Below are 72,089 nucleotides of genomic sequence, written 5' to 3' on the forward strand. Positions count from 1 at the left end.
GGATTTTCGGTGAATAACTTGTTGTTTTAAAATTAAAGTTCAAGGGAATTGAGGAATACATCGTGAATGACCTCTCGCCACTACTAGAAAAATGGTCTTTACTGATACTTGTCTTCTGACACTTTATTTAAAAGTATCAGTATATACATATATTTGGATCCGTTTCTGCGTTTAACAGATATGTATCACTAATTACTAATACTGAAGTATCAATAGCTTTAGTAATAGCGATCAATGACGCTTTGGTATCAGCAATTAAACATTATCATTTTAATTTTGTTTTAGTCCTAATTCGAACCTAAGACCTCTTAAACCTAAAGCTTCTACATTGAATCAAAAGACCACTAAGCTACAAATTATTTTTAATTTTTTTAGAGTTGTGCTTTTTGAGTGGATAAAAACAAAACAAATGGATCTTATCCAAAATATAACTTTTCAACTCCCTCTACCAAAGTATTTGTTCCCTCCTAAGCTCCCCAGATCTGAAAAATCCCTAACATCCAAATTGTCAAAAAGTGGCCTCTTGCCTCATTCATTCATCTCCTCGTTCCTCCGGCAGAGCCTTGAATATCTTCAAAAATGGTAACCACTTTGCCACTAATGGGTCCTTCTCAGATCATGAATTAACCAACACAGTGATTAATTAACTTGAATCTCTCGTATTTTTTTTTTCAACAAGTAGTTGATAATTGAAAGTTTATGACCTTGAGTGTAGCCGCTCAAGAGGTACGTGGAGATAGGAAGAGTTGCTCTCGTTAATTACGGCAAGGACTATGGGAAGCTTGTGGTCATTGTCGATGTCCTTGATCAAAACAGGGTACCTTTATTCACTTTACGCTTATGCTTTATTTGAGTTGAATCTTATAAAATTGTCACAAGAATTCTGAATATTTTGGTTTAGTTGATGATAACTGGGTACCCCTTCTTTTTTTCTGTACAAAAATAACAAATTAGAAAGTTGATGTGCTTTTGTAAACAGAGTGATTTTAGCTTAGATTTCTTTGAATTTTGAACTGTTTCGTTTATTTTTTAGTTGTATACAATTGTTATTATTTTTGTGATGCTTTATAGGCTCTTGTTGATGCCCCTAATATGGTGAGGAGCCAAATGAACTTCAAGAGGCTTTCTCTCACGGATATTAACATTTACATCAATTGAGTTCCCAGGAAGAAGTCTTTGATTGAAGCCATGGAGAAGGCTGATGTGAAGAACAAATGGGAAAACAGCTCTTGGGACAGGAAGTTGATTGTCCAGAAAAGGAGAGCGGCACTGAATGATTTTGATAGGTTCAAGCTCATGTTGGCAAAGATCCAGAAGGGTGGATTTGTTCGACAAGAGCTTGCAAAACTCAAGAAGGAGAATGCAGCATAAAATTTCTCTCTAGTGTTCCCCTTTCTGGTTTTTAGTTCTTACAGCTTCAATTTGATTCTATTAATGTATTGATTAATATGAGAAAACATCAGCTTGGCGTTTTTGGGTTAAAAAAAAAATTGTCAAAAAGTGCTCAGCCATGATCCTGTCAAACCGGTGGCACAGGTTCACCATTTGCCTTCAAAATCCCAACTTTTTATTTCTTTTCTTATTTTATGATTTCAGGTCTCTCTTATTGTCATTAGATCTTGAGTTTTTTTTTGTTTTAATTGTTCTTTTAGGTTTAAATAAGTGATTTGGAGAAGAGCTTCTATGTTTTTTTGGCTACTTGGAAGAAACTAGAAGGTATTGTTTCTTTGGCTACTTGGAAGAAACAAGAAGGTAAAGATTTAGCTTTTATTGTGTTTTTTTCTCTGCTACTTTCTTTTCTTTTATTGGCACCAAATAACCTTCATTATATCTACTTTGGAAAATATTGTGTTTACCATATGTTTGAAATAATTAAAGTTAAATGTATATGTTTCAGTTCTGGAAATTTTAGAATGAATTGGGTCGATAACTGATTTTTAATCGATTTTTTAAAATGGTTGGTTGCTGTCCAATCTTTCATAAATTACTCATGTATCATGTTTGGTGGTGCAAAACGATAGTCTAAACATATCTGAATGAGCTGAAATTAGGAGAAACTAAAGTTCTATATGCATACTTCAAATCTGAAATTTTTTATTTTGATTGAACTTGCAGGTTATTTTTAATGATTTTTTAAACTCTGCTGCTCTGCAGCAAGTTCTTTTGGCATAATTATTTATTAACTTTTGATCTTACAAAACACCAGCATAATAATATCAGAATAACCTCAAATTTTAATATGTTGTTCATTCATATGTGTTGTTAAAAACTGAAAAATATCATTCCAATGTATTAAGTATCTTAAATTTTATAAGATTCATGGCCAAAATCATAAGACTTGTTTATAAATAATGATTTTGGAATGAACTCTCAAAGTATTGAAATATTTTGTCCAAACTTTACCATATGTTTGAAATAATTAAAGTTAAATGTGTATGTTTCAGTTCTGGAAATTTTGGAATGAATTGGGTTTATAACTGATTTTTAATCGATTTTTCAAAATGGTTGATTGCTGTCCAATCTTTCATAAATTACTCATGTATCATGTTTGGTGGTGCAAAACAATAGTCTAAACATGTCTGAATGAGCTGAAATTCGGAGCAACTAAAGTTCTATATGCACACTTCAAATCTGAAAAAGTTTATGTTGATTGAACTTGCAGGTTATTTTTAATGATTTTTTGAACTTTGCTGCTCTGCAGCAAGTTCTTTTGACATAACTATTTATTAACTTTTGATCTTACAAAACACCAGCATAATAATATCAGAATAACCTCAAATTTTAATATGTTGTTCATTCATATGTGTTGTTAAAAACTGGAAAATATCAATCCAATGTATTAAGTATCTTAAATTTTATAAATATGTATTTAAGTACCAATTACTACTGTAGTTGGAGCCCAAAAATGAATGGTTTTAGGACCAGCCAGGTGGTTCCAGAAAGCTAGGAGCTTGTTAGCTATTCTTTTTAATTGAACTAATTTAATTTAAATATTAGCCCGATTATTGATTTCTATGGTTTGCAATTGATTTGAGTTTGACATTCTTGTTTTGTGTTAGTTTGAGTTTGACATCCAAGTTTAAGACTTTGAAGGCTTCCAAGAAATGATTTTGGATGATGAGCATATGAGTAATAGTTTGAAAATTAATTTACTGTATCAAATATATACTTAGTGTAGCATATTAATTTTAAGAACTATGGATTATTCCATGAATATTCTAGTAAATGGTTATGTTATATATGCATGTCTTAATATATAATAATTATATTTTGAAGTTTGTTTTTTTTTTTCCTTTCTAGGTTTAGGAAAAATGTTTAAAGTGATTTTGGGTTATGATGTCAATCAAGTTAAAGCAACATTACTTGTGAGTGGAAATATATAATGATTATATTTTTATTCTACTTTTTTTTTTATCTTCTTAAAGTTTTATAATTAGGTAAAATTAACGAATACTTAATTACAATTTAGGGTGATATTCGTTAAATGATTCACATGAATAGATTTAAGTAGTATAATAAATCTCATACTCACTTTATAAAGGCTTAACTAAGTTTGAAATATTATTTCTTTTAGTAGTAATAATTTTGAATTGAACTCTCAAATTATTGAAATATTTTATGTCCAAACTTTATTATGCCTAATATAAATATGGAGATTCTTAGTTATTTTATGCCCAGTTTAAGGAAACTGAAGTTTGAGGACTTATTTTTTGCCTTGTTAAATAAGCTTTTAGAATGAATAAATTGAGGAAATGAGTGGTGATTTATTTATAATAGAACATTTGTGATAGCTTTTAACTATGCACAAAAATCATTTGGTATATGTAGATAGAGTAACATGCTTGTGCTGAAAGTAGATATTACATTGAAAACTTCTTGTCTGCTATAGTTTGCTATATATATAACCTTTACCAAAAGAGAATAATTGAGTTTATTTATAAATAGCGTATGAGTATTTTTTTCTTTCGAACAAAATAATTTTATTTCTGTTAATTGTTGTTTCTCTAATTACTGGATATTGGCAGCTAATTTTTTTTTTCTTTTCCATATATTCATATGCAGATTTGATCAATGTGTTTGAAGTGTTTATTCCTCAACTTCACTTATATCATAACCCATATAGTCTATTGAATGGAGAAGCTGCTGGTGTGATAACACAATTATACTACTCATATTCAAAGAGTGAAAGGCAGTCATCCTTCTCAATTTAGCTTCTACATTTATTAAATTTAGCTACAAGTAGTAGCCATTTGATTGGATGGTAGAAATTTTTATGTATTGAATTTGGAATATTTAGTTATGAGAGTAGGATATCTCATATTTTTGTTATTGAAGTTTTGGAATTTGTAATATATACTAATAATATTTAAATGTGAAATGAAAGATTTTGTGATATAAATCAATTTCTTTTTGTTATTTTGTGGTGCCTTTTAATTTTACCAATAAATCAATAGGCAATGATCCAATTCAATTTTTTATTTTTTAAAATAAATTAACTAGTGATACCATGGTAACAGTAATCATAGACACTAATAAAATATTAATAACTACTAACACTATGGTGTCATAATATCGGTGATACTGTAGTAATAGTAATAACGGACACCACTTACAAGTGTCACTATTTTTCTGACTCCCAGATCACTGACACAATTAATAAGTGTCAGTGAAAATAATTTCTGACACTATTCTAAAGTCAGTAAAGACTATTTTTCTAGTAGTGCGCGACTTCGTGATCAGTGGGCTACATACGTTGCCAAGTTAATTACAGCCTACAATCGCAAGGTAACATACAAGTAATTTATGATTATTTTTCCTTTAAAATATACAAGACTTATTTTTTGTGGTGTGCTAATTGATTTTATATACTTGTAGGTGGAAAAAAAATGAAGGCATACGTGGACTCCAAAATTAATGACATTGTTATCTTTTTTTTCTTGTTGGTTAACATTTTCATAAATTAATTTAGTACTTTATCGTGTATATATACTACTTGTTTAAAGCTTAATTTGGTACTTGAAGTTTTTTTTTACCCCCAAAACAATGATGTATTTGAACTATTTTAATTTAACTGATGTATTTGAAATGTATATTATGTGAATTGCATTACAAGATTTGGTATGTTTAATATATTTTGGGTTTATTTTAATTGTAAAATAAACAGGAAAATGTGATTAAAAAAAATAAAACACTACCGGTATAGCACCGTTAATACTGACACTAATTATTTAAATGATGTTAAGAATTTTTTATGTTACTGAGTCAGTGGATTCCTAATACTATAGTCACATAAATCAGTGACAAGTAAATAGTATCATTAAATGCTAACACGATTGAGTCACTATCTTTGTGACTCTTTAGTGACACAAAATACTGACATAGAAATAGTATCAACTGATACTAACACCATCGTATCACTATTGTGGTGATACTATAGTGACACAAGATACTGACGTAAAAATCACTGACACAAAAAATTAGTATCAGTGTGTTCAGGTTTGAGTATTACTGATACAATTAACAAGTGTTGTCAGCAAAAGTAATTACTGACACTAAAGTAGTGTCAGTAAAGCCCATTTTTCTAGTAGTGACAATTAATCAATTAAATCTTTTTTTACACACTAACACATATATATATAACTTAAGTATCTTTAACCACTAAAGTGGTTTATTAAACTAATTTACACTCGTAATATAAAATTGTAAACTACCCCAAGAAACATAATCTCTTGTATCTCATAGTTTGAGCATTTAATTTTGTTTAATCTCTAAATTTTTTGTTTATGAATTTTTTAAAATATAAAAATTCTCAAGTGTTAGTGTCATCAATTTTTTTAATATACACACGCTATTAAGTCCCGTAATTTAATAGAGTCAGTGTTTAATTTATTATAAACTCATATAATTTATTAGTATGTCTACACTGACTCTATTAAACTACATAATTTAATAACATACCCATATATAAAAAAAATTGAAGTCGTTTGCATGAAAAAATGATTCTTTTAAGATAATATAAATTTATTGTAATTAATTACTCTTTGGAGTCGGCGAGATAGGCTTACAAAAATTACAGACGGGAATATAACCAGCCCCGAAATTAACCAGGATTAACATCATTAAAAGATTGAACAGTCGGAGGTGGAGTGAGGAACCACGTTGAAATGCGGAACCTATCAGTGTCCACCTGCTTGCACCGCAGTTTGCATGCAATTTGTTCATATCTCTCATTAACACGTGTCGCCAAGGTACAGAATCCCCACGACATCACATGCATAATGCATATCCCTTATGCAGCAGCAGTTTCGTTCACCTCGAAGTTTGTGATACTGATATCGATGATGTGTATGTACATATCTATAAACCATTGAGCTGGAACCACCCGACCACTGCCCAAAACTTGCACTCTCTTGTTTTACAAACGATATAATTTGTATCATGAGATCCCCTCAAGCAAAGTACCAGTAGAGCAATAATGGTACAAGATATCAGGTATAATTTATCTGTTTAGTATCATTAATTTTTGTTTCTTTCTAACAATGGAAGAAGTAGAAAATTAATACTTCATGTAACTTGAAGTAGTTCATAAGCTGTCTCCGGTTTTTGTCAGTGAGTCTCTTTGTCTATCTGCTGAAACAAGATAAGTGCCGTTATGTTTTGTAACTGGAATCAAACCTTTTGATTAGCTAGATCCGAACTTCGAAGTTCGAACCTGGGTGGTCAGTCGAAGATAGCTGCTTGAAAACGACTGTCGACTGTCGCGTTTAAAGTTTTGTGCTTTGATTTGTTAATTGCTCACACTTTTTTCTAATTTGTATCTGACAGCGAATGATTTAGTCATAGACTCATAGTTGAATCATGCTTTGGGTGGTCAGTCAAAGATAGCTACTTGAAAACGATGGTCGAACTTATGTTTTGTGCTTTAATTTAATAATAACTCACACATGTTGTTTTTGACGGCAAATGATTTAGTCATAGTTATTCTACAGTGTGTTTCATTTTCTGAGCTGCTTCTTTATAGTATGCTAATGTCACATGTAGGCTAGTTTTTGATTTTATCGGAACTAATTGAACGTTGAACTTTCATCAAAATTTGGTAGATGGAAGATACAGATCCAGCCGAGGAATGGGCTATTCAAGAGTACTCAGCTGAACAACAGTGTGGCAAATTGAGTTGGATCGTGAACAAGGGATTAAGTGTTGGAAAGAAGGTTTTGGTTACAGGTCTTGTGATATCTTCTGCACCATTGGTTCTTCCTTCACTTGTGGTTATCTCAGTTATCGGGTTTGCTTGTTCGGTCCCTTCTGGGCTCTTTTTGGCAAGCTATGCTTGCACCAATAAGCTCATGAGTAAGCTGCTGCCGGGGTCTACTCCGCCTCACTTTTTATTAGATTATGGAACAAAGTATAGAGATGAAGAATTTGAGAATTATGATATTGGAGAACAAGGATACGTGGAGCTTAAAGGACATATTGATATGTGGAAGGAGCAAGATGAAATTGATGGAGGGAAGGCTTTGGTGAGTGATGAATATGAGCAAGGAGGTTTCCATATTAATGATGCGAATGAGATTGTGGAAGAAAATGAGTATCAAGAAGGTGTTGGTGAGTGTGAAGATGAAATGGAGGAAGCAGCATTTGGAATTGAGGTGAAATTTGAATCAATTAGAGAGGAAGATGGGAATCCGGCGCCAGAAGGAACCCAGGGTCAGCTTCCTGTAGATGAGGTGCATGCTGTTGTTGTTGAAATTGCTGGAGATGAGACAAGTGGCATAATTGTTGAAGAAAAAGAGGCGCTGGCATTTACTGTCACAAATATAGCCATAGAATTATGTCAGAATAGAGACATTGAGGAAGAGCAGGAATTAGTGAGAGAGACCAGGGGATTATTAGAAAAAATCAGGGAGGAGGGTATGACTGCTAATGGAGACAATGAGAAGCAGAGTGTAGAAAAACTGTCTGGAGTTGCAGGGGAAGGAGACAGGAAAGTTGAAGAAATTGGGTTGCCTTCTGAAAATAAAAATTATTATGGCACCGTCAGAATTGAACATGCTGAAGGTTTGTTAGGTAAAAGAGATGGCGATAACATTTTGGAATCAGGAAAATCTGAAGTTGAGAAAGATGGAGCAACTAATAGTGGCAGTGCTAGCAAAAACCCTAAGGTAGAGATGCATTATTTTTTGGAAGGAGGAAAAGCTAATGAAAATATTACTAGTAATGTTCAACAAGATTATCAATTGAATAAGGAGAAGGAAGCTGTGATCTCCACAAATGCAGATGCAAGAGAAATTGCTGATGAAAGTGGATTTGACTTGTATGATGATAATAAAACTGATGCCTTGCAGCAAAAATCCTCTACAGATCGTGGATCTGTTGATGGTAAAATTCAAAAAATATTTGCTCCTTATACCAATCAAAAAATTTCTTTTTATTTTTAAGATAAATTCTGAGTTCATGATGGATGTGCAGATATTGAGAAACCTTCCAAGTTATTAAGCCTTGAGAATGCTGATTACATAGAGCTTCTTGTTTCTGCAGGAGAACATGAATGCAATGGCATTGCTAAAATTTTATCTGAGAAAGACTTGGGTTTCCACGAGGTTAGAGATTAATGTATGTGTTTTCCAGATTAGTATCTGAATTAAATATCCCTCTTGTTATAAGGCAATGCTATCTTCCTATCTACGTAAAAGTTCTATCGTTGTCTGAGTTATTTCAAATCTTTGTTATCTGTGTTAACAAATCATGTTAAGTGCAGAGAGGCTCTTGATTATTTTGAGGCTGATGAACAATCAAAAACTTGATTATCTTCAATGTTTCTAGGCCTCAGCTCTGGTGTCTTTCTTTCGTCCCTTGCAATTGGAGTTGCACATTGTGTCTGGCTGTGTTTGCATGATCTAATTTCATAATCACTTTTTTTGGCTAATTTCATCATATTCTAGGACAACTGATGTATGTTCCTATGATTCCTTCGAGTTGAATATTCAGTTCTGATCCACTTTGTTCTCTTCTTTATAATTCTTAGTTCTGATCCACTTTGTTCTCTTCTTTAGAATTCTTAGTCAATTTGAAAGAGAATTATACGGTTTGATTTGCTGTTCATCTTAAAAACCAAAGGAGTCTATCCTGCAAACTTTTCAAGGTTTCACGCTAGAACTCAAGCCTTCCTTTCTTTTACATGTGCGCGCGCACACACACACACAGAGGAACAGAACCTATATATAAGCTTGTTATAGGTCAGTGCTAATTAAAATGGAAGATACATCAATCATTGTCGGCATCTAGATACTTTAAAGTGTAAAATTCAAATGTCTATATTTGTTGGAGAACTTTAAAGTGTAAAATACAAATGTCTATCTTTGTTGGAGAACACGACCGCCCCAAATGGTCCCAAACTTTTCTTTTTGTTTTTAAAGGCATCGGATCTTTGAAACATCAAAGGAAAAGCATTCATGGAGTCATCACTTTGTCAGTAAAACTACTTTCGCAGCAAGCCTTATATTTTTACGCTCTCTCTTTTGCTTAATTCTTAGAAATATATATTTATTTCTCGGTTGAATGACTAGCATGATCATGCAGTTAGTGAAATACTAGCAACATACAAACAGGGAAAGCTCAAAGCTTCAATCATGGAGTGACTGTCACAATATCTATAATTTATATGCATAAATTTGATCATGACCATCTATTTTCTTGCCAATATCGATGATCTGTTTTTCTTGCAGGTAATGTACAATGAGGGAAAGATCTGGGAACAAATTGTTGGAATGCAAAAAATAGTGGGATATAAAGCAGCAAAACAGGCAACATGTCTTGAGGAATTAAAGGCTCTTTATCTCTTTACTGGAGTTGAGCCACCAGCCTCTTTTAAGGACCCTTGTGATCTTCAGGAAGTAAACGACAAGCTTCGATTACTCATGTCTATTATTGGAGTCAAGTAGTAGCAGCAGATGTTTTTCGCTTAGATGATTTGCTTGGTTTTAATGGGATTGCTGTTATGTCATGCTTCTTTCTATGTGTACGGTGTGAACTTCAATGTTGTTTTTGCATGCATCTGGATTTTGGATTAGAGCAACGGTTGCCATAAGCATTTTAAAGTATTTTCTAGTGGGATTGGCAATTGGTGGGGATTTGTTGATCGTGATCCTGTCTAGATTGATTAAAATATGTGTTTTAAATTTTGTTTGGAACAGTAAATCGATTAAAATTGTGTTTTCAATTCTGTTCGCAGCAGTAGATCGGTACAAAAACATGTCTTGATTTCGTCAAGATTTTGAATTTTCTTAATGACGTGAGTTTTGTGTTATACGTTGTAGATTTTATCATAAATGGTGTGTCTACATTTATAATTAAGGGAAACTTGTGATGTAACTGTGGTATCGTGCTATAATTGTATCGAGCCGTTGGATGTCAGTAGACTCCATCAATCTAAGTGCATCCAACGGTTGTATGCAATTGTGGTACAATACCACAGTTGTACTGTAAGCTGATCCTTTTAATTGATGTCATACTTTTATGTCATCATGTCATACATATACGATTGATGTGAGATTCATGGGAATTATTAAATTGATTTGTTTTATTCTAATTAGTAAGTTAAAATCTATCGATTTGATTAGTGAATCAATTTATCTAGATTTACCGATTCGATTGGTGAATCAATTTATCTGAATACTGAGTTGGGATAACATTTTATATCGAATCTCAGAACGGAGCGGGAGATACTGCCAATTCTACTTTCATGCATCCAGTTTCAATTGTTGCAATTGGGTTTGTTAGATAATAGTAACGAAAGTTACCGACGGATTCTGAAGGAGAATAACTAGAAGACTGAAAGTGCCCTTTTAATCCACAAGAAGAAGTGGAAATCTCTCAACAGCACTCGTTAAATCTTTAATATTAACCTGTAATAAAAGAAAAGAAAATAAGGCTTTAAACAACTAATCTGATATGCGAGTTAACTCCAATTCGGCTGCACTGGGACTTTGTAATTCTTCTGCATCAGTATCAACTGTAAATACAAGTTTTACTCTGTCAGATACATTATACATACAGCATTTCTGACACGCAGCAACGGAAGAAGTGCCAACAGTGTAAGCCGCCAGGTACTCATTATTCATCTCTGAAACTGGATAATCATCTTTATCATCTAATATACTTGGGTAGTATCTGATAAGTCACGAGAAACTATCAAATAACAAATATCTTACTGATTAAAACAATCACACAGAGGATGGGATAACATTAGCCAACTGGTTAGATCCACTAGTGATATCAGAAATATACCCAACCAGGCTAATTCTATCCCAAGCAGAGACATAAACATGTTATCCATCTTCATAGCTACAAATAATCCTTTATTTCTGTCCCATATAAGAGGGTATGTTGAATAATCACCAAAACTAGAAATAAAATCTGACAAATATTATCTGAATGATCATAACAAAGAAGAAAACAGCTACTATTATCTGCTAAACACCAGGAGTGGAGTGGCTAGCTCCAGCCGCTTTCCATATTTTAACCCATTCCACCATTGCTTCGGCAGCACGAGCAAACAAAGGATCCGTTCCTCCAAGCCGATCCTTCACTGATTTCGCCATCTCAAGCAAACAATCCTCAGCAGTAGTCGCTGTCCGCGGCAACCTTACTGACTGAAAGAAAGGTATTATTTCCTCCATCTTTTTCACCCCTTCCCATTCCTTTTTCAAGCTCTCTATCGGATTACCCTTGTCGCTCCTAAACACATAAGGTAGCCCGGTTTTCACACCAATACTCAAGTGATCGCATATAACCTTGACACACATCCCACACCAGATATCTTCAATTGTTTCCCACCTCAGCTTTCCCTCCCCAGTTAACTTCAGACCTGGGAACAAAGCTGGCCCCACCAACGCACGATTAAAAGCAATGTTAATTCCGCTGATGGGCATCAAAGTCCCAGCTGGAACAGTCATAACAGCATCAACATAATGCGAATTTCTGTGTTCCGGCTTGAGAGCTTGCGTAGGTGCATCATAATCTGCCAAGTTGAGCCAGAGGCCACAGGACAAAGCACAGTCAACTCCACTTCGCAGGCTAAATGGATATCCACGAACAAAATCTGCTCCCTCCCGAAAAGGGTCATAGAGTGTATTAAAGAAGAAAGGAGTAGCTGGTGTTGTAAGATTGGCAAGATGCTGGCTCACGGCATTGGTTAAATTGCCATCATTGTCCTTTGCTGGAAGGCAATCATCATCAACAGAGATAATATATTTCTTTCTAGATACCAGATAGCCAAAGTACCTGCATGAATAACCAGAGAAGACAATGGATGTGGTAGGACCGATAACTTGGTCAATGTCAGACTTAGTATAGACACGATGGTCAAAACCTTGTGGTATTTTGAGTTCCCCTTTGAGATCAGGGTCTTGGACAATTATAAGGTGGAAGCGGGAGAATAGCGGTCTCCATGCATTTAGGAATGATGTCAGGTCAGATTGCAGAGCTGCTATAACGATGTCAACCTCACTGTCGTCGATGTGTTCTAAAGCCATCTCCCAGAAATTGAAATTGATAATTCAGACCAACAAATTATTTGCTAAAACCACCTCGTATTTGGCTCAAATGTCCTCAAATACGCCCAACCATACACCAAAAAGAAAAAAGAAAGTCTTAAAATTTCTCAGAACAACCTGTGAAAACATATTCAAAAATGTCAGAAACCAAATGGTTCAACTCAAACTTACTGAAAAAACAAGATGATAAAAATTTCCAAATTTACTAACTGGTAGGGAGAACAGGGGTGAGGATATGCTTGATATTAAGTGCCTGGATCAAAAAAAGAACTTCATCTTTTCCGGTTGCAATGAACAGCTTCAAAACTTTCTCTGTAAGCTTTCCAGCATTTAATGTTCTCTGGTACCATGTACACCAATGATATTATAAACATCCCGATATTATAGACAACAAGAATGAGGAAGAAAGATAACGATATAACAGTCAGTCTGTAGAAAGGCAATGCTATCAGTAATGCAGCTCTAGTAGGATTTGTACAATTCAGATAAGAATGAGAAAAAGGATCTCATCTGGCATGACTAAATGCAAAAAAAAAAATATCAAACAAGCCATCTACTATCTGCTCAAAATATCTTTAGTTTTTCCATCCATTTTTGCTGATTTGAGAGATAATATAATGCGCTGCTATTTAATTCTTACAAAGCAGACAGTCTGGTCTAATCTTGATTTAAGAGGCGCAAAAAAGGGCATTTTGTAAGAAAACGGATCAATCGTGTAAATATTGCAAGAGGCAGGAGTCGTAAATAAATAAAGCAAAATTATCTTCGTTTTGAGATGTATCATTCATCAAGTAAACCAAACCAAAACGATACATAATTCAAATTTGACAGCCCAAAAGAAACGAGCATCCAAAACCCAATTAATGATTCTCCAAAACAAAATCGATAATCACAAAATTAACTTGATCGATCAATTAAACAACAGATACCCAGTAATAGTAGTCAGCAATAATCAATAAATCATTGACTGAAATAAAGTAAAATAGAAGAAAAAGAGAGGGGGAAGGGGAGGTTAATTTACCAGAAAGAGATCTAGAAGGATGTGATCAGGAAGAATAGAAAGATCGGAGATGTGAGAGAGATTAAGAACAGCCTTATCTATAGTTAACGACAGCAAAGATGGCGGGGTTCTCATTCATTTATTGAGAAAGAATTGTTCAACACTTTTGTCCGATTTTAACTTGCACCATTAGCCAGCTTGCTCCCTCCTCAATTTTGTATTCTCCGTTTCTCACGCCCTTTCCATGACCGACATGCTTTGCTTTTCTACCCCACCTAGTACACACCGTTCCACTTTTTTCCTTGCATCCTTATTTTATTTTATTTTATTTATGAACGTCAACATCCATAAAATAGTCATGAAAATTTTTAAATTTTTAATAAAAAAACGTTATTTTTTTAATAATAATACCCTAAAAAATTTATTAAAAAAAAACTTACCAATCTAACTTTTTTCATAAATTTATTATCAAAATTAACTATTTAATAGAATTTGTTACAACAATAACAAAACATTCTTAAATTGGACTAAATTACCCCTCTAATAAACCAACTAAATATATTTGGTAACGCTTTACTCTAAACTCTGCCCAAAAACTATGCACAAACTCCACAAAACTCTCTCATTTCACATGCATCAAACAACAATTATTACTTAGTACTGAAGACAAAATCAATCAACACAAAAAAAAAAAAAAGATCAAGTAGGAATTAAGCATAGTTTTCCTAAAATTTAGATTGAAGATTAAGTGAGTTTTATGTATAGGTTATGTAAGGACGAATATCTTCGTTACTTTTCTAACAATATATTATTAGCGAATGTCAAGTTTTGAAGTTAAGTTCAAATGAATATCCCGCGACAATGAAAGTTTGAGACACAAGTTGTCATATGTAACCCATTGCTTGTTTACCTATAGATATATTAGATGATGAAATGATAGAGTACTTTTTTTTATATTAAAGAGTGTATAATTATGAAAATAGCTGGAAAATTCTTTGAGATGATTGAAAAAAAATTCTTAGAGACATTTTAATAAACACCTAATATGTCATACTTTACAAACATTAATTTTAAGAAAATTTTGAATTGTTCATGTCAATACATATCCTAAGTATTTTTTTTATCAATAATAATCCACCAGTCAATTAAACGTTGATTTGACAATGTGAGAGAGCCATAACATTGAGTTGAAGCCGATCCTCACACCGTCGGCAACACATATATTTTGCTGATGGGGGAGCTACCGTGCGTTGGATTATGACTGAACGCCTCTAAGTCAGAATCCGGGCTAGAAAGACGCGTGTGTCCGCCGCCCGTTTGCCGACCCGTTGTGATGTTGAGATTATGATAATGGGGCTGCTATGCGCAATGTGGGAGATGAGGAGCTTGGGCGATTTGGGAGATGAAAAAATTTAGGCGATTTGAACTGATGTGCTAGTAATTTATATATTATTTTTATATTTTCTTAACTTAATCCTATGTTAAATTATATTTATTATGTTAATTTTATCTTTTTTTATATTTTTTTATTTTAGGTATAATATGGGATCAAAGAGGAATCAAATTGGAACATTCAGGAAAAAATCAACTTAAAAAAATAAAAAAGAAAAAACAATAAAGAGATTTAATTGAAATAATCCAAGGAAGATTTTATTAAATTAAGCAACATGCATGCAATCACGTGGGGAAGCATTGAAGAATTAATTTACAAAGAAAATATGGCATGCACGTGAATTTGGGCCTTTTGGTTTTTGCAATATAATGGCCTAAGATTTTAAAGGCGGCGGCTTCAATTTTAATCCTTTCCATGTGAGGATTTTAGGGTGCAAAATAAAAGCTACTATAAAAGCATAGACTTGCGGCAACATTAGGGGAATTAAGAAGAAAAGAGCAGTTGCACAAATTGACAAGCCAAGAGAAAGAAAACCAAGAGCAAGAAAGAAGAGAAAAGAAGTAGCAGCTGCAAGAGATCTAGATCAAGAGTTGAGATTAATTCTTGAATTTTTTTTCCCTTTTCTCTATTGTCTTGCTTGGATGTTCTCAATTAAATTCATGAATTCTCTTTATATTCCAATGAACTAATTTATTTTACTAAGGCTACGATGTAGCCTAATTATAAAGATTTAATTCCATAAATCTGTGTTATTTTTAATTTATTATTCCATAGTTGAGTATTCATTATTGCGCTTAATGCTTTTAAATATATGACCAATATTTGAATAATTTGATGATACACAATGAGACTGAGAGGAGATTTATGTATTTTTGTGCTGTGTAATGGATACCATGAATTGAACGAAAGATAGAGATGTGCCAACGTGATTCATGCAGTTTTTCTAAAAATTTTCATGGAGTTTAATGAATCTTTGCATATTTAAATTCACGGGTTGATATGTGAAGGTATTTTTAATATTACTTGAGAGAGGATATTGAATAAATTAGGGAAATTCATTGTCAAAATGGATAACAAACTTTAATAGCATAGATGGAGGATTAAATTGAATTGGTTATGGTGAAATTGGACGTCCTAGTGTTTTAACATCTTAGTGATTTCTATTTCTGCCTGCATGTTTATTTAATTTTTAGTTATTTTATTTTAATTTTTAATCTAAATCTACCTATTCGATTGTTCAAATAAATTAGGGTTAGAATAATTTCGGTAACTAATATGATATACAATCTCCGTGGGACGATATTCTACTCTTTATTATATTACTTGTGCCGACTAGTACACTTGCTAATTTACGCATCATGAACGATGGTATTATTATTTTGAAATTTGTTGGTTTATAAGTGAAGGGTAATTTAGTTCAAATTGAGTGCACTAGACTATTATTATAAGAAATTTTGTTACACTGCTAGTTTTGATAATGAACTTATAAAAATGGCTAGATAGGGTAAATTTTTCAAAAAATTGACTCCAATGTTTTATAATAAATAGAAATATTATATTAAAAAAATATAAAAATATAAAATTTTAAAATAATTTCATATAAAAATATTTTAACACTTTACAATCTTGTATTATATTAAACTAAATTTTATAATAAATAAAAGCATAATATTAAAAAAAATATAAACTTTAAATTATTTTCAGTATTATATAAAATAATTTTAATATTATTAATACATGAGTTATGTTTTATTAATTGTAAAATATATTAAACCTAAAGATTTATTTTAAATTTTTATAATAAATATAAATATATTATTAAAATAAATATAATAGTTTGTATTTTAACTTTAGTGCCTTATGGCTTTTTACACCATTATGAGACGGGTCAGCTAATCAGTCAACCCAAGAGCAAATGTAAGGAGCCGTGCCTCGACTTCTCGCCAGGCTATAGTTCATTTGGTGACTAGTTTTCAACAGCAACAACTTTCTTTTACTTGCCTGATGCTTGTGGGTTGCCTGCGGTTTTGGTATTTTGATGATATGATTCGTAAGGTCATAGACGGGATTTCAGTGTGGGCCAATCGATTGCTTTCTTTTGTGGGTAAACTAGTTCTTATTCTACACGTACTTCCTTTTATGCAGCTTCATTTTTTTTCATATTTTTAGGTCATCTACTACAGATATTCAACACTTGTAAAGGCAGTCTACTAGATTTTTATTGGGTGATACAAATTCTAGGCGGCATATCACTATACAGATTGCCTTCTGTGTGTTTTCTTGGGTAGCATGGGATTGGTGCTTTCTTGGATTTGGCTGAGGCTTCTGACCTAAAATTGTGGTGGTGTTTTTACTTGCTTTTTGGCAACGATGAATGTCTTCTTTCCAGCATTTTCGGGTTCACCTTTTGTGCTTCATTTTACGGCATATTTGAAAGGCTTGAAATGTCTTTAGATTTAATTATATTGCCTTTTTTGTAGATGTTATCGTTTATAGGGTGGTTTCTAACCTTAAGCTTCCTAGTTTTGCTTGTGTTTTTAAACCATCTCAGTTGAGAGCTGTGTTAGATGCTTAGCTCGGGGAAAGTTTGCGGATTATCTTGCCTCCCTGCAAGTCGGTTCATTCGGTTTCTGGGTTGAGGATGCTGCCTGGGTGGTGATGCTTAGTGTGGATAGTTGCTCTTCGGGAAATCCTCGTTTATTTGTTGCAGTAGCGTCCTGCTTGATCATTAGGATGTGGTTCTACCTGCTATTGGCTATTTTCTTCGGTACCAGTTGATGCTTTTTGCTGAGCCGATAGCTATTTGCGAGGGCTTCAACTTGCTATTTAGTGACGCAATTTAAAAGTAATTTTTAACTCTCAAGTATAAGAGTGTCTTATTGTATTATAGTTTGGTGAGTTCGAAGTCAATCCACAGAGAAAAGATTTAATTTATTGTATCTAAAAATTGAAAATAAAACTCAAATATAAACAACTTAATTTAAATAAAACTATGAAATTGAATTAGTTAGGGTTGTGGATCCACTCTTAGTAGCTTTTTGCCATTTTTTTTAGATTTATTGTCCAAAAGATTAATTATATAAATTATTATTATTTCCCCTTTAATTTTATGATGGATTAAGTATTTATGGTGCCAAAATTTAATTTGTCTACAATAAGTCAAAATACCATTTTACCATACCTTATATTAAGATATTAAGAATTTATTGTGACAAACTTCCTTGTTTGTCTACAATAAATCAAAATTTCAAAATATAAAATATGTATAAAATTAAATAGAAAATAATTTAATTTATAAAATTAAAAATAGAATTTGATTCAATCATATTTATTTCCTAAGAGTTTTACCTTACCCTAACTATTATTATTTAGTTAAGCATAATTGAAATAAAAAGAAATATTAAAATTAAATTACTTAGAATTAAAAGTAATAAACACAACTAAAAGTGAAAATAAAACTAAGTTTATTTATAAAAATAATTATATAAATATTAAAAACACACCTGAAAATCAATATTACAGGGAGATGGAGAGAATTTGAGAAGAAGAGAGATGTAGGGAGATGATTAAAAACAGAAAAATGAAGCTCTATTTATAGAAAAATAAATTTATAATCCAGTGTTTTGCCGTCCATCATAAGCTTCATGCATGCGCTCCTAGCAACCATTAGATCAAGATCCAACGGCTGGTCAAAACTTCAGGATTTGGTTGTGGTTGGGCTGAAAATTTTCTTTTTCTTGAATTGTGAGTGCAGAAACAATTTTAACAAGAGTATCTTTCAAATTAGAAAAAGTTTGTGCATTTTGATTGTTAATAACATCTTGCTTTTTGATGAATGAATGAATGCATTGTACCTTCTAGATTTTTTCAGGGTGGTGGAACATATGGTGCATAAGGCTGAGCATTTTGAAAATTTTGTGGAGGTGGTGCTTGTGAAGATTGTGCATTATTATTATTCCTCCAACTAAAATTTGGATGATTTCTCCAACCAGGATTATAAGTCTGTGAATATGGGTTTGGTTTATTTAAAGTGTTAATGGCATTAGCTTGATCATTTAGACATTCTTTAAGTGCAATCTTGAGTGAAATGATCATTCGAACTACAAATATTACATGCAATTTCTTGAATAGATTTTACTTGATAACTCTTTTTATATTCTAAAGCTTCAACTTTCTTAACTAGGGATGCAAACTTTGCTAGTAAATCATGATCTTCCCTAAGGTTATGAATTCTTCCACTAGATGGAGATGGTTGTTGTTTATTTGTCAATTCAACCAACAGTATCCTAATGTTGTGCATTTTCAGCTAATTGGTCAAGGTAATCTAGTGCATCTTCAGGATTTTTATCCATAAATTTACCATTACACATCATTTCAACAACCTGTCAACTTTGTGATGTTAAGCCCTCGTAGAAATAAGTGACCAACGCCAAGTTGCAAAACCATGGTGTGGACATATGTTAAGCAATTCTTTAAATGTATCCCAACATTGGTATAATGTTTCTCCATTTTTTTTTAGTGAAAGGAGTGATTTTTCTTTTAAAAGAATTGGTTCTATGAGATGGAAAGAATTTTTTCAAAAACCGTTCTTGCATGTTATTCCAAGTTCTTATTGATCCAGATTTAAGGTTTTGTAGCCAAGTTTTAGCTTTGTCTTTTAATGAAAAAGGAAAAAGCTTTAACTAATTATGTTCATGCTACAATTTTGGTGTGTGTATGTATTACAAGCTTCCTCAAAATCTCTTAGATGCAAGTATGGATTCTCAAATTGTAAACCATGAAATATTGGTAAAAGTTGGATAATACCTGATTTGAAGTTGAATCGAGATGCTTCTGGAGGAAACACTATACACGACAGTGCTCCGGTTCTGGTTGGATTCATGTAGTCTCTTAGAGTTCTTGGTTGATTTTGATCACGTGCATGTTGAGAATGGTTGTCTCCCTGATCAATTTGAGGATTAGGTTCGCCCAAAAAGTTGTCGTCTTAGTTCTCCTCCATGATTGGTGGTGGAGATTGAGATCTTCAAATTAACCTACCACCTGAAGTTCGAGACCAACGTCTCATGCAATGGTTATGTCACAAAGATAATATTCAAACAAATTAGTAACACAAAAACTCAATGAAAATTGCACAAAAAAATGAAAATTAAATATGCAAATAATATAAGTGTACAAAAATTTAAAAAAATTAAATTACAATTAAATTACAATTTTGGTGGTTGAACCCACCAAATAAATTAACAATATAAAATAAAACGTAAAATAAATGCAAAATTAAAAAATGAAAATTGAATAACAATTTTGATGGTTGAACCCACCAATATAAAATAAACAAAAAATGCCAAATAATAAAATAACTGAAAATCAAATAAAATTTTTGGTGGTTGAACCCACAATATAAAATAACAAAATAAAATAAAGCAATAAAAAAAGTGAAATAAAATAAATACTAAAAATTAAATAACTTAAATAAAAAATAAATAAAAATTAAAAGTTAGTAGTTAGTTTGTTAAGAGTTAGTAGTTAGAAAGTTAAGAGTTAGTAGTTAGTTTGCTTGGTCCAAATTTAGTCCAAATTGAGTCCAAATAAGTCCAAGATGTAAGTCCAAGTCTGATTATTGTGAGAAATTTCGTCTAGGGATCTTATTACAAATTATTTATAATTTTATAACCACACTGCAATTTTTAGAAGTATAGAATTGAGCCATGTGGGATGAAAGTGAAGATTCTGAAAGCTGTTGGGGTTAGAACGAAATGTTAAAAAATAAAAAGGGGTATAACTAAAACTTTACACAAAGAGAAAAAAACAAAAAACGGAAAAATAAAGCAAAATAAAAACTTTTCCTCGGTAATGGTGCCAAAAACTTGACACAACTTAAAAGTTATTTTTAACTCCCAAATATAAGAGTGTTTTGTTGTATCATACCTCGGTGAGTCCGATGTCGATTTACAGAAAAAAGATTTAATTTGTTTATTTTATTTTATTTAAAAATTAAAAATAAAACTCAAATATAAACAACTTAATTAAAATAAAACTATGAAATTGAATTAGTTAAGGTTGTAGATCCACTCTTACTAGTAAATAAAACTTAATAAATTTTTTTTGCCATTTTTTTAGATTTATTGCCCAAAAGATTAATTATATAAATTATTATTATTTCTCCTTTAATTTTATGATGGATTAAGTATTTATTGTGCCAAAATTTAATTTGTCTACAATAAGTCAAAATACCATTTTACCATATCTTATATTAAGATATTAAGAATTTATTGTGGCAAACTCCCTTGTTTGTCTACAATAAATCAAAATTTCAAAATATAAAATATGTATAAAATTAAATAAAAAATAATTTAATTTATAAAATTAAAAAGAAAATTTGATTAAATCATGTTTATTTCCTAAGAGTTTCACCTTACCCTAACTATTATTATTTAGTTAAGCATAATTGAAATAAAAAGAATTATTAAAATTAAAATACTTATAATTAAAAGTAATAAAAACAACTAAAATTGAAAATAAAACTAAATTTATTTATAAAAATAATTATACAAAATATTAAAAACACACCTGAAAATCAAGATTACAGGGAGATGGAGAGAATTTGAGAAGAAGAGAGATGTAGAGAGATGATTAAAAACATAAAAATGAAGCTCTATTTATAGAAAAATAAATTTATAATCCAGTGTTTTGCGGTCCATCATAAGCTTCATGCATGCGCTCCGAGTAACCATTAGAGCAAGATCCAATGGCTGGTAAAACTTCAAAAGTCAATATCACACGTGGCATCATTTGACTCGTCTGATTTAGCCAAAGAACGATTGAGATTTGTTAGGTTAATAGGTGGATCGGGTCGACCCGAATACAAAGATTCGGATCTTAAAAGTTGCTTTACCAACCATTGCCATGTGGCACAATCATGACCATTGAATCATGAACGTTTGAGATTTAGTCAAAATTGCTAGCTATCTCGTGCACTCATACCTACCGTAAGCTCATTTCATCATCCAATCAGTGCTCGGTCAACAGGAAAAGTCAACTCTTTTTACACAATCTCAATTTTAAGCCGATCTTGACTCATCTTAAGGTTTTCGGACTTCTGGAATCCAAATTTGACCTCCGTTTATTTGTTTGGAGCCTCGAATTAGCTGAAATTAATATTTTACCTAATAAGCACACAAAAATACACAAAATTAGATATATTTAATACATAATTAATAATTCATAATATATAACATAAACAAAAATATAAATTATAACATAAGCACAAAATAAAATTATTATCGCTTGATAATTAAATAATTTTAAATACTAATCATTTAGCTTAGTTATTCTACTCTTAAGAAATTCGATTTAGAGACTGTGGTTTCATGAATTACCTCTTATTACTTTGTGTGATGAGAGTTTGCTTATCTTCTTGGTTGAGTTCGTGCTTTATCTTCTAGTCCTTTAGTCTGTATGAGTCATGTTTATTGAGAGGTTACTTCTACTACTGATTTCATGACCAACTGGGCTTGTTCTTATCAAACTCATCAGTAATTTTTGTGTTATTAGGATCTTCTACCCTTTTAACTGGCATTCTCTATATGGATGCTCTTGAAACTCTGTATGTTAGGTAGAGGTGGCAAAAATACCCGCCCGGTCCGGACCCGGACCGTACCCGGGCGTTGCGGGCCGGGTAATACCCGGCCCGGGTATGAAGCCGGGTCGGTCTTGGGCATCACTTGATAAACCCGGAACCCGGATTTTATTAAAAAAAATTATAAAATATATATTATTTTAAATATTTTATATTTATTTGACTTATTTATTATACATATATAAAGTTTTAAACACTTAAAATTTATATTTTCATGTCAAATTTTATTGAAATAAATTTAAAACTTATAAAATTACCAAAAAATAAAAAATATATACACATAAAAGATTAAAAAATATAAAATCCGGGTACCCGGATTAAAACCCGGCCCGGACCCGGACCCGGACCGGTTGCATCCGGGCAGGGTCCGGTCATGGCAATACCCGGACCCGGCCCGGGGTTTTGCCATCTCTAATGTTAGGAGATGATTTTTTTTTTCTTTCTTAGTTGTTTTTGCCTTTTTTTTTAAGGGTTTTTTGCCTTTGCTTTATTTTGGGCTTTATATTGGAGGTTTTAGTCCTATCCCCTTCCTTCCATTCATTTTCCTCTGATCTTTATCACAAGCAAGGGTCTAGCCTAACTCCACTTTCCCCCTTTCCCACACCATCTCGATAGGTTTTAAGAAAAAGAAAGTTTACATTTTAAAAGTTATTTTATTTAGTAATCTGCAAGACAAATAATATTATTTAAATTATATTTGTTGTCTTAACCATATTTTTGCTAAGATCCAATTTAAACTATTAAGTGGTTGTTCTCACCGGATCTAGGTCAAATCCGATTAAAACAAATAAATTTTATATTTTAGGGGGAGATTGAGCTATGTTTGGATATAGGCATATTTTTATGATATTTAGGGCATGACGTATAGCTCAGGTGATCAGAGAGGTGAGCTGAGGTGATTTCAGAGGTGAATTGAGGTGTTCTGAGTTTAGAACAATATAAAGAGCTCAGTGGAGCTTACGCGATTTAATTTAGAGAGTTGATGTAGGGACCTAAAAAGAGCTTAGGGAATAGCTCTGGTGAACTCGATGATAGTTTTAAAGAACTTATCTGCGGAGTCAATATAGCTCGTGGTATAACTCAATGATAAGCTCACATATGAATATGTGATCTGGATATCAAAACCATCATATAAAAAAAATAATCATAAACAATAAAACACACAATATTTTACGTGGTTTGATCTTTTAGCCTACATCCATAGGAGTAATAATCTCCAATCCACTATGTATTTAAAGTATTACATGATTTGCTTTATGACATCAACATAACCTTATTAAAGGTTGTTTATGGTGAATAAAAACATGGAGGAGATGTGGGTCTTTTGGAGATTAGAGAGTTCTTTAAGATAAGAATAAAGGAAAAACTTCTTTGAGAGATGAGGAGGTCAAGATCTTTTATAGAGCTATAAAAATAAAGGCATAAAAAGATTAAGCACCCTATGAAGAAATTAGATTTGGAAAAAAATTTTATAGTTGGATGGAGCAAAAGGAGAGAGATAGAGCTAGAAATCCTTAGTAAGATTCTGGATGATAGAATGGCACTTTGAAGGTCTAAAGGACCTTGACGCTTTAACAATGATGTTTTTACTCTTAAGAAGAAGAAGATGACTCTATTTTTTGAATGAGAAAGAACTTAACATCCTTTAAGAAACCTTTGAGCTTTATTGAAGTGTGCTTGAGGGCCGTTTTGGTCCATTTGGACTTGTGGCGTTCATTTATTGGCTGACCTCCCTCAGATGAGGTTATTTAACTAATTTGTCTTATGGTCCCTTGATAGTAACATTCATAAGTTTAGGAGGTAAAGAAACCTCTAGCTGCCCTTTTGCCTCCAAGATGAGGCACATGGCAGCTTCTCCAGTTTGTGGTTCTGTTGTTTTTAGGGCACAATAAAGGGTAGCTGACATGGAATTCTTCCATTGTTCAACCAAGGAATCTATTTTGCAATTGGTTCCTTGCTCATAGCTAAAAAAGAGATTTTTTTTTTATTTCCCATATGATGGCGTAAACTATTTATATGTGGCTTATAACCACAAAAAATATGGATTTTAATAATGCCCATTGATATTGCATGTTTTATCGAAATTGCCCCTTTCTTTAAGGAGTTTATCTCCCAATTTCCTATGAGCTACAACAATGTTCTAGTAAAATGAAATGGCTTTATTTTGTTAACTCCTCTTGCCATGTGTAATTGTGCTATTGGTCTACATTTGCACCTATATTTTCCCTTTAAATAAGATCCCCTTATTCTTTTTATATTAAAAAATTTTGAAACATAATTTCATGTGAGCTAGCAATGGTGAGACTATTTCCAGTTTCTAAATATGGAGAAAAATGGAAGGATCATATTGATATATTGCTATAAAGGCAATTTTGAAATTCTGACGAGCCTCGGGAATCCTAATGAAAGTTCCTCGTCACTCCCAAAACTTCATTAACATGGTCTCCTATATAGGCCTTTTATTCAAATTTGAAAGTGGGTCAGTGGAATTTAAAATAGATTAATGTTATCCTATATGGCATTCCCCTATTAGTTCTCCCACTACATACATTGCCATTTTCAGTTGTGTTTCAATGGCCATTTCACCCCTTAAAACAATCTGGATAAAAGGAAATCTACACCTGACATATGTTGTACTCTCTCTATCACACAATTTTCTTCACAAAACAAACTCTTTCCTTTCTCATTGCTTTATTTTTAGATTTCGTTAGCCTTTCTGTGAGCTTGAGACTTCTAAAAATAAAAATCTTCGATCTGTTCTTGGGGTTTCAGAGCTTCTTTCCCAGTGAGTTTTTCTTCTTCCTCTTTTTCATGGGGTTCACTTCATACTGTGACCATATGTTTTGACCAAAATCTATTATAGTGTAGGAGCTATTTTTGTTAGCTTGCTGCAACGTTTGCTCATGCTTTGTACCCAGGTTTGATCTCTTTTCTACATTGCTCTCCTTTTTCACATTCTTCCTTTTTTTTTTTCTATTTTTTGTCTCCCCTCTCTCTCTTTTTCTTGCTTTGTTGGTTGTGTTAAGTTTGTTGCTGTTGGGTCCATCTCATTTGGGTGACTTTTTTTTTCTTTTTTCTATCTCCTCTCTCTCTCTCTCTCTCTCTCTCTCTCTCTCTTGCTTTGTTGGTTGTGTTAAGTTTATTGTTGTTGGGTCCATCTCATTTTGGTGGCCCAAGCCCAAGTTCCATTAATTTTGGCATTTAAATAATTAAAGAAATCTTGAAGGTGCTAGATGAAAATTTCCATGAAATTTAGGTTTTGAAAGCATTATATATAAGAGAGTAAGTGGTAGCTGACATTGAGAAAAAAGAAGAAAAAGGCGAGAGAGGGAGAGAAGAGACAGTGGCGTGAGTTTAGTTTGAGGTAAGGATTTTCAATCTTTGATTGGATGCTCGGAAGGCGAAATTAACTTTGATTTCTCACAAATTTTGATGGTAAGTTCCTGGTATTGTCCTCTACAATCCTATTTGTCTTGATTTTTATTTTATCCTCTTATTGGCTATTATTTGAAATACCCACTAGTTAGAGAGACATATAGCCTGTTACTGTAAGTCAAGAATATTGAGATTCTTGATGTTGTTAGCCTTTAGTATTATTTAGAGAAGAATTTGTGCTGTAATTTTATTAATATAGTGGAAGATTATATCGGACTAAGGTCTTGTGATTTTTTCCACTTTGGGTTTTCCACATAAAATCTGTCTTCTTTGGTTGATTTATTACTTTGAATTTTGTTGGTTTATTTTCTGCCTATTTATTTGTGGTACACATCCTATTTTAATCACATAAAGAAGGAAAGAGTTTTGTTTCCGCTTAATTTGCAGCTACTTGTGTGAGTCCTTTTTCCAACAGTTGCTTGGTGATTTTGTATTAGACATGAAGAGAAAAATTGGTGGTTTATTTTTTAAGGACAATGATGATTCGAGTAGGGCGAGTGGAGAGTCATAATGATTTTAGTCTGCTCCTAGGAGTAGTTATCTTCGATCATTAAGTGGTGAAAGTAATGAGGACGTTAGCCTAAAGGGCTACACACGTTATAATTTTGATGATAACAAGCATGTGTCTTAAGTGATATGATAAATATTGTATTCCACATTTTCACTAGTTCTTGAAGGAAAATATTTATGCAAGTAAATCAAATGAAATCAAGCTCAAGACACTCAACAGACAACAACTTGATCAAGAACAAAGTTTAGCTCAATGGAGTCATTATCGCGACAAATTCTTATAAAGCTAGTATGATTTAATATATGCATGGTTTTAGCATTTAAGAAGCAAAAGATTTTGTTTAATAAATTATTTTTCATAAACCAAAAGGTTTTATTTTTATAAGATAAGTATTTTTTGGATTTGAGCATCGCAGTCCCCTTAGCTAAGAATTGAATCAACAATTTGAGTAACATATCCATTGATTTGTTACTCCATTAATTAAGGACTTTGATATGCATTAACCTGACAATAAAACTTAACAATGATAATTGTGCTCCAGAGAAAGGCATCTTATAACCATCATTTAACAAGCCACTCACTTTACAAGTATTTAAATCCTCTATTTCATAAGGAAATGTGTATGCATCCACATTAGTTGGTTCTACATCAAATTCTTACACTGGACCCCGTAAATCATCAAGAATATCAAATATGTCATCATGATCATGAGCAATATTACTATTGTCTGTAGTTTCTAATTCCTTCCTAGCTAAAAGTGAACTAGACTCACATTTTTCACCATGGTAAACCCATATATCATAGGTAGGTGAGATCCCCAACTTGAACAAATGATCATAAACTACATTTAACGGTCTAAAAATTGCATTCAAACACTTTTGACATAGACAACGGAGGCAATTATTCTCATCTGCACACTTCTCTATAGCTTTCATAAATAAATTAACATCATTTCGATATTCATCACAAAGTTTATTTTTAAGTCACATCCAACTTTAATCCATTGTTGACATCTTAATCAAATCAAATCCTATTCATATTAGTGTTTCATTAATTTCTAAGAATGTTTCATTAACAATTATTTAGGAACACCCAAAAAGAAATATAAGCACTACCACACACAAAAATTATTAATTTAATTCTAAGAAATAATGTGACATATTTCTCAAAATAACAATCTATGATTTTAACATCGTATAGAGAAATGTAAAACTATTTTAAATATGACAGCTAAAAACTCACATGAAATATTTCGTAATATGCTTGCTAATAGCTATGAGAGTTGAGCGGGTATTTGTTTGAAGATATGAGAACTGGCTATCCTTTTTTTTGCATAAAAACATTAGCAAATAACAATCAATTTTTGTTTCTATGAAATGTGAAAAAAAAGGAAAAACAATATAAAAAGTGAAAAGCAGGAAAAACTTTATCAATAACAAAAAAAAAGTAAAAATATTTCCCCAAAAAAAACCAAATAACATATTTATCTAGTAAAAATAGCAAAATAGCAGTAAAAAAAGTAAATAATAGTAGAAACAACAAAATCAGCAGTAATTAACAGTAAACAATTACCTAAAATAACAGAAAAAACACAAATAATAGATTTATCCAATAAAAAAGCAGAAATAACAGTAAATTACATTAAATAATAGTAAAAATAGACCAATAGAAAATAATAGTAAAAAGTTACCTAAACAACAAAAAAATACCAAATAATAGATTATCCAGTAAAAATAGCAAAATAGCAGCAAATAACAGTAAATAATAGTAGAAATAACAAAGTTAGCAGTAAATAATAATAAAAAGTTACCTAAAATAGCAGAAAAACTTACAAGTAATAGATTTATCCAATAAAAAAAAGCAAAAACAACAGTAAATTACAGTAAATAACAATAGAAACAACAAAATCAGCAGTAACAGCAACAAATGGGGGTAAAAAATAGTACAAACAGGAGAAACAACGACAAATAACAATAGAAACAACAATAAATGATAGAAGAAGCAGCATAAACAACAACAAATAATAGTAGAAATAACAGCAAATAATAGTGGAAACATAAGAACCAACAACAAATAATAGCACAAAAAAGTTACCCACAAACAACAAAAAGTTACCAAATAACAGCTTAAACAGTAAGAATCCAGACTTGGTTGGATGACTAGCTACCTTTCTATTGTTTGTTTTGTTGGCCTTTTTGTCTTATGTTTTAATCCTTCTCAGAAAGTTATATAATCTATTGATCTAATCTACAACTTGCAATTTTTTCTATTGAAATATGATATATTGAAGTTGCAAAAGTTGTATAATATGCTTCTAAATCCAAGTATGTAAATTCTCTCTATGCGTCTTTACGTAATGGTAATCTCATCATAAGGAAAATGGTTCCACTTAACTTAATTAGTGGACTCATTTTTTCAACTTTGTATTTTTATAAGTGCTTATTTAGACTTTCTATAAGAGTAGAGATTTAGACTTCAAGTGTAGTACAAAAGGAATTAGAAAAAAAAGAAAAGAAAATGGCAATCGATTTTCTTTCTTGAGGTGAATTATTTATGAAATTCTTATGATTTATTAGATCATGACAGTTGATTTGAACTTGACTTATCCTAGTGGGTTGGCCAGTACAGTTCTTGAATCATGAGTGAGTGATGATTAGCGGCTGCCGAATATGACAGTAGTAGGTGAGCGGCAGTAGACGACGGTGATGGTAGTGGATGCTTGACCTTAAAGGCTTGAATCGTGTTTGGTGAGAGTTAGGTCGTGAATGTGTGAGAGATAGATGAATGGATTGCTGATTTAGGATAAGAAAATAGATAGGAATTATCGATTTTGATTTTTGCTTTTTATAATTTTAATTAAACTCACCAAACTGATTGGTTCATAATAAACTATACTTTGAAAAATTCTAATTTATATAATTAAATTGAATTGATAATTGATAATTTATAATTACATAAATAAAAATCTTATGTGAAAAATATTTTATTTTAAGTTTAAATGATAATTTGTTTTAAAAAGAAAATTAACTACCTTATACTTGGTCATAAATTTAACCATATATTCTATCAACCATATGGGTTAATTTTAATTTTAACCTTTAAAAGATATACCATATTTTATTTAATTCATAATTTTAATCAAAATATATACAAGTGTTCGAACTTTAAGCTAAATTGAACTACCTACCATTCAATCATTATATTGAAATTAAGAAGCATGCAATCAAATGAGCAACTCATCACTTATAACTAAAAGTCTCCTAATATGAGTAGTCATAAGTCTTAATAAAAAATGATTTAGTTTTACAAAAATCTATTAGTTTTTCCTCCGATTGGCAAAATTTCCTTAATCTCGATTGGGATTCGAGATTCCACCCTATTTATGTAGGATTAAAAATAAAATTTTATCTCAATTTTCTATTCGGGTTGAGATTCAAGACATTTGGATTAATAATTAACACATTTTATTTTTCTTCATTTTTTAAAATATCAATAATTTTTTGTTATTATAATGAAGATTATATTATTTGTTAATTAATAAAAAGATTAATCATGAACAATAATTAAAATAATTGAAAATGCGTTCTAAATTTACAACTTTCTATTGATTTGCTACATCTGTAGCAACAAAACAGTAAATGTGCCGCCAAAAAGTAGTTGTTGGCAATAATTCTTTTTCATAATATTTTAAAATAAGGTATCCGTTCCCGCTGACGAAAATTAGTTCGTCCCCAAAGACAAGTATTAGCATGTAACCAAAACAGTTTCATCGCTAAAGATAAATATAAGCAGATTTACTATTTTAGCAAGAAAACATATTTCGTCACTAAAACTATTTTTTGCGACGAATTTGCATTCATTGTGGAAAGTTTACATTTCAATTCTCCTTTATTGCAATAAACGTATGTCATCGCGAAAACAAATTTTAGCGACAAAACCATTTTTGTAGCCATAAGCCCAATTAAGCGACAAAAATTTTCATCCCGAAAAACAAGTACGGTGATAAACACAATTTTGTTGCTAAATATCTCTTTAGCGACAAAACAAATCATCGCTAAAGAATCTAATGTGGTTACTAAATATATACTTTCAGCGATACAAATTTTCATTCCAAAATATTGAAATCTCGTTACTAAAACTTTTGGCGCCAACTTTTTTTGACGCCTAATTTTTTGGCAATGACAAAAATTATTTGTCGCAATATGTATTTTTTAGCGACGAAAATTTTATTGCTAAAACATATAATTAAATATTAATTTTTCTTCATTGGATTTGGCGACAAGATGGTTTTTCGTCTCTAAAAGTAGAGATGGCAAAATCCGGGTCCGGGTCCGGGTTTAGCCTTCCCGGTTCCGGACCCGGACGTCATTTTCTTTTTCCCGGACCCGGATTAAAACCCGATTTTTTCCATCCGGGTCCGGGTCCGGGTTCAACCTGGAAAAATCCGGGTTCCCGGATTCCGGGTTTTGAACCCGGATCAATCATGAAATTTTAAATTTCACTTTCATTATTAGTGATAGAACCAAAACACAACTAATGTAACTAAAGGAAATATTAACATAAACAAAAAGATGAGATTTACACACACTGGACAGCCCCTGCAACATAGCATAAAAGATTGGAGAATGTCCCCAAGCTTTTCTCTACCACATACCAACATCATCAAGATAACCATACAGTCCATACTTTGCACGATATTTCAACATCATCTCTACCACATGAAGTTTGTAAACCTATCTCAAATTCTCAATGTTTCAAATGCCATCCCAGCACTTAATAATTAAGACTTAAACAACAAATCACAATTAATGGCATAATAATCCAGTGCTCACAAATCACAATTAATCAACTCTCTGCAAACTCTACAATTCAAACAGCTAGTGTGCAAACTCTACAATTCAAACGGCTGTTTCAAGTAATAAAACAGCCACAAATATAAATCCATAACACAATTACACAAGTCTCAATTCAAAGTTCAAATTAAAAACCACAAATCCAAAGTTTAAACTTTTCTCCATCATTTTCTATTCTTCTTCACTTGATTCATTGTTGTTCACAACTCACTCATCAAACTTTCATCAATAAGTTGTTCTGCAGAAAGTATTGCTTCCTCTGGAATTCCATCTAAAAAACATGAATAAATCATAAAAATAAGAAACAAAACAGCTAGTTAATAATAAATTGATACTATAACAAATTAATTTATTTTATGTAATAAATAAATTTTCCATACCTTTTAGGTTGTGGTCAAGCCAAAACCAATTTTGAGTACACACCAACGCTTCCACTGTAGATGGCTGAAGTCTACTGTGATGAGGACTCAAATGTCTACCTCCAGTGCTAAAGGCGGACTCGGAAGCAACTGTTGATACAGGAATGGCCAAAAAGTCTCTCGCAATCTTTGCAAGTATAGGATATTTGCCTTGATTATTCTTCCACCATGACAAAATATCAAATTGACTAGTTGAAGGCAAAGTACTTTCCTCAAGATAAAGCTCAAATTCTGTTTTGAAATGATTATTTTGTGAGTTCTGATTTCTAAATGATTCCCACTCATCAGCCATCTCATCTAAGTCTAAGTCTACCATGATAGAATCATCTGCTTCAGCACCTTCAGAACTAGCTGAACCATTAACCCCCCAATTTGCATTTGATGAATATTTGACTTCATACTTATGCACTAAATCAACAAATAATTTGTGCACCCTTTCAATTTCAAATTCAGCTCTTTCTCCATAGATTTTGGGAAATAGAAAGTTAATTAACAACATTTTACGCCTAGGATCTAACAAAGTACCCACAGCAAGAACTCCATGAATAACATCCCAATATTTTTCATACTTCGCAATCATCTTAGTGGCCATATTTTTTACCCCCTCAATTGGTGATTGTAACCATGCATTCATTGACAATCTAATTTCACAAATCTTGCTAAAAAATAAATTAGATGTCGGATATCGTGTCCCCGAAACAAGTTCTGTTAACTTATAAAAACTCTTCAAATAATCACACATAAGTTTTGAAAAATTCAACTCCAACTCACTAGGCAAAGATGTATAATTTCTATCACGCTCCTTTAAACGAATAAATACATCTTTATACAACAAAGCTGTACTAAGTATCAAATAAGTGGAATTCCACCTAGTTTTACAATCAAGTGCTAAGTTTTTAGTTTCTTTAACACCTAATTGTTTTTTGGCAGCCTCAAATTTTTCAAATCTAGAAGGTGTTGCTGTCCAGTAATGGACACTCTCTCTAATCTTTTCAACTTCTTTTTGGATCACAGATAAACCATCTCTAACTATCAAGTTTAATATATGTGCACAGCAGCGCATGTGAAGGAATTTCCCACCCATAATCATTGAACTAGCTGAAAATTTTCCCAACAACAAATCAATCATGGACTCATTTGCAGAACAATTATCAACAGTTACAGTAGACAACTTCCTATCTATATTCCACTCCATCAAACACTCATACAACTCATTGCACATAACTTCACCACTATGTGGAGCCGGCACATATATAAACCTAAAAATGTAAAAAAATAATCAAAATATTAAATAATGCAAACATTCATTTATGTTGAAATGAAAAAAAAAAGTCTCGAGAATATTACCTCATAATACGACTTTGCAACACCCACGAGTTATCAATATAATGTGTCGTAACAACCATATACCCTTTCTTTTGGTTACCAGCAGTCCACATATCTATAGTCACTGCAATTCTACTGTCACAAGCTTCCAAAACACTCATTGCCTTCGTCTTTTCAATATCGTAAAGTTTCAAAATTTCAGCCTTGATAGTGTTTCTACTAATAGTCTCAATTGAAGGTTGGAGAAGCTTTAACAGTTCGTAAAACCCAATATACTCAACAAATGATAGCAGAAGCTCATGCATTACAATCATTCTAGCTATAAAAACCCTCACTGTTGCCATATCCCACTTTGGTTCAGTACTACAATTACTAAGAACAGTAGTTCCATCTGCTTTAGAAGAAAAAGAAAGGCGCATTTGCTGCACATTCTTGATTGACCTTCTAGGACAACGTTTCGCATGATTAATCAAGTGATTAGTGCCCTGAGAATAATGCCCTTGCATAACTAACCTACAATAATTACAAATCACTTGAACTTCCTTGCCTAACTTAACTTTTTTAAAATGATTCCAAGCATCAGAAACTAATCTACCTGAACTACTCCCTTCGCTGCCAGCGCCTCATTTTTTTGAAGCGCCAGCAGTAGTATTACCCCTACCCCTACGGCCACGGCCACGACCACTCCCACTCCCACCCCCCTGCTCTACTGTTGTTGAATCAGGTTCTAATTCAGCAGTTGTATCATTATTTTCTGCTGCCATATCCATGCCAACCCTCACACCCACACTTTCATCAGTCTCGAAAACATCTAAATCAACTATTTGTTCATTTTCCATTACGAATTTAACACCCTACAAGAATTATGTCAAAACAAATTAAACTAACCCATCATTCCTCCAATTTCTTCCATTTTATATTTATTTTTTTTACTGTAACAATGTTCTAAGTTCTAACATTTCAAAAATACATTTTCGAATCTATTAACAGTAACAAATCCATTAACAACAACAATTTATTTTTAACTATAATAGCTTTCTAACATTTGAAATATACAATTTCGAATCTAGTAACACCAACAATCAACAACATTTCAAGCATAAATCAGTGGTATAACAGCACAACATTTCAAGCACAATCAACAATTTATTTTTAACTGTAACTGCAACAGCAACATTTCAAACATAAAACAAAGTATAACAGCAACTCACGCCGGTGAATCAAACGAATTGAGGAACTGCACTGCTGCAAGCATGCGACGGTGGTGATCAAAGTGCTATCCTTGTAGGACTCCTCACCCAGGGTATCCAACTTAGCAATTGCCTCGTCAAAAGCCTGGTAAATGGAACAACAGAACACAACAAAGAAAGCAAACTTATTAATTTGAAAACAGTAAATCATACACTATTTAATTGCTTTGTAGAGAATGCTAGAACTTATTAAACAAAGGCCATATTTGGTAAGAATTTTAATATCCGTAAACAGTACGAAGATTAGAATTCAATAACTAAAAGAGTATTAACCGAATACAATAAAATCAACTTGCCATTCTTCTTACACTTATAACTATTTTTGAGTGGTGTTCACAGGAATCACAGCAGTAGATTTTACACCAAGTACACAGCACAAATCAATGGTGTTCACAGCAGTATAACACAAGTACACAACACAAATCAATGGTGTTCACAGCAGTATAACACAAGTACACAACACAAATCACATAGCACAAATCACACAACACAAATCACATAACACAAATCACTTATCAATTCTGTTAATTAATTCATATTCAACATGCGAATTCGAGCTTGGAGAGTCTGATCTGATGGCAATAATCTCTCTGGTCAGTAAAAATGCAAAGGAAACATGCTCAGTTACAAAACCAAGACGCTCAGCTAGAGGAATGATCCCCAACATTCTCAGAAGAAAACCGAACCCAGAAAATTCACACAAGGAAATCAAAATCAACAGTAAAAGGAAATGTAATTTTCACAAGCTTCTTGAACCCAACCTTGCGACGACGGTGAACCCAGCCGAGAGTTGTTTGACTTGCTTGCGGGACAGCGGAAGCCGGAAGGCAGCAGCAGCGGCAGCGGCACAGCTAGGGTTTGTCTTGTTTGGGTAAATCGCGATTTGTGTGTGAGTTTTGAAATAGAATTAGGTTTTTTTTTTAATGTTTGTATTTATATTTACTAATAAATATAATTAAAAATAATATAAAAATGAATCCGGGTCCGGGTTCCGGATACACGGGTTATCCCAAACCCAGATCCGGACTCGGATTCATCCGGGTTATTAAAACCCATTCCGGATCCGGATTTTTTCCCTCTCCGGTACGGGTTCAACCCGGCCCGGATTATCCGGGTTCGTCCGGGTCCGGGCCGGGTCTGGGTTATTTTGACATCCCTATCTAAAAGCCCCTTTTGGTGACAAAGATAATATCGTCGCTAAAAACCAAAATTCTTGTAGTGTTATATAAGCACTAGATCTCCCATCCTGAAAGCTTGTGGGTAAATCCTCTTGTTGAATAACCTCGAAACACAGTGTTGATATGTTGCCATTTTCAGTTCTACCCGTGCCTTTTTTCTTTGCAAGGGCGATAACAAGGGCGATATTCTCATCCTCGTTGAACTATTCTGCCCTATAAGAAGGATTTCCTATCTCAGCTGGGATTACTGCATGTACTTCGAAGCTAAGAGTGAAAGGTTTTCCTCCTATAACAATATTCTGAGTAGTTCCGTAGGCCTACATAATAGTGTTAGGAACGCCAAATCTGGTTGTCAAATAGCTTTCCCCAACCCTGAGCAAAACTCTCTAAAATTCTGGTTGTCAAATTGCTTCATATTGTCACTTACAATAGTGTCAGGAACGCCGAATCTACAAATGATGGATCTTCAGATGATCTCAGTAATTTTCCTCTAGGTGACTATAGAAAAAATGTTCTTCTTCAGCCCATTTGTGCAATAATCTACATTCACTATAGCATACTTGGCTTGTGCTCTTCCTGTTGGCATCAGGCCTATAAGGTCAACTCTCTTAGATTTTTTTAAATTAATCTAATATTTGGGGCCACACGTGAAACAAATAAAATGTGTGTGCTATTATTTAGTTACCCAATAATTAAGTGATCTATTTAATATTAATTAAATGGCTAAGGGTATAATTGTTGTAGGTTAAATGCATAGATACCGGAGTTTTAATTATCACTTTAATGAGGGGCTGAAGTGATAAAAAACACATGATAACTACTAAACGATTTTTATTAAAACCATCAGTTATGTTATTTTAAAAAGGAGGTTATGGTTGTTGAGTGTTAGAAAATGCATATTTATAAAGGAGAAAACCGTCATTTTACATTTCAAGTCTTACTAACAACCCTTACTTTTATGTATTTAACCTTCTTGTGATTTAATTACATGTGTTTTATTTTAATTAAGTATTTTATGTATTTTAGGGGCATCATAGTCATTTCACAATAAACGAGAAATCAGATGGCAAAACGGACATCACTTTTGAACTCAGGACGGTCGAAAACCTTAGGAGGAGCATAAAAGGAAAAATGGCACTATTCACATGTACGGTACTATTCACGTGTACGGTACTGTATACGTTACTGTTCACGATACTGTTCACATAGACGGACCGATGACGTGGCATTGACTGATGAGGTGCCACGATCCTGTTGGACTAAAATTCTTATATACTGTTGATGGTGACGTGGCAGCATATCAGTGGACGAAAAATCTCGCATACGGTGCATGCATCACACAGGATTATTTTCAACCAAACCGCGTTACTGTTCATCCGGGTCAAACCGCATTACTGTTCAAAGTCGGGTCAAACCGTGTTACTGTTCATCCGCGTGGTCAAACCGTGGACTGTTGACTAATGACGTGGCGCAATCCTGAGCGTCCAAACTGTTTTTAATCCGATGGCCATGATTTACTCCATGTATCTATAAAAAAGGGGCCTCTCCCCCCTAATTTGATATCTCTGAATCCATTTTTGGGATCCATTTTATGTAATTCCTTCTCCATCTTGTATTTTCTTCGTATTTTAATAAATTCCTATTTTGCCCCTAGTTCAATTATGAGTGGCTAATTTTCTTTCAAGCTTGGGTTGAAGGTGAAGTCTCAACATGTGTCATGGGCTTAATTTGGTAAATTTATTTTCTCTTCCCCTCTAGTTTTTGTGGATGTTTTGACTTCTCGTCGATAAATAATACTAATCTTGTCTAGTACCGCCTTGGTTTCACCGGCCCTCTAGTACAAGGTTATTATTATTTGGCACGATAAGCCCTTAGCACCATATTGATTAGAGCGTGGTTCATGAGGTGTGGATTCCCCCCTCATGATTTAATTGGCATTAATATGGATTATTTAGCCCATGATGCATGTTGATGCGGATCCGAATACCCAAGTACGTCATTTCAATAGAATTATCTTCAATTTCTTCTCGCCATTGCAAGTCCAATTTTAGAATTTATTATCGCCATTTCAATTCCAATTTTAGGATAATTTAAATCACTTCCACCACAATTCCAACCACCCATTTACAAAATTAATTCTACATATAATTAAAATCCACCTCCTCGTGGGATCGACACTCGTCACCATTGATCTATACTACAATAGATTCGTGCGCTTGCGAGTACATTAAAATTTGCACAACAAGTTTTTGGCGCCGTTGCCGGGGAGGTAAGTAATTTTAATTCATAGAATTAATTTTTGTGAATAATTTCTTTTATTTATTTTCTTGTATTTTTTTTTATTTTAAAAAAAAAAGTAAAAGAAAAAAAAGTGAATCTACATTTAAAGGTTAGTATTTCTTTTCTTTTTCTCTTCTTTAAAATTCTGTAATTTAATTTTGAATTTATTTTTCTTTGTAATTTTTTTTTGTTTATCTTATTAATTTATTTTTAGTTAATTTATTTTACGTATTTGTTTTTGTGTATTTTTATAGAAAGGTTTTAATAGCGCAATAAGGTTAGTATCGTAATTTCTCCCTCTTCTTTATTTTTATTTGTTTTGTTCCTATCTTTATTTTCATTTTATTTGTTTTGCATGCATGGTCGTAGGTCATTATTACCTAATCTTGAACCTATAGACCTTGAATTAGAAAAAACACTTCGCACACAAAAGCACATTAAAAATAAATTTGAAATGGATTTGCAACCACAAGAGAGGCCATTTAAGGACTACTTCAGTCCCTTAGCTAATTTGAGCACATCATGCATAAGATACCCAAATGTAGCTGCTAGGAGTTTCGAATTAAAACCTAGTGTGCTAAATTGTCTCCCCACATTTTATGGCCTAGAAAATGAGGATCCATATAATCATCTGAATGATTTTCATGCCATTTGTCAAACTTTTAAATATGAAAATTTTTCAGACGATGATGTTAAACTTAGACTATTCCCATTTTCTTTAAAGGATAGGGCTCGTTCATGGCTTAATACATTGCCTGCTAATAGCATTGCATCATGGGAACAAATGGTTACAAAATTTTTGAATAAATATTTCCCAGTGCATAAAACCAATGCTATTCGCAGGGAAATCTCAGAGTTTACCCAGAGAGATGACGAGCAGTTTTTCGAAACGTGGGAGCGATTCAATGGGCTACTCTTGAAGTGTCCACATCATGGGTATGAGAAATGGCACCAATGCCAATACTTTTTGGAGGGATTACTACCGAATGTGCAAGAATGGCTAATGGCAACAAGTGGAGGAGAGCTAATGTCAAAAAGTACATCAGAAATTTGGGAATTCTTCCAGCGACAAGCAGATAATTCCCAACAACGGAGTCGATCACTCAGGAATACTAGAAGAATTAAGGGAGTAAATGAGGTTCACATTGGCGAATCAAGTTCAGAAATTAAAGAAGTCAAAGCGATAATTGAAGGTCTCTCTCGACAAATAGCATCGTTATCGACTGCTAAATCAACAGAACCATATGACCATGACTCATGCTCAGATCAAGCCAATGCCATAGGTGTAATGAGAAAGCCATCAAATTACAACCCATACTCCAACACATATAACCCTGGATGGAGAGACCACCCTAATTTTTCATGGTCTCAAGGATTTCAACAGAATGGACCAGCAGCTCCAGCTCCACCAATGCAACAAATTCCTCAAGTTCCTCAAGCCTCTCAGCCACCATTTAGACCATACAATCAGAACCAGAACCACTCTCAACCTAGACTATGGGAGGATGCATTCCAGAATTTCAGGAATGTTACTCACTCCACTATTGAGCAACAGAACCGTACCATTGATGGACTACGAAATGAGTTGAGAGCAGGCTTCAACTCACAAGCTCAATCAGTTTCAAGCCTCGAAAAGATGGTGGGACAACTTGCTTCTTCAGTTCAGACATTGGCGATGACTGTTGAGAAAGGTAAATTTCTAAGTCAACCAGTGCCTAATCCTAAAGGAGTGCATGAAGCGAATACCAGTTCACCGCAACAGCATGGAGAGGCCAAAGCAGTCATGACCTTACGAAAAGGAAAAGAAGTCGACAACAAAGTGGAGATGCCGGTGACAAAAGAAAATCAAATTGTACCTGTGAATGTTGAGGAATCATCACCGGAGGAGAAAGAAGAAACCAACCCACGGGAATATGTTCCCAAAGCTCCATTTCCTCAGAGGTTAGCAAAAGGCAAGAAGGGAAAATCCACAGGTGAGATTCTCGAAATCTTCAAACAGGTAAGTGTTAACATCCCTTTGCTTGATGCTATTAAACAAGTTCCATCTTATGCCAAGTTTCTTAAAGACCTTTGTACTAAAAAGAGAAACATGCATGTTCAAAAGAAGGCATTTTTAACAGAAAACGTTAGTTCTATACTCCAACATAAAATTCCTTTAAAATGCAAAGACCCAGGCTCCCCCACTATCTCATGTAGTATAGGGAACCACACAATTGAAAATGCTTTGTTGGATTTAGGAGCTAGTGTAAATTTGTTGCCTTATTCAGTATTTGTGAAACTTGGATTGGGAGAATTACACCCAACTCCAGTGGTGTTACAGCTTGCAGATCAGTCCACGAAAATACCTCGTGGTATTGTAGAGGACGTGCTTATCCAAGTAGATAAGTTTTATTTTCCTGTTGATTTCATTGTAATTGACACTCAACCAATACAGGATTCAAAGAAGCACATCCCCATTATTCTAGGCCGACCTTTCTTGGCAACTGCGGATGCTCACATTCAATGCAGGACTGGAAATATGCAGTTGTCCTTCGGCAACATGACTATGGAACTGAACATCTTCAACATTGCCAAACAACCTCACAGTACAGATGATGGAATTGTTGATGTGGATTTAATTGAAGCATTAGTTGATGATACTTTTGTTTCAAACCTTAGTGATGATCCTTTACAAACATGTTTAACTCACTTTGGTTTTGATTTTGATATTGACAGATCGGTTGATGAGGTCAACGCCCTGCTTGACTCAGCACCATCTATGGACACTAATAAATGGAAGTCAAGAGTTGAACAACTAGCACCATCAGAGAAGAAACGCATCCCATCATCAGAATCACCACCAAAACTCGAGCTCAAACCATTACCCAACACTCTGGAATATGCATTTTTGGGAGAAGAAAGTACTCTGCCGGTAATCATCTCATCATCCCTCAATGACGAACAAAAAGGTAAGTTGTTGGATGTTTTAAAAGAGCATAAAGGAGCATTAGGATGGACCATATCAGACATTAAAGGTATAAATCCAGTAGACTGCATGCATTACATTCACCTTGATGAAAATGCTAAAACTACTAGGGAGATGCAACGTCGGTTAAATCCTAACATGAAAGAAGTTGTTAGAACTGAAGTCCTTAAGCTATTAGACGCAGGTATCATTTACCCCATTTCTGATAGTTCATGGGTCAGTCCTGTGCAAGTTGTCCCCAAAAAGTCAGGAGTCACAGTAGTTACGAATGCTGATAATGAATTGATACCCACTAGAGTAACTACAGGATGGCGTGTATGCATTGATTATAGAAAGTTGAATTCTGTCACACGTAAAGACCATTTTCCTTTACCATTTATTGATCAAATGCTTGATAGATTAGCAGGCCATGAATTTTATTGCTTTCTAGATGGCTACTCAGGATATAATCAGATTCCTATAGCACCAAAAGATCAAGAGAAAACTACTTTCACTTGCCCTTTTGGCACATTTGCATATAGGAGAATGCCATTTGGATTATGTAATGCACCTGCTACATTTCAACGATGCATGTTGAGCATTTTTTCTGATATGGTGGAACGATTCCTTGAAGTCTTTATGGATGACTTTTCTGTCTTTGGAGACTCATTTAATCAATGTTTACATCATCTAACACTAGTTCTGCAGAGATGTATCGAGAAGAACTTGATCTTAAATTGGGAGAAATGCCATTTTATGGTAAAACAAGGTATTGTTCTCGGTCACATCATTTCGAGCAAAGGTATTGAGGTTGACAAAGCCAAGGTGGATCTCATTTCTAATCTTCCTCCACCTAAAACAATCAGGGAAGTAAGATCTTTCCTTGGGCATGCTGGTTTTTATAGACGTTTCATTAAAGATTTTAGCAAAGTTTCTAGACCCTTATGCAATCTACTTGCTAAGGATGTACCTTTTGTCTTTGATGATTCATGTCTTGTTGCGTTTAAAAAATTAAAGCATTTGTTGACATCATCACCCATCATTCAGGCCCCAAACTGGAGCTTACCATTTGAGCTAATGTGTGATGCATCTGATTATGCAGTAGGAGCAGTATTAGGACAAAGAGTTGATCGAATTCCCCATGTCATTTACTATGCTAGTATGACATTGAATGATGCACAGTTGAACTATTCAACTACTGAAAAAGAAATGCTAGCAGTAGTGTTTGCATTAGAGAAATTTTGATCTTATCTCATTGGTTGTAAAATAATTATATTCACGGATCATGCTGCTCTTAAATATCTTCTCACAAAGAAAGATGCAAAAGCCAGACTAATTCGTTGGGTGTTACTTTTACAGGAGTTCGACTTGGAATTCAAAGATAAGAAAGGCACAGAGAATGTTGTGGCGGACCACCTCTCTCGTCTCCATTTTGACACAATTACAGAATCATTACCATTGAATGAGTCATTTCCAGATGAACAATTAATGAATGTGGAAGTATTACCTTGGTACGCTGATATAGTTAATTATCTTGTTACAGGTAAACTTCCAGAGCATTGGACCAAGCAGGACAAGGCTAAATTCTTTGCAGAAATAAAGAATTTCTTTTGGGATGACCCGTATTTGTTCAAGTATTGTGCAGACTAAATTGTTAGACGATGCGTCCCAGAAAGTGAAATTTCGAATATCCTTTCATTCTGCCATGAACAAGCTTGTGGAGGCCATTTCAGTGCTAAGAAAACAGCGACTAAAGTTTTACAATGTGGTTTCTATTGGCCAACTATATTTCGAGATGCTTACACTTTCTGTTCTTCATGTGATAGGTGTCAACGAATGGGGAGCATTACACGAAGGAACATGATGCCATTAAATCCAATTTTAGTGGTAGAAATTTTTGACGTATGGGGTATCGACTTCATGGGACCTTTTCCCCCTTCTTTTGGCCATCAATACATATTGGTTGGTGTTGACTACGTATCGAAATGGGTAGAAGCAATTCCATGTAGAACCAATGATCACAAGGTGGTGATAGCATTTTTGAAAAGCAACATTGTTTCATGCTTTGGATTCCCTCGAGCAATAATCAGTGATGGTGGTGCCCAATTTTGTAACAAAGCATTCAAAGCTCTTTTGACAAAGTATTCAATCACACACAAAGTGGCAACTCCGTATCATCCGCAAACCAGTGGCCAAGTTGAGATATCCAATCGAGAAATAAAGCACATATTAGAAAAAACGGTGAGGCCAGACAGGAAAGATTGGTCATTAAGACTTGATGATGCATTATGGGCATATAGAACGGCTTTCAAGACCCCGATTGGGATGTCACCCTACAGGCTAGTATATGGAAAAGCTTGCCACCTACCTGTGGAACTCGAGCATCGTGCGTATTGGGCCATCAAGAAATTCAATTTTGACATGCAGCAAGCCAGCTCAGAAAGAAGATTACAGCTGGCAGAACTTGAAGAAATTCGCAATGACGCATACGAAAATGCCAAGATTTACAAGCAACGAGTGAAAGTCTTCCATGATAAGCAAATTATGAGAAAATCGTTCACTCCAGGTCAGAAAGTGCTTTTATTCAATTCTCGCTTGCACCTATTCCCAGGTAAGTTACGCTCTCGTTGGTCTGGTCCATTTATTGTTCATACTGTTTTTCCACATGGGGCAATTGAAATTAAAGACCCAAAGAACGGTGTCACGTTTAAAGTTAATGGTCAAAGATTAAAGCCATATCTAGAGTACTAACCACATGAAGAAGACACCGAAATAAATTTGAGTGACCCACCAAATTTGAATTGATTTTTTTTTATTTTCGTTGATTTGATTTTTCTTTCTTTCTTTTTATTATTATTCTTTTGCTAATTGAAATTGTTTTTGCATAAGTGTGTTTATTTTACCATTAAGTTTTCTCTTATCATTTTTAATCATGAGTCTTATACTTAGACCGTTCCTCCTGAACATTCTTAAACCACTTCAACGTGTCAAAACTCATCTCAAAAGGCAGATTCAATTTTGTAAAACACAACGCATTTGGGCTCTACAACCACCAGAGTTAGTAGCCTATGTTGAGGGTTTAGAACGCCAACTCAAAGACATTGAGAGAAGTGTTTACGACATCCAGTTGGAGCTTGAGGTAAATTCAATAAGAGGACGATTTTAATTTTCTTTGTGTGTTTTCATTTGTTTTTCTATTTGTGTGCTTTAGTTTGTTACCCCGGTGAAGTGGCGGATAACGGTACTCCGTGACAATCAAGTCGGTTACTTCAGTTTCCCATAATAACTGATATTCTGAGGCGAAGGTATGGACAGAAACGAGATTCTAGCGAAGCTTCACAAGCGATTCCCTTCACTTCCTTAGAATGCCCTCCTTACGATCTATAAAGCTCGGTCCGAACGCATTCGATTACTCATGAGGAATAACATACCTGCTGACATCCGTTGGTTAATCGAGGCTAAAGTACGATCGGCAGGTGAGTTACCTCCAAAATTTATTGCATACATGCCTGGTTGTGGTAAAGGAAATTATGCAAGAAAACGGCGAGCTCGAAGAATTTCTGTTGCTTGTCATAAGTGTGCCAGAATGAGTTGCAATAAAAACCCATGTTCTTTAGGAATGATGTCTGATAACAGGGAAGATAAGATTCAATTCATTAGGGATGGCTTGAATAAGGAGTCATTGGATGATATCTTTTTGTCTCTTGAAACGCATCCCAGTGGATATGTGCAAGGAGCGATTCTCCAGTTATGGCCATTATTCCAGAAAGAGCATGCACGATATAGTCTCGGGAATCTGACTATAAACGACCCTGTTTGCCAGTTTATAAGAAAACTGGATAGGAAGCCTATCCTCGACCCATAGAGGGAGTTCAAGCCGTTTTTGGACGTAAAACCAGAGGAAGATGTGAGCCACAGTCGCAACTACCTGTAAATATCCTTTTACTTTATTGTTATTTTATTTCACTATTGTCTTATTGTTTGCATTATTGTCTTTAATAATTTTATTACTGTTTGCTTTTTCCTTATTATTGTTTGCTTTTCCCTTTTTACTGTTTTCTTTTTGACTCGCGAGCCACGTGCTTTACGCGTTATTTGACATGGACATGTGACCTCATACACAACTATGACCCACTATCACCAAGACTCTTAAATGTAATTTTCTTTGTCAATCACTCACAAATTATTTTTGCAAAGTATCACAATGACAGCTACTCCCAATAGACAATTCAAGAACATTTGTGTGCTTTCTGGATTTACATATGGCAAACATAAAGAGTTCGTTGAGGCAGCCATAGATCTTGGTCGAAGCATAGCAGCAAGAAAATTACACTTGGTGTATGGAGGAGGTAACCGAGGGTTATCAAAAATGGTCTCAGAAGCAGCTTTTATCAGAGGAAGTCAAGTGTTAGGCATCATCCCAAGAGTTCTAAAACCATTGGGCAGTTCGTCTGACTCATCAACTGGAAAAGAGTTAGTCGTCTCAGGTATGCAAGAAAGAATAACTGAAATGCTTAATCATGCTGATGCTTTTATTTTCCTTCCAGGAGATCTTGCAACACTAGAGACACTTATCACACTAGCATCTTGGGCCCATCTGCACATCCATCAGAAACCCATCGGTTTGTTAAATGTCAATAACTTTTATGATGGCTTTATCGCATTTCTTAACCATGCAATAAAAAACTACTTCATTCCTTCCCATGCGAAAAAACTTTTTATTTGTGCTCACACTGCTAATGAGCTACTTGATATGTTACAAGCTTATAGACCGGAGCCAAACCCCTGGACATTTGTGTTGGAGCGTCCAAATAATGATGGTAACAGTAGCGGCAATAAGAAGTACAAATTAGATTTAACTCTTCGCCTGTAAATATTTTCTTCTGTGTTACACCACCCAGGTGATGTCTTCTAAACTCTACTTCTTTCCTTTAAAACATTGAGGACAATGTTTCGTTCTGGTTGGGGGGAGAGAATAGTCGACAATTGTGGAATCTTGGTTAAGTTTTTACTGATTTTTTGTTGTAGAAACTAACTGTTGCTAACGTTGTGTGTTGAAGATGGCTGAATATGGAGTGTAGTGACTCTAGAAACGCATCTTCATCGTTTGAAAAAAAAAACAAAATAAAAAGTAAAAAAAAAAATTTTTTTGCAGACATTTTCTTTTTCTTTATTAAGTTTTTATGTTTCTTTTTAATTTCTCCTCTATAAATATACATTTTCAAACTGTTGAGCCTATAAAAAAAAAAAAACCATTTTCTTTTCCTATCATTTTAAGTGTAACTTTTCTAATTAGTTTTTATGCATCATTTTCACATTTCTGCATGCATATTTTCCTTTCATGTTTAGAATAGGTTGGGGGGTAGAATGTTGTTTAAAAAAAAATTTTTTTTTTGATTTGTTTTTGGATGACATGATTAGTTTCAAATTTTAGTATTTGTATTATCTTTGGTCTTAAGTGATGTTACGCTATGTTTGCTACTTTATATGTTGATGTCGGAGACAAATGTGAGTTGTTTGAAGGAATGAATATGTCATAATAAGTACCAAGTGAGTTTTTGAGCCTATCATTTTTCTTGGAGAGTAACCCTTTTGCCCATTCTTTATACAGCTTAACAGTTTATTATTGTATACACGATCTCTAGATTTCTTTTGAGTTAACCCTTAATAAAAATAAAAATAAAAAAAAGAAAAAAAAAGTATGTTGCTACATTTGGAGGCCCATCTAACTAGTAGATATGGAAGGTTATTTAGAACCCTAAAAGACGATGGAAAGACCATCTTTGATCCGTTTGAGCCTTTCTAGCCATCCCTTTTATTAAATATCCATAGTTAACCCTTTTGAGCCTTTAAAAAAAAAAAAACATTTTCTTTGTCAACTTATCATCTTGACCCACTCCGATTTGGAGTATTACCCGATATCTTATAAGTTCCATCACCTATTTATGTTTGAGAAAATGTAAATAATTATGTTGTTCAGTGAAGTTATAGCAAAAAAAAAAAAAAACAACAAAACAAAAGTTGTTGTTTCAAAAGAATAAAAATAACAATAATAGGTGAAATCCACCTTGCAACTTCCAAAAAAAAAAAAAAAAATTCTCTGCATTTTTCTCAAACATACACTTTGTTTTCCTTATTTCCTTTCTTTGTTAACCATATCCCTAGCCTACGTTACGTCCAAATAAAAGTCCTTCTTGATTTTAGGGAACTATAGTTTGAAGTAGAAGCTAGTTATATGGGCTAAAAAGATGTAGTGATGCATAATAAAAAAAAAAGATAAATAAATTGGGTTGACTAGTATTTTTGTTTGACTTGAGATCGTATTATTTCTAAGCTGAGGGCATATTTATTTCATCTTGGTGAGAGCATGTGATATCACTTCTTTATTATTTTCTCTCTCAATTACCATTCATTGGAGTGACTATTTTTATTAGTTTTAATTTCTTTGTGAGAGTGTCACTACTTCCAGTGAGATTTTGGGGTTTGACATGTCATTCTTGAAAGTAGCTATGACAAAGTCTACTGGGCTGATTCATGTGGATGGTTGATGTGGGTGTGATGTTGCTTTAGACTGGAGATAATGCTTATACTTTTATTTGATTGCTATCATTAATCTGATTGAATAAACACGAGTGTTTCTAAATTTTTTTTTTAAAAAAAATCATTTTGAATTTGAATTTTATTTTCGCTTCATTTGCTAGGGACTAGCAATAAGCTGGTTGGGGGGTGTGTTGAGTGTTAGAAAATGCATATTTATAAAGGAGAAAACCGTCATTTTACATTTCAAGTCTTACTAACAACCCTTACTTTTATGTATTTAACCTTCTTGTGATTTAATTACATGTGTTTTATTTTAATTAAGTATTTTATGTATTTTAGGGGCATCATAGTCATTTCACAATAAACGAGAAATCAGATGGCAAAACGGACATCACTTTTGAACTCAGGACGGTCGAAAACCTTAGGAGGAGCATAAAAGGAAAAATGGCACTATTCACATGTACGGTACTATTCACGTGTACGGTACTGTATACGTTACTGTTCACGATACTGTTCACATAGACGGACTGATGACGTGGCATTGACTGATGAGGTGCCACGATCCTGTTGGACTAAAATTCTTATATACTGTTGATGGTGACGTGGCAGCATATCAGTGGACGAAAAATCTCGCATACGGTGCATGCATCACACAGGGTTATTTTCAACCAAACCGCGTTACTGTTCATCCGGGTCAAACCGCATTACTGTTCAAAGTCGGGTCAAACCGTGTTACTGTTCATCCGCGTGGTCAAACCGTGGACTGTTGACTAATGACGTGGCGCAATCCTGAGCGTCCAAACTGTTTTTAATCCGATGGCCATGATTTACTCCATGTATCTATAAAAAAGGGGCCTCTCCCCCCTAATTTGATATCTCTGAATCCATTTTTGGGATCCATTTTATGTAATTCCTTCTCCATCTTGTATTTTCTTCGTATTTTAATAAATTCCTATTTTGCCCCTAGTTCAATTATGAGTGGCTAATTTTCTTTCAAACTTGGGTTGAAGGTGAAGTCTCAACATGTGTCATGGGCTTAATTTGGTAAATTTATTTTCTCTTCCCCTATAGTTTTTGTGGATGTTTTGACTTCTCGTCGACAAATAATACTAATCTTGTCTAGTACCGCCTTGGTTTCACCGGCCCTCTAGTACAAGGTTATTATTATTTGGCACAATAAGCTCTTAGCACCATATTGATTAGATCGTGGTTTATGAGGTGTGGATTCCCCCCTCATGATTTAATTGGCATTAATATGGATTATTTAGCCCATGATGCATGTTGATGCGGATCCGAATACCCAAGTACGTCATTTCAATAGAATTATCTTCAATTTCTTCTCGCCATTGCAAGTCCAATTTTAGAATTTATTATCGCCATTTCAATTCCAATTTTAGGATAATTTAAATCACTTCCACCACAATTCCAACCACCCATTTACAAAATTAATTCTACATATAATTAAAATCCACCTCCTCGTGGGATCGACACTCGTCACCATTGATCTATACTACAATAGATTCGTGCTCTTGCGAGTACATTAAAATTTGCACAACAACGGTCCCCAATCTCTCTTAACTCTTAGTAATTTTAAAAACCTCTCAACAAGAATTCTTAATCAAGGAGAAGAGATTAGATTGGAAGACCATCACAAAAAATCAAGAAATCTTTGTGCAACAACGATGGATTCAGGTATGCTTCTGAAATTGTACTGCTCAATATTTTTAATCTGGATTCTTATGAAGATTTAGGAAATTACAAGTGGTATCAGAGCCTCATCCATGATTAGATTATTGAGATACAATATTTGATTAATAGTAATATTCAAATCAATTTGCTAATCCATGAATAGATTAGCGAGAATAATTAAAAATTTGTATGTTATTTTTTTTTTAAATATGAAACCGAAGCATGATCATTTAAATCGAGTTTGCAGTGGCCATGTAATCTTGGTGTTAGTTTTCAATATTTAATATTTAGTTGAATTCAAATTTGGATGGTAAATTTGTGACGATTATTGGGATAACTTAATGTGAATAATGTACTAATCCAAAAATAGGTTCATTACTTGACATAACTTATCGTCAAAATTTGATCACTGCAACAAGAGTACCATTTACAATTAGTATTATAGTCCAAAGACTTGTTACTAATGTTGTGCCAGGTATCTTAAAATGTTATTATTTGCTTTTAAATTTTTAAAGATTATTAATTACGCTGTTTAATGTGAGCATTATTTGTTTATTTAAATTTTATTTATTTTTTGTTCTCGATTCAGCTTTTCTATCCGCTGCTTTTATATATACAAATATAAATAGTATCCCGGTTCTGAATGAGACTAATTTTAAGGACTGGAAATAGAATATGATGATTCTCTTAAGCTGCATGGATCTAGACTTGTCATTCAAACACCCTAAGCCGGACCAACTCACTGATGATAGTACATCTGAGGATGTATTGTACTATGAGAAGTGGGATCGATCTAACAGGATGAGTCTTATAATCATGAAGTGCGGCGTTCCAGAAGTATTTAGGAGTGCTATAACCGATAAGGTTACAAGTGCTAGTAAGTTTCTTGCCGAAATTCATAAACGTTTTACAAAAAAAGATAAGGCTTAAACAAGTACGCATTTAGCAAGCTTGATTTCGATGAAGTATAAAGACAAGGGAAACATTCGGGAGTACATCATGAAGATGTCTCATCTTGCTTCTAAGCTTAAGGCATTAGGGCTCGACCTATTTAATGATTTGGTCATGCATTTGGTCCTTATCTATCTCCTAGCACAATTTAATCAGTTCAAAGTTAATTACAATTGTCAGAAAGAGAAGTGGAATCTCAATGAACTGATTTCCTTTTGTGTTCAAGAAGAAAAGAGACTGAAGAAAGAGAAAACCGAATATGCACATGAGGTAAGCACTTCTAAAGATGAGGGCAAAAGAAAGAAAAAGGGTGAAGCTATTGCTTCTAAGGGTCCAGAGCCAAAGAAACCAAAGGCCGAGCATGGCTGTTTCTTCTGCGGGCAAGCCTGGACATATGAAGAAGGAATGTTAAAAATATCACGCAAAGCGCGTAAAGAAAGGAGCATTTTTTACTTTGGTTTGTTCTGAAACTAATTTAGCTTCAGTACCAAGAAACACATGGTGGATAGATTCATGTGCTACTACTCACATTTGTGTTTCACTGCAGGGTTGCCTGAGCTACAGGCCGCCAAGTGATGCTGAAAGATGTATTTATATAGGAGATGGAAAGACGATAGAAGTTGAAGCAATTGAGCATTTTAAATTACTTATGAAAACTGGTTGTTATTTGGATTTGTTAGATACTTTGTTGTTCCGTCTTTTAGACATAATTTGATTTCAGTTTCTGTTTTGGACAAATTTGGTTATTCTTGTTCATTTGTAAACAGACAATTTAGTTTAGGGATATTATCATTTTCCCACTAAAGGTATTCTGACACATCATGTCAGTACCACGATTTGGTAAAACCATCAATTTACTACCAAACGTTTAAATTATTAGCATTTTCTCACCATTCCGTTAAAACTCAGTTAATATGTAACGAAAAATTCATAAAAGATCAATTTTACCCCTAGAAAATTCATAAAAGGTCAATTTATTTAATTTTTTGTGTAAAATTATTATCATCATATCAAAGATTAAATTGCTTCTTTTGCATTTTTTTCCCCTTTCATAAATTGATTTTTAGTAGCAGAATAAATTGTCTTTAGCTCGTCAATTTAATAAAAAAAATTACCCTTTAAAAATTAAATAAATTGACCTTTTATGAATTTTTCAGGGGTAAAATTGACCTTTTATGAATTTTCCATTACATATTAACTGAGTTTTAACGGAATGGTGGGAAAATACTAACAGTTTAAACATTTGGTGGTAAATTAATGATTTTACCAAACCATGGTACTGACATGATGTGTCAGAATACCTTTGGTGGGAAAATGATAATATCCCTTTAGTTTATCTATCAATTCTAATGTTATTGGAATCGGTTTGCTTAATGTTTGTGACAATCTATATTTGCTAGAAATTGTTTCAAGTTATAATGAAAACCTGCATTTTAGTTCCAGAGGTACAAAGCGTAAATTAGAGAAAGAAAATTTGGCCTCATTATGGCACAAACGCTTAGGTCACATCTCTAAAGTTAGAATTGAGTGATTAGTGTATGATGAGATTTTAGGATCTCTTGATTTTACAAACCTAGATGTTTGTATTGAGTGTATCAAAGGAAAACAAACCAAAATTAAGAAATTAGTTGCCTACAGAACTTCAGACGTCTTAGAATTAAGACATACAGACATTTGTGGACTATTCCCCACAACTACTTGGAATGGTCAATAATATTTCATTACATTCATATACGACTATTCGAGATATGACTATGTATTCCTGATTCATGAAAAATCATAGTCTTTGGATGTGTTCAAAATGTTTAAAACCGAAGTTGAGTTACAACTCAACAAAAGGATTAAAGTGTCAGGTCTGACCGTGGTGGTGAGTACTATGGCAGATATGATGGATCGAGTGAACAACGTCCAGAACTATTTGCTAAATACCTAGAGGAATGTGGAATTGTCCCTCAATATACCATGCCAGGGTCGCCTAGCATGAATGGTGTATCTGAGAGACAAAATTGGACTCTTAAGGATAGGGTAAGGAGTATGATTAGTCATTTTACTTTACCAGAATCACTCTAGGGTGAAGCACTCAAAACAGCAGCTTATATCCTAAATCGAGTGCCAACTAAAGCGACTGCTAAAACGCCTTATGAGCTTTGGACGGGTTGAAAACACAGTCTAAAGCATTTATATGTTTGGGGATGTCCAGCTGAGGCGAGGCCTTATAGACCTTATGAAAAGAAACAGGACTCTAAAACTGTAAGCATCTACTTTGTTGGCTATGCGGAGCGATCAAAAGGGTTTAAGTTTTATGATCCTAGTACATAATTAATTTTTGAGACGAGAATTGCAATATTTTTTTAGGATGTTGAGTTTGAGGGGAGAAATCCAGTGAGGACAATTGTCTTTGAAGAGGAAGAGAGATCTAATGTTGCTTTTGACAATGTACAAGTTTCAATACCTGTCATTGAGCAAGAAGTAAATTTGGATCCTCAATCATCAGACAACATTGTTCAAACCCTCATTCAAAATGAGATAATTGTTCCTGAGGAACAAACTCAACAACCTCAAGAGCCCGTGCAATTAAGACGATCCACGAAAGAAAGGAGAAATGCAATTCCGAATGGTTATATAGTATTTCTTCAGTAACATGAAGATGAAACTCGAGTGATGAAAGACGATCCAATTAATTTCCATCAAGCCATGCAAGGTTCCAACTCTCATAAATGGATTGAAGACATGAATGAAGAGTACAAGTCGATGCAAGACAATAAAGTTTAGGAACTTGTCTCATTACTTTCTGGTGAGAAGCCCATTGGTTGTGAATGAATATTTAAAACCAAAATGGATTCAAATGGTAATGTGGAGAGGTATAAAGCACGTCTTGTAGCTAAAGGCTTTACTCAAAAGGAAGGAATTGACTATAAAGATACTTTTTCTTCGGTTTCTATAAAAGACTCTTTTAGGACAATTATGGCACTTGTTGTACATTTTGACCTTAAGTTACATTAGATGGATGTTAAGACAGCGTTCCTCAATTGTGACATTGATGAAACAATTTATATAGTACAACTAGAAAACTTTGTGTCAAGAGATCCAAAGAATATGGTTTGTAAGCTAACCAAATCCATCTATGGGCTTAAACAAGCTTCTCGTTAGTGGTACTTTAAGTTTCATCAAATAATTATCTCATATGATTTTGAGGCAAATATTATTGATGAATGTGTGTATCACAAGTTCAGTAGGATGAAACATATATTCCTGGTTTTATATGTCGAAGACATATTGCTTGCCAAAAATGATATAGGCATACTGCAAGACACCAAGAGTTTTATATTAAAACATTTTAAGATGAAAGATCTTGGTGATACCTTCTTTGTTTCAGGAATCAAGATACATCGAGATCGTTCTCGGGGTATTATGGGATTGTCACAAAGGAACTATATCGATAAAGTTTTGAAGAGGCTTGGCATGCAAAATAGTAAACCAGGTGACACCCCTATCACCAAAGGAGATAAATTCAGCCTAAGTCAATGCCCTAAGACCAATCTTGAAATTAAGGAAATGCAAAAGATTCATTATTCTTCAGTCACTAGGAGTCTTATGTATGCTCAAGTATGTACACGTCCAGATATTACGTTCATAGTTGGCATGTTAGGCAGATATTTGAGCAATCCTGACATAGATCATTGGAAAGCAGCCAAGCGGGTTATAAGGTACTTACAGAGGACAAAAGAGTACATGCTCACATATAGGAGATTGGATCAATTAGAGATCATTGGGTATTCCAACTCTGATTTTGCTGGATCCAAAGACAGTAGAAGATCCATATCAGGGTGTATTTACCTGTTGGCTGGTGGAACAATTTCTTGGAGATCTGCCAAGCAGACACTTGTAGCTTCATCGACTATGGCAGTAGATTTTGTAGCATGTTATAAGGCATCCAATCAAGAAATATGGCTGCATAATTTTGTCACCGGGCTGTGCATTCTAGAGGGTGTAGAAAGATCACTAAGATATTTTGTGACAATAAGTCAACAGTTTTATATTCCAACAACAACAAGAGCTTTACAAAATCAAAACACATTGAAATCAAGTTCCTTGTTGTGAAAGAAAGAGTGTAGAGTGGACAAATATCTATAGAGCACATTGGGACAAACTCCATGATAGCGGATCTGCTCACTAAAGAATTTCCACCTAAGGTCTTTCATGAGCACACTGCTCATATGGGTGTGATTTTACTTGAGGATATTCAGATTTAGTGGAAGTTTGTATTATTTACTATGTGTGACTTTTAGATTTCAATTATATAATTCATATTATTTTCTATAGAAATAAAGTATTTCAGTTCCTCTACACTCTGTTAAGATATTTTGAGTTTTGATCTTAATAAAGTAAAGTATGACCAGTTGGGAATAGACATGTTTAGATCACATTCCATGCAATTTCCATGTTATGTATCCACAATCGGTCTATGTCATTTAACTATATTGATATATGTGACTATGGATAGGTTGAGTTACGACTAATGTAACAAAGGCCGCTATAATCCTATATCGATATGGTTAATGGACGAGATTGCCCAAATATACTCTAAGGACATAATAGTGGGAGATTGTTAGATTATTTTTTAATTAATCTAATATTTGGGGCCACACATGAAACAAATAAAATGTGTGCTATTATTTAGTTACCCAATAATTAAGTGATCTATTTAATATTAATTAAATGGCTAAGGGTACAATTATTGTGGGTTAAATGGATAGATACCAGAGTTTTAATTATCACTCTAACGAGGGGCTGAAGTGATAATAAACACATGATAACTGCTAAACGATTTTTATTAAAACCATCAATTACGTTATTTTAAAAAGGAGGTTATGGTCCCTAATCTCTCTTAACTCTTAATAATTCTAAAAACCTCTCAACGAGAATTCTTAATCAAGGAGAAGAGATTAGATTGGAAGACCATCACCAAAAATCAAGAAATCTTTGTGCAACAATTATGGATTCAGGTATGCTTTTGAAATTGTATTGCTCAATAATTTTAATCTGGATTCTTATGAAGATTTAGGAAATAACAAACTCCTCATACAACAAATGACCATGGCGAAGACATTACATTTATCTTCTCTAGAGGCATATGTGTTATTTTAGCAAATCTCTGGCATTTGTCACAACTTCTGACTATCTCCTTTGCATCCTAGTGCATTGTTTATAAGCTAATGGCCATGTCGTATATTAATTACTATATATCCTCTCGTGCATTTCACTCAACATATACTCAGCTTGACCTCTTTCTGGACATAAGAGAGGAAGGAAAACCCCATTTTGTAGAGTACTTTAGTCAGATAATAGCGAGCTACTTTGTTCTTTAGTCTTTATGATGTATTCTTGTCCCTCAGAAGCTATTCTCTTTGTAGAAACTTCTTTATGGGTGTTATACATGATTCTTCAAAATAAACGAAGCTTACCTCTTTACTTCGATAGAGTGGTATTCAGTTTGGGGATATACTTTACTAATACCTGTTCTAGTAACTAAACAGTCCTTAATGAGGCATTTTGACAAGTTGTCAACTCTATTATCAACTCTTTAGCCTTCTTCAAATAATATTCTATGTTCTCCTTCTTGGTCTAGTATTCCGATCTAAAATAGATTGCTAACAATTAGGAATCACTCCTGATGATGAGTTTTCTTGCCCCTGAGAGCTTTGCGTATCTTCAACGTAGCAATGATTGTGTTGTATTCAGCCTCATTGTTGGATAACCTAAAACCAAATTAAACAATCCCCAATGAGGCATTTTAACAAGTTGTCAGCTTCATTATTCTTGGTTCTTGGGACTTTCTCCATTTTCACTTTTTTGAACTCTATTATCAACTCTCTAATCTTCTTTAAAATAATCTTCTATGTTATTTTTCTTGGTTTGGTGTTCCAAGCTAATATGGATGGCTAACAATTAGAAATCACTCCCAATGATGAGTTTTCTTGCCCGCAAGAGCTTTGATATCTTCAACGTAGTAATGATTTCGTCGTATTCAGCCTCATTGTTGAAGAACTTAAAACCAAATTGCAATGCATATTAGAGGTTTACCCCTTCGAGGCTTATGAAAATCAAATCAGCTCCACTCCGATGCGAATTTGAAGATTTATTTTCATAGACATCTCAATACTCTCTAAGTACATCGATGGTAACCTTTTCGTTCATCTCTCTCAGGATTCCTTCTCCATTTAGATCATTGGCAAATGCTTCTAAGAATTTGGTGATGACTTGTGCCTTAATGGCTGATTGGGGATGATAGGCTATGTCAAACTTACTTGGCTCGAGCGATTATTTCACAAGCCTTTTTGACATGACAAACTTTTCAAGCACCTGCCTTAATGATAAGCTTGCGACCACGACTATAGTATAGGCCTGGAATTAGGGCCTGAGTTTTCTAGTGGAGATCACTAGAGTTAGCTCTAGCTTTTCTAACGAGGGATATCTTTCTTCTACATCTATCATAGCTCTATTGGTATAGCATATAGGCATTTATGTTTTATCCTCCTCTCTGACGTGAAGCAAGCTGGTAGCATGCTTAGAAATAATAAATATAGTAGGAGGATATCTCCTGATTTGGGTATCTCTTGATTTCAACTTGACAAGTGTCGGTAGATAAACCAGGTATCTCTTCAACTATTGGAAAACGTCTTCACATTTCAGAGTCCATGATAGCTTTTTCCCAACCTTGAGGGCCTTAAGAAAAAATTTATAATGACCCATAACTTAAGAAATATAATGGCTCAATGCTACAACTCTACCAGCTAAGCTCTGTACCTCTTTCACTGTTCGCGGAGATCTTATTTTTAGTACTGATATAATTTGTAGGGGTTGGCTTTAATACCCTTCTGTTGCATCATGAACGCATGAACTTCCTTGGCATTATCTCGAGTGCGTACTTCTCTAAGTTTAATCGAATCTTATATTTGAGGAGGAGTTCTACATTGTTGGCCGATGTTATTGACTTAATTATCATATCATCAATATAAACCTTCATAGTTCTACCATTTTGGTTCTTAAAGACCGTATTGACCGAATGTCGGTAGGTTACTCCCACATTCTTTAACCCAAAAGGCATAACTCTGTAGCATAAAGCCTTTGATTGGTGAACACAATTTTCTCTTAATATGAATCTTACATCCTAATCTAGTTGTAACCCAAAAAAGTATCCACGAAACTCAGCATTTCACGATAAGAGGTTGTGTCAACGAGCTAATCTACTCTGAGGAGAGGGAAGTTATCCTTTGGCAGGCTTTGTTCAAGTCCATGAAATAAAGGTACATGCACTATTTTATGTTGGACTTCTTAACCAAGACAACATTTGAAACACGATTTAGATAGTTGGCTTCTCTTATAAACCTGACCTACAATAAGCAGTCTATTTAACTGGCTTGTGATCTAGATCAACATTAAGTCTATGGCAAGATACCTCCGTGTTTATGCCTAGCATATCCTTATTTCATTAAGAAATACATCTAAGCTTCTACAGGAAAGTGACTAGTTGCTTCTTGGTTTCCGGTGTGAGATGTGAACCAATCTTGAAAACTTTTATGGGTTTGTCTTTCTTAATAGGATCAGTGAAAAGGTCTTTTATTGGCGTGCCTTTTTGTCTTCTTTGGCGATTCTTAGATCTAATGGCGCTTTAATCAGTTTTTGTAACTCATGATGATTATTTCCATTTGAAGCTTGTTAGAGAATGATGAAGTTTACCTCTTTGGAGGTATCCTCCGCTTGGATTTTTGTTGTGTTCAGATTCATAACTTTCTTTCTAATGTTCTTTTTTGTCTAATAACAACATGTTTGATCATTTTAAGATTTAAATCTACAGTGACCAGATGCTTTCTACTAGCTATCTTTTAACGCATACTGTAACACTGACGGGCAATATGTTGATCTCTCTTGAAAGTGATTACAAATTTTTATATGGGCATTTCATGGCAAGGTAGCACCTGGAAAGAGTTGATCTAGTGGTTGCCATAAATGGTGGCCGAAATAATATTTTTCTGCCACAAAAAAATTTACCATGTAGACCACTTTATGGGAAGACTTATCCATTGAAATAGGCAGAGTGACTATCCCTTTTAGTATAACAAAAAACCAACCAAAGGAGTTTTATTGAGAGTTACTTTAATAGACTCGTGAGTGAGCTAATCCATTGTATCCTTGAATATGATATCCACTGAACTTCCCGCATCGACCAATGTTCGAGCCACTCTATCTACTATAACTTTTAGAGTGATTACTAGGGTATCATCATATGGATAGACCATATTCTCTGCATCTTACTCGGTAAATATGATTGGGACTAAGGGTAGAGTTGTTGAAGGTGAGCTTCAGTTAGCCATGTTAATCTCTTTTTCAATGAAGTGTTTCTCTTATAAGTTTTGATTGACCATCTAGAATTACCGGTAAGAGTAGAACCTCCTGATATCATTCCCACATAAATACCTTTCTTGGCACACAGGGTCCCTGCCCTTTGGGGCTCCCCTTTTGAGGCTCTTTTCCCTCGATTTTTTTTCACAGACTTTCTAGTATCTCTCACCCTAGCAGCAAACTCCTTTCCTTCAAATACCTATTGATGATCAATGGCTCTATCTCTTCTTGCAATTGAAAACATTCAACGGTACTATGACTAAAGTCTTTGTGGAACTCACAATACTTCAAGCTTCTCTCTATGTTGAGGTTTTTTTTTTTTTTTATTGGCCTGGGAGGCCATAAGCCCACTATTATAGATGTGGTAGAAAATAGGCTCCAGAGACTTGTTCAGAAGGAAGTGAGAGTCATACCACAACTTTTCTGGTGGGTCATCTCTCTTACGGTGCTTTATCTGAAGGGGTGGAGGGATTTTTGGCACATGTTGGTCGTGGAATCCTCAACCCATTCCTTATATTGTTGGGGTTAGTGTACCAGAGCTTTTCTACTAGAGTGTGTCTCTGGTTTCTTTGAGTTATCTTTTCTCTTGGTCGTGTCCAGCTTGCCTTCCTTGGGCTAATATTTGTCTTCGTACTCGATCTGCTTTAAAGCATTTGACCAAAATCCTCATATGTTAATTGTTTGACTTCTTGAAAGGATTTGTACAACTTCACTCCTTAAAGATTCTTTGTAAAATGACCAAACATTTTCTCATGACCAAAGACTCCTATTTAGAGAATCCACTAGGGAAAATGGTTGATAAAAGAGGCTAGTGATTATGTCTCACATTGCTTGATGAAAGCCAGTTTAGAGGAGGATTTCTTTTGATAAGAAACATAGCAAAATTTCTTAATGAACTTGAAAAGTAGTTGATCAATGCTAGTTATTCTCCCTAGCTTGAGAGACCGAAACCAAGATTTAGTTGGGACCGAGAGAGTATGTGTAAACATATGATACATGGCCTTTTCCCTAACTCCTTTTATATGCATATGATCTCGGTACAACTCAACATGCTCAATAGGTTTAGAGGTTCTCCTATACTCTGGAATCAGAGGCGTGATGGAGTCGGTCAAGAGAGTTGATTTGCAAATGTCCATGGTAAATAGTGTTTTATAAAAGATTAATGATTGATCCATAACAATGGAACTATTCTTCTAGGAGAGTTTTCATACTTGTTTCTCTAGAGAAGACATTTTGTTGAGTATTTCCTGAGGTAACCTTTGAATGCCAGAGGAACCCTCCTCGATCGGAGGAGATTTGTGAGCATTTAGCATATCTCACAAATCTTTGGCGTTGTTTGTCATACTTTTGGCCTCTACTGCAACTAGATCGACTATTAGTGGTGGATATTTCATCTTTAAAACAAATTGGCTATGCTTTTGGATACATGTGATGAGGTTTAATTGCTTGTTTGCTTCAAGTGCCTTTTAGTGTTGGACAACAAGCTTTCTGCCTATAGCTTGTATGGTGGCTTGTTTGCTTAGACCACTATCTAAGTATTGACCTTGCAAACCAATGCCATGGAAAATATTATTGGTAAACTCATGAAAGCGCCACCTAATGATGAACTCATCAATATGGTAAATACTGATTGAGGTTTTTATGGACTTCCCCCTCTCTGTTTTTGTCATCTGACTTCCCCTTCTCTGTTTTTTTCATCTTCTTTATAGGTTTGGTGTTAGGTTCATTCTCACTGTCATCATCCTGCTCAATTATAACAAGGTTATCGTTGGAGAAATGCTCAACTTCCATCTCATTCCAAACACAAAATAAAATAATTTGGTAACTGTTGTGGAGTTTTTAATTGCGATCCCCACCAAAATGAAGCCAATTTTTTTAACTAGATTTTTATTATGATTCAATTTGAATTATCAAGTAGTTTTTTTATTGGATCTAGGTCAATTTGAACTATTAAGTAGTTTTTTTTACTGGATCCAAGTCAATTTGAACCATCATGCCTTGGATTCCACATTAAGTGTTTGGGTCTAGGCGTATTTTTCTGACATTGAGGGTTGGATGTATAGTGGAGGCGAACTAGAAAGTAAATTGAGGTGATTTGAGAGGTGAATTGAGGTGCTTTGAGAAGTAAACTGGGTTGTTTTAAGTTTATAAAAATATGGAGAGCTTAATGGAGCTCGTGAGAGTTAATTTAAAGAGTTGACATAAAGAGCTTAGGAGAGTTTAGGGAATAGACCTAGTGAACTAGAGGATAGTTCCAGAGAGCTTATTTGTGAGGCTTAGTATAGGTCGTGGTATAACTCATGTAATCTCATATATGAAATGCAATCTAGGCATCAAAACTATCGTAATAAGAAGAAAATAATTATAAACAATAAAGAACACATAATATTTTATGCAGTTCGACCTTTTGGCCTATAGCCACGAGAGTAATCATCTCCAATCCACTATGTATATTATTAAATGATATGCTTTACAACATTAACAAAACCTTATTAAAGTTGTTTATGGTGAATAATAACATGAGGAAAATGTGGGTCTTATGGAGATTAGAGAGTTCTTTAAGATAAGAGTATGGGAAATGCCTCTTTAAGAGATGAGGTGACCAAGATCTTCCATGGAGGTGTAAAAATAGATGGAGAAGAAGATGATGCAGCCTCTCAAGAAATTAGATTTGGAAAAAATCTCTAGGGTTGATGGAGCAAAAAGAAAGAGATAGAGCTGGAGATCCCAAGTAAGATTTTGGATGATAGAATGGCGCCTCAAAGTCTAATGGACCTTAAAGCTTCAACAATGGTGTTTTTACTCTTGAGAAGAATAAGATACTCTATTTTTTTAATGAGGAAGTTATCGTTTTTGGAAAAGCCCTTGATCTTTTTTAGAGTGCGCCTGAGAGTCGTTTTGGTCTATTTAAACATGTGGCATTCATTTATTGGCTGACCTCTCTTAGATGAGGTTATTTGAGTAATTTATCTTGTGGTCGCTTGATGGTAACATTAATAGGCTTAGGAGGAAAGGAAATCTCCAGCCACCCATTTTCCTCTATGATGGGACACTGCTTGTGATCTTGTTGCTTTATGGGACACTGCAGAGGATATCTGACGTGGCAGCCTCTCCAACTTGTGATCTTGTTGCTTTATGGGACACTGCAGAGGATAGCTGACGTGACATTCTTCCATTGTTCAACCAAAGAATCTTCTTTGCCATTGGCTCATTGCACTTAGCTAAAAAGGAGATATTTTTTATTTCTTATATGATAGCATGAACTATTCACTTTTGGCCTTTAATTGTAGTGATGATGATAAACTTGGTGTTGATTAATACATGTAGTGGGGCTGATGGTTATGCTAGACAAAAAGGAGGAGAGAGAATAAAATAAAATAAAATAAAAATAATTATACTTTGTTTTTAATAAGGGTACTTTTAAAAAGCAGGGGTTAGTGAGATAATTTGTGAGGTAAAATACCATTACTATGTTTGAATTTTGGAGCAGATCAATCAAGATGAGCTATATCCAACTCTACATTGTGAGTCTATTTATAAAAAATTCAACTGAATTTAACGTGACTTCTTTTTCATTTTTTTGAGAAAGACAAAACTTAACTGATCAGGCTATATAGTCAAATAAATGGTATATATTTTCATGTATTAATTTTGAATGTGAACAATAAGGACTAAAAAAAAATTGATTAGTAATTTTTTTATTATTTTCTGCTACTTAATGGCAACTTAGTTCTTCCTACCTATGTGAGCAACGTTCAAATTTCAGGTCTTTTGTTTTGACACAAAAAATTTTAATAATTGAAATAATTGGTACTCAAATTTTTTTCTTAAATGAAGAGGAATTGATAAAAATCAATGCAAAGAATGCATATCATTGTTGAAAATCCCCTCTAAAAAGATTGGTCACTGGGGTTGGCAATAACGGCCCTTTTGAAATTTAGGTTCAAATGCTAATGTTCGGTAAATTTTTTAAAATTTGATAGAAGTTTTAAAATATAGGTAGGAGATTGCTTTTTATTAGCAGTTTTTTAAAAAAGCCAGCATGCTTTTTAAAATTTCTATTATAACCAAAGATTTTAATAAAAAGACAATTATGTCTTTTTTTTTTCATAAATCCTAATATATAAATAAAAGGCAATTTAAACTTATGTTTATTTTGGCCATTATTGAATAAAACAACATTTTTGTAATAAAATTTACTAAACTCATGTACTCTACTTTTCAGACTCATAGAGTTGTAACAATACAATTTATCAAAAACCAAGTTACTTCGTTAATAAGCAGCTCATTTCATCCACATAGCAGGAACAATTTACTAAATCAACTATCACAATCCCAAACAATATTTTGCTACAATACCTAAAGTTGGATATTTTCCCCCCATATTGACCCAATTCTTGATTTATTTTGGTCCAACTATAAATTTCCTGAACGTTAGTTAAAAAAAAAAAGAATCAATAATCGAAGACAATTAAGACACATCCTAAAGTGATTAATATCTTAAAACATATAACTAAAATGTATAAGTCAAGCACTAGCTTTTTATTTTTATTTTTTATTAAAAGTAAACAATGGAACAATAAAAACTCGATAAAGTATAGTATTGGGATGATGAAAAATCTATTAATTTTGTGTCTATTAATATATCGATAAATTAATAAATTAATAATTTATTAAGAAATCCTTATTTTTGGAAAATATGATCACGTTTATAATTTTTTAAAGATGATGTATGGAGCTCATCTCACACTTGTTGCAAAATGACAGTATAAATTAAAATTTTGCATTACAAAAAACGTTAGAGATGAGATCCATTTCCAAAATCAAACTCAACAAGTAGCAAACAATTTACAAAAGTCACATGACATATCGTGTGAATTTAGTTTCAATTTAGGCATTTATTAATTTATATAATAATTGGGTAATATGAAAAAAATTAGTATCCTATAAATATATTAAATTATTAATTTACCACGTTGGCTGCAAATCAGTACCAGCAAAACCTATAATTTAGTTAAGATTATCAATTTATTGAAACTCTACTATAATTAATTAATACAATCATGTAAACCGGTTGGTACAAGCATTTAGCATAATTTAATTCCCTGACCTGAATTAATGTCGAGATAGGGACCTATTTCCCTTCCCCTTTCTAAACAGACCTTACCTAATTCTATTTTTCTCGCTTGGGTGGAGTCTCTTTGCCCATGGAAAGACCGCTTACCCAAATTAAAATTTTGCATCCTATTGTCACTTTACCATTTCTTAAGGGTATATTAAATGATTAAAGAGACTGATCTGGTTTAAATGAGAAAAGAAAAAATAAATTTACAAAATCGTTGGCTAATTATACATTCCAGTTAGGGATAGGGATGACAGATTTACCCGGACCTGGACGAACCCGGATAATCCGGGCCGGGTTGAACCCGTACCGCAGTGCAAAATAATCCGAATTCGGAATGGATTTTTATAACCCGGATATATCCGGGTCCGGTTCCAGGTTTAGGCTAACCTGAATATCTGAAACCCGGACCCAGATATCATATTTTAATATTATTTTTTAATTAATTTTATTGATTAATATAAATACAAACATAAACAAAAAAACCTTAATTTTATCCAGGTTGCTATTGTCAGTCAGTCACAACTCACAACTCACAACTCACAGGCTTGGCCGCTTGGGTTCTTAGCTTCTTGCAGCCTTCGCGATTCACTGCCGTCAGAACTCAGAAGCTTGGGTTCGCCACCGTCGTCTGTCGCAACTCGTACTCTTGGGTTCACCATTCACGACCGTCGCAGCCTCGGCTTCTTGCAGTTCCAAACAACAATCCAGGTTTTTACCGTCGCAAGCTCGGGTTCGCAGTTGGCTACCATCACAAGCTCGGGTTCGCGGTTCGCCACCGTCGCAACTCGTACTCTCGGGTTCACGACCGTCGCAGCCTCCGGTTCTTGCAACTCCAAACAACGATCCAGTTTGCTATCCTTTCGTTTTGATTTCATTATACTTTGTTATTTGATTTTATCTATGCTAGAAACATTGTTCTTATAGTAAAAAGATTCGAAATGGTTTATGCTTTAATGGGCTTATATTTGTAGTGATTTAATTTTTTTTATTTGATGATTTACAATCTGGAATCTCGATGTGTTATTGGTTGGAAATGTATTAATTTTTTATTTTTTAAAAACTGATTCATTGATCCGGGTTCAAAACCCGAAATTTGAAAACCCGAATTTTTGCGGGTTAAACCCGGATCCGGACTCGAGATGAAAAAATCCGGGTTAAAATCCGGATCCGGAGAAAAAGAAAATGACATCCGGGTCCGAATTCAGGAAGGCTAAACCCAGACCCGGACCCGGTTTTTACCATCCCTAATTCTAGTTGTAACCCACTGAATATCATGAATTTACGTGTAGAATCTAGTTGAGAAAATTATGGTCTAAAATAAAGAAGGTTTTTAAGTATAATAATTAATGCAAGAATTTTTCTTTTTGAAATATTGATATATTACAATCAAAATTTGATGGATATAATTTATTGATATATTTTCTCTTAATTCTTTATTTCTTAGTCTATTTGTTGAAGAATGAAGCTCAAATCTGTTTTTATAACTGAGAATGACAAGTCACTTATATTCTCAGGAAGTTTGTGATATGTCAGTGAGAGCATCATGTCTAGTCGGTCGTAGTACTTCTGAGAGGTGTATGACATTTCCATAATGTCAGTTGAATGAATAAGTCAAACACGTGATGTATCACGTGTATCGCTTACTCATGCAGCATCGTTGCTTGCTGTTTTGCCTAACAAAATGAACTAGAGCCTTACACGTGTCCTTCAGAGGATTCAAACGGCTGCTGAAGCCCTTATATGAGCGGCAAGATTCTTGGTACAATTAATTGCATTGGGACCATAGAAAATGTATTAATTTAGTAAATATTAATAAATTAATAAATTATAATTTATAAAGAAATTTATTTAAAAAACTTTGATTATGTTCATAGTATTTATTATGTTTAATTTGAATAATAGTTAGTTGTCTTTGATAATAATTAGATTATTTTAGAGTTTTTATTTTTCTATATTAAAGATGATATGAGGAGTCTGTCTCATTGACTCATTGTTGTTACAAAGCTGCAATACAAATTGAAATTTCACATTACAAAAGAGTTAGAGATGAGATTCAATTCTAAATCAATTTTAAGAAGCAGCAAATAACACAGAAAAAAATATTTTAATAAAAACCGTATGACATATCATATAAATTTAGTTTCAAATTAAGTAATTATTATCTTATAAATTTATCAAATTGTTAATTTACCATGTTGGTGGCAAGTTGAGACCAATGAAAACTATTATGTTATCAATATTATCAACTCATTGAGAATCTACTCTATTTCCACATCTGAATTTCAGAAACAAGGACCAAGTCTTGAAAAAATATAAAAATAAAAAATAAAAAGAAAGTTATGGACAAAAAATGAGCCTCCTCAATTTAATTACCCTGGAATACTGGGTCTAATTGACTGATGAAAACCATTCATCATCGAAATATACTCTCTCAATTACAACACATAATGAAATGGATGTTCTTCCTTCTTTATATATTCAGCTTTTCCAGACAATTCCTTCAAGAGTTTCTTACATTTGTTAGAAGATAATAAAAAGAAAACAAAAGAAAAATAATAATGGCAAGTTCCACTCTTTCAAAACTTGCAATTGCTAGGAGAAGCATTTGGAATTCTAAGCAATTTCTTGCCTCAAAACCTAGATACATTCAGGTATATATACCAATTAAGTGCTTCTTATTTCCCCATTAATTTGTTTCAAATTCTTCTCCTCAATTTTAGTTAATTAGAGATTCAATAAATTTGTAATTTAGTATTACGTAGTTAGCGCACGTGGGAATCAATTTGCTTTATTTTCTAAAAAATTTTTACTGCTGAGATATAGAATTCTCTATACACTGTGTATATATAGGCAAGTACCCATCAAGAGGCTTCAGCAACTTGTGAAAAGACAACGGAAGCAATTAAGCAAGGGGCAGATCATGCGATGAAGGCTTCTGGAGACATGAAAACCAAGGCTGCCTCTACTGCTCAGCAAGTAATTATATATATATATATATATAAGAGTACTGATTTAGTATAGGATCTTAGATTTTATTAAAATTATTAAAAGTTATTAAGTCTATGATTTAATAGTATAATATTCAGCAGTGTTCAGGTGTGGATGTTCGCATTTGAAAATAATAAGAACCGACATCTAACAATAGAATGGACCAAGTCGAAAAGGCAAAAAAAAAAAAAATTTCTTTATATCAGTAGTTTTCCAGTCAGGGATTTTAAAGTGCAGGAAAGTTCGGGAGAATTTTAAAACCGCACGGCTTTAAAGACTTACAGTTTTAAACCTTTAAAATCATGCGATTTTAAAGCTTTACCGCACTTTAAAATTTCGGACTGGAACATTTCTCTATATATATATATATAAACTCCAATTTTCTGTCTTTTTTTTTTCTTTTAAATTATGTTTGTATGACAAAGTCGTAGACATCTACATCTAAGCACGATTCCATATATGTTGAATTCTAGCATATTTTTACTTTTATTTAGTTAGTTTGCAATTAATTAATTATGAAAATGCATCTAGATGAGTCATATTACAAAAGATAAGGCTGGAAAGGTGTCTGAAACAGCACAAGACATTGGTGATAAGGCAAAACAAACAGTTCAAGATGCATGGGGTTCGGCCAAAGACACTGCTCAAACTGTCAAAGATAATTTGCTCGGAAAGGCTGATAAATCTAAGGAAGCCGTCAAACAAAATGCTGAGCAAGTTACAAAAAGCATGAACACCAAGAACTAGCAGTTTCTTTTAATTAATTTATTTATATCCATCAACTCTAATAATCTTAATTTATTTCCTCTATATTACCTTGCTGAATTAATAATTTTTCCTTTACTTGTTCTTGTTTCTATCATATGGAAACGGATGAAAAGTGTATACTTTTTTGCTCCTTCCAATGTTAATCCTTTTGTAAATAAGTGGCTTTATTAATAATAAAGCTCAAGAGAGTCGTTTTAGAAATTCTTTAAATTATAAATAAAATAATATTACAGTTACAAATTTTTGTATAAATTCTTTTTATACTCAACCAGATGTGGCATAACATGATTGATTCGATTATATTAATAATTATCATATTTTTTCTTTGTCATTGACAATAGATATACACATCTTGCCAGCATGGGTAATTTCCAAGGGTAATTATCAGAAACTTCCCCTAAATTTTGAGTTATTTTCAGTCTGATAGATTATATTCGAGTATTCTTAGACACCTCTCCTAACATTAGTATACCATTTCATATAAGTTAGGTTAGTGAGGATAAAATCGTAAGAGAATCCTCTAATGGCAAACAAATTCAAACAAATTTAAATTTTTCACTTTGGGCATGTTTGTTACATTGTATTATGAGGTAGCAAAACACTATTTACATTAAAATAATACCAACCCTATGTTTGGACTTTGGAGCAAATTTGCAAGGGATTAATGTGGATGGCTAATGTGGCAACTACCGCATTAGCTTTACTTTTTTTTTTTTTTTGCTTCTTTATTATAATAATAATAAATAAATAAATATAATTTTTAATTTAATATAAGATTTTTTTTACATTATAATTATTAATATAAATTAATAAATAAATAATTTATTATTCAATAATATTACATTATATTTTTTATTTTTACATTATAATTTATTAATAAATTTATAATTTATTATAACTAATAATAAATATTTAAATATGAATAAATATGAATAATATTAATTTAAAATTAATAATAATATAAATAATATAAAATATTAATACAATTTAAATATATTAATAAGTGTTAGTTCTAGGTGAACGAGTGCTGCAAATGCATGTTCACTTGGGATTGATTGAAAATGGCTTGCAGTTTGTTATGCTGCCATGTGATTGATTGAAAATGGCTATCAAAAGCTTTTTATTCGTTTAAGGCACTGTGATGGAAAGCAAGAAATTAAAGAAATCTTAATTACATTAAAATTTATAATATTTAAGAATATTTTAATTAATTTATAATCAAATTTAATTTAATTTTCTATTTAGAATTTTAATTTTTAGTCATTGTTTATTTGGGTAATATTTTTAATTTAGGTATAAGTCTTATTAAAATAGGTTTTCCAATCAAATTAGGATAAATCTTAGTTAGTATAAATAAGTGTCTTTTGTAACTTTTACAAGAGAGTAGATTTTTTAGTTCAATAATATTTCAGTTTTCAAAACTCTGTGTGAGTAGTTGAATTCAGTTAATTCTTAGTATTCTGTAGAATCAACGAGTCTTCACCCCCAAATTCGTGGTATTCTTTTAAATCAAAGTAAATTTAATTGTTCTTTTATTCCGGTATTCTCTAGAATTAACGGAATATTTTGAACATTAAATTTCCGCTGCATCACACTGCTGCTGATTTTTGAATAGGGATTCATGCTAATTTTTATTAGATTGAAAATGGGATTGAATTTTGGAGATAACTTGAAGTGTATATTAATCTTTTGAGGATACTGGATTTTGTTTTTTATTTTGATCATGGTATTTACATGTATTGGGTTGAAAAAATTGTCATGGGTTGCTGCATTCTTGCTTGCTGGAGCTGTGAGTTAGGTAATAGGGTGGACTTGAGTGCTTCGATGTAGTTGTGAATCTGTTGTAATTCAAGCAAAGTAAGCTTCAACAGTGAAGATTCATTACACGACTCCACTAGTTCATACTCTGAAACGATGATGTAATGGTTAAGAAATGTGAAAAAGTTGATTGATTTAGGATTTAGAAATTGTTTTGACCTCATGATCGGCATCAATGCACTATCATATAAGTTGTAGTTAAATTAAGAATGGAATTGCATGTTGAGGATAGCTTCAAGTGTGTAGTTAGTTTGCTGTCAAAGCGGCCAAATTTGATTTGTTTTTCCTTTTTGGGTTATAATGTGCAGTTTACATGACTTAATTTGTTAAAGACTTAATTTTACTTGTTTTGAACATTTACAAAGTCCTTCTCATTGTACCATTTCTCAGCTCTATTTACAAGGACATTGAGGCTATGGTTGATGGTGAAATGCTTAAACTTGGATCTATAATCCCTGAACAATATACTTTAAAGAAGTTATGGGAGGACATCAAAGATATGATGCATGGGAGGCCTATGAGATATGTTGAAAAGGTGAAGTTTAACATAGTGCTTCATATGGCAGAATACTTAAGAAATTTTGCACAATGATTTATAACTTTAAAATCCTTGAGAAATGCTAAGATTTTTAATTGATTGTCGAAAGATATATCACAAATGGTTGATATTGAGATGAAGTGATATTGGCAGTGTTGGCTTGGTACCTTTGAACTTTGAAGTGAGATGAATGCTATTTTCATGTTTGGGAAGTAAATGATATGCTGCATATTGAGTTTGGCTACGGCAGTTTATATAGCCACTGACACTGGCAATATAATCGTTGAAGATAATTGAAAAAATGGTAGTAGCAATTGAAGTTAAATTTTAAAATCTAACTTGTACATTTCACATCTTTTTAAAACATAAATAATTTAAGTTGTTTGTATCATTCATCAAAGTCATTTTGAAAAGTCACATCGGCGATTTGGTATTTTATTTGTATTGACATCTCATGATGCTAGAACAAACATACTGGTACTAACCAAAAATTCTTTCTTTTCAGTATTCAAATTACCATTTTCTACGTCAGGGATACTTGGTTAATTTATCATGTAATAAATTGTCAAATTAATGGTATACTAACGTCAGAGGAGGTCTCGGAGAATGATCTATCAAACAGTGAATGCTTCAAACCTCATGGGAGGTTTATGATAATTAGCCTAATTTCCAAGTCCCTTCTAAAATTAGGGTCCCATCTTCATTAATGATTCCATGTTGTAAATATAGAATAATGCATGAAATATAAGGTGAAAAATATAAAGAGAAAATTAAGGGGAGTGGGATGCTATTATTTATTATGAGAATAAATCTTAATTCGGATGGTCACACTATATAAGGTGAGAATTCACTTAGGGTGCGTTTGACACACTGTATTATATTACACGGTATTACATTATTTTAATACATGTGTATTGTATTATACTATATTGCATTAGTATTATATTATAATAATATTGTACAATGTTTGTTGCTACACTGTATTATATTAATTTTTAATTATATTATGTTTGGTGCTGCACTGTATTGTATTATTTTTTGTGTGATTATTTTAAATTATATATTTGGATAACAATATTAATTAATGCTTAGAAAAATACTAAATATAGAAATTTTAGATTTTAAAGCTTTTACATTATTTTTTAGTATAAATTAAAAAATTATAATTTAAAATTAACAAATTCTAAAATTTTAGACCTCATACCACTCCTAAAATAAAAATTAAAGATAGATTATGCATCTTTTCTTGCTTAAGAGATAGAAAAAAAAAATTAAAGTTCTTCTAATTGACTAAAACCTAAAAGATTTGCCTAGTATTTTATTAAACTTCTTTCATGTTAGGCCAAAAATTGATGATTCAAGATTTTAATAATAATAATACTGTTAGTCAAGATCACAGGAAAAAGAAAATAGCTTTTCTATTATTCACCAGAAAAAGACTGAATGCAATAGCTATAGATATATATATATATATATATATAGAGGGAAACACAATATTAAGTTAGGAGCATGGATATTCTCAATGCCCAACTTGGAACAAAGATGTAGGAAAGTTCCTTGAACACAGCTTCGGTAAATATATCCGCAACTTGATCTTTAGACTTGATCTAAGGTGTAACAATGGCACCACTTGTCACTTGCTCTCGAATAAAATGAATCCACATCAATATGCTTAGTCCTAAGCTGGATTACTAGCAATGTATGTTGTAGCCTTATTGTCGCAATATATCACGGACAGGCCTTGGATTTGAGAACAAATAATATCAGCCATCGCACAATATTCTGCCCCAACACTAGACTTTGCTATACCACATTTTATTTCCAAGGTGCTTCCTCGCTTGTAGAGAACCCTACTCCAATAGCCTTCTTAAGATAAATGAGAATTCTGCACAATACTTTCCAATGAACCTTCCTCAGATTTTGCATATACTGACTAACTGCTCCAACTGCAAATGTATTATTGGGTTTAGTAATAGTCAAGTAAATTAATTTTCCAAATAGATTTCTGGACCTTCTTTTATCTTCAAAGACATGATTTTTCTTATCATTTGTCACATCAAGTTTTAGATTTGGGTCCATAAGAGTATCATTGAACTTCTGTACGTTCTTTTCTTTTCATCTGCCTTATTCATATTTAGTCAACAGACTTCAAATATATTTTCTTTAACATAACACCAAATTGTGCTTTCCTCTAGCCAATTCAATGCCAAGAAAATACCTCAACTAACCTAAATCTTTGGTTTGAAAATGTTCTTTCAACTGAACTTTCAGTTCTTCAATGCCACAATAAACACTTCTAGATATAATTATATCATCAACGTAAACCATAAAAATAACTGTACCTTAAAACAGTGTGCTTCACAAAAACTGAATGATCGGACTGGTACCTCTTAAAACGAAGAGATTAAAGAAACCACTAAATTTATCAAACCACACTTAGGGAGACCGTTTAAGACCATATATGGCTTTCTTTAGTTTATACACTAAGCC

The 72,089-nt window shown here is 33.3% G+C and overlaps 3 protein-coding genes and 1 non-coding gene across 7 annotated transcripts; 2 read left to right on the forward strand and 2 right to left on the reverse strand.

Annotated features, from left to right (window-relative positions):
- The first annotated feature begins 6,314 nt into the window (after positions 1–6,314).
- On the forward strand, positions 6,315–10,219 carry LOC102618019 (uncharacterized). 3 transcript variants are annotated; one of them, XM_025092772.2, is made up of 4 exons: positions 6,315–6,478; positions 7,101–8,379; positions 8,539–8,600; positions 9,726–10,219. In XM_025092772.2, exons 1-4 carry the CDS (start codon positions 6,476–6,478, stop codon positions 9,939–9,941), a joined length of 1,560 nt encoding a protein of 519 aa, XP_024948540.1. In that variant the 5' UTR covers positions 6,315–6,475; the 3' UTR covers positions 9,942–10,219. The 3 variants fall into 3 exon arrangements, with proteins under 3 accessions (XP_024948540.1, XP_006491772.2, XP_006491771.1); XM_006491709.4 differs by having other exon boundaries at positions 6,316–6,478; positions 8,539–8,613; positions 9,726–9,873; XM_006491708.4 differs by having other exon boundaries at positions 6,324–6,492.
- A 1,121-nt stretch (positions 10,220–11,340) lies between these two features.
- LOC102618881 (probable UDP-arabinopyranose mutase 5) lies at positions 11,341–13,841 on the reverse strand. Of its 2 annotated transcripts, XM_006491711.4 has the most exons (3): positions 13,576–13,841; positions 12,765–12,894; positions 11,341–12,523 (listed from the first exon to the last, which is right to left on the reverse strand). In XM_006491711.4, the coding sequence occupies exons 1-3, from the start codon at positions 13,687–13,689 to the stop codon at positions 11,472–11,474; spliced, it is 1,296 nt and encodes a 431-aa protein (XP_006491774.1). In that variant the 5' UTR covers positions 13,690–13,841; the 3' UTR covers positions 11,341–11,471. The 2 variants fall into 2 exon arrangements, with proteins under 2 accessions (XP_006491774.1, XP_006491773.1); XM_006491710.4 differs by lacking the exon at positions 13,576–13,841 and having other exon boundaries at positions 11,341–12,671.
- Positions 13,842–38,670: 24,829 nt separating this feature from the next.
- LOC127903624 (small nucleolar RNA R71) lies at positions 38,671–38,774 on the reverse strand. The gene has a single exon (XR_008056333.1). It is a non-coding gene; the product is annotated as a small nucleolar RNA R71 (small nucleolar RNA).
- Positions 38,775–66,045: 27,271 nt separating this feature from the next.
- LOC107178810 (uncharacterized protein ECU03_1610-like) lies at positions 66,046–67,222 on the forward strand. The gene is made up of 3 exons (XM_015534414.1): positions 66,046–66,138; positions 66,338–66,463; positions 67,007–67,222. Exons 1-3 carry the CDS (start codon positions 66,046–66,048, stop codon positions 67,220–67,222), a joined length of 435 nt encoding a protein of 144 aa, XP_015389900.1.
- The last annotated feature ends 4,867 nt before the right edge of the window (positions 67,223–72,089 follow it).

The sequence above is a fragment of the Citrus sinensis genome, chromosome 6 (genome assembly GCF_022201045.2).
Source record: "Citrus sinensis cultivar Valencia sweet orange chromosome 6, DVS_A1.0, whole genome shotgun sequence".
Classification (NCBI taxonomy): domain Eukaryota; kingdom Viridiplantae; phylum Streptophyta; class Magnoliopsida; order Sapindales; family Rutaceae; genus Citrus; species Citrus sinensis.

Coding starts and splice junctions, on each gene's coding strand:
- LOC102618019 (XM_025092772.2), top strand. Junction 8,380..8,538: donor AGATCGTGGATCTGTTGATG/GTAAAATTCAAA, acceptor TTGTTTCTGCAG/GAGAACATGAATGCAATGGC. Junction 8,601..9,725: donor AAGACTTGGGTTTCCACGAG/GTTAGAGATTAA, acceptor TTTTTCTTGCAG/GTAATGTACAATGAGGGAAA.
- LOC102618881 (XM_006491711.4), bottom strand. CDS start 13,689: ATGAGAACCCCGCCATCTTTGCTGTCGTTAACTATAGATAAGGCTGTT. Junction 12,895..13,575: donor TCCTTCTAGATCTCTTTCTG/GTAAATTAACCT, acceptor ACATGGTACCAG/AGAACATTAAATGCTGGAAA. Junction 12,524..12,764: donor CACCCCTGTTCTCCCTACCA/GTTAGTAAATTT, acceptor AGATGGCTTTAG/AACACATCGACGACAGTGAG.
- LOC107178810 (XM_015534414.1), top strand. CDS start 66,046: ATGGCAAGTTCCACTCTTTCAAAACTTGCAATTGCTAGGAGAAGCATT. Junction 66,139..66,337: donor CAAAACCTAGATACATTCAG/GTATATATACCA, acceptor GTGTATATATAG/GCAAGTACCCATCAAGAGGC. Junction 66,464..67,006: donor CTGCCTCTACTGCTCAGCAA/GTAATTATATAT, acceptor AAATGCATCTAG/ATGAGTCATATTACAAAAGA.